The sequence below is a fragment of the Cyprinodon tularosa genome, unplaced genomic scaffold (genome assembly GCF_016077235.1).
Source record: "Cyprinodon tularosa strain WSP-4 unplaced genomic scaffold, ASM1607723v1 ctg1152, whole genome shotgun sequence".
Taxonomy (NCBI): Eukaryota; Metazoa; Chordata; class Actinopteri; order Cyprinodontiformes; family Cyprinodontidae; genus Cyprinodon; species Cyprinodon tularosa.
Window position 1 is genome coordinate 8,164 of NW_024037951.1, and position 72,089 is coordinate 80,252.

Genomic DNA, 72,089 nt, shown 5'->3' on the forward strand with positions numbered 1-72,089 from the left:
TTATTGCCACACTTTGGGCCACTTAAAACCAATTTAGCATGCTGACCTATGTCCTTATGACCACAGTGTACCAATCTTCTGATGGCTACTTCCAACAGGATAATGCGCCATGTTATAAAGTGAATCATCTCAGAATCATTTCTTGAAACTTTTCCACTTAAGTAATTGTGAATTGAGCATATTGACAGACAACATTTTATTTTTTATCTTAAATGCAAATTTAAAAAAAAATAATTACTGCTCTAAATGTATTGCTCTGTCAGCTAAAGATCTGTTTTGGTCTCTATACTTTAATTAAATAAATCAAATCAAGCTAAAATGTAAGAGGCTATACCTGATCTCTTTGTATCAGAGATTTTCTTACCCAGGGTTGCAGGGGGGGGTAAAACCCCCCCTGCAACCCTGGTTTGCATTTGTATAGCTCACAGCATGTTCATTTACATGTTAAAGCCTCCCCTAGAATTCCATGGGGGGGAGGCATGGGGGGAACACTGCCTAAGAAATTCCACGTCAATTTCTGACAATTTACGGGAGTTTTCGTCGAAGCCTGCAAATTGCCGTATACTGCCGCTAACCTGAAGTTCCACGACAATCTACAGTGCCGTATATTGACGAAAATCCCACTTTTCATGCAGTGGTAGTGCCCTGTGATTCTTGGTCCTCCCTGCACACCTGCGGCTCTTTGAATCATTATCTGGAGGAGTACTTAAGCAGTGGACTGTCACTCAACGCCAGAGTGTTTGCCAGTTTTGGGTACTATATCCCTGCTTAGATTAGCAGAGTCAAACTGAGTCTTTGTCTCTCTGAGTCTAACCTTGTTTTTTTGTCTTTGGCAGGAAGTCCTCCTGCATACTGTATGTTTGGCCTTCTTCCCCTGGAAGGATTGTTTACAGAGTTCACACTGAGCAGGGGAGAAACCTCCACATGTGCTGTTGGATTGTTTACTGAGTTCACCCTAAGCAGGGGAGAAACCTCCACATGTGCCGTTCAAGTCCCTCACAGAAATCCATGTGACAGTCCGCTCCATTGTTCCTCCGGGTCCAAAGTATGTCTACCTGTCCATTCTTCGACATGTTCCATCTTCTCTGATCAACCCACACAGACTGGATGCTAATGGGAGAAGAACCCACCCTAACGCGAGTCCCTCACTAGCATTTTCCCTACTGCATTCAAGATTCCCACGGTTCCTGAACTAACCACTGTGAACTTCCCTCCTCCCTTCCAGTTCAGGTTCACCAGCCCTCTGAGTACACTGAGTTCCAAGTCCAACCCCCTCTACCCTTACCTCAATAAACCTGTTTAACCTTTTCCCTTGCTCTCTGAGACACAGACAATCTTTCCATAAGCTTCTCAAATAGTTGTTTGGCCCAGTCCTGACAGAACTGCTAAAGCCGGGCATACACTGTAGGATTATTTTCAATAGTTGCACGAAGCTGCTGCTCATGCTTTAAGACTAAAGACGGAAGTGCCGATGCCTCCTGCTAAATATGAAGCTCACTAAAGTAAAATGCACTGCCTTGGCAATTTGTGCAATTTTGTGCGTTGAAAGCCCTAAAAAGAAAAGGCAACAACGTATTTGGACAAAGACATGGCTGAGCAAACTTGGCTACTACGGTCTGTCAATTTTACAGAAAGAACTCAATTTAACTCGCACTACCGCCATGCTTCTGTTTTTTCGTCTAAGAGGCAAACGAAGAAACCTTGCCGATTTGCCAACGACCGCCTTTCCACGACTGACTGAATTTCAAACAGGTTTGATTTTCTCCCGACATTATAATTCCTGATTAGAAGGTGGTCGTGAGAGCACTATCAGGCTGAAAGTCGGCCCGATCGAAAACTTCTCGCACGACTGGAGAGTCGGCTAGAAAAGGGCAAAAAATCTTTCAGTGTATGGGGTTACAGACCAAATTTACCAGGGGGAGTTGGGTGGGAGCACTGTTTTTTCAGGGGGGAGAGAGAACAAAGGAATCAAAACAAAAACAGAAAAAGACCCACTTGCAGCTCTGGACCTGCAAGTTGCAGACCACTGACCTACCAGATGAAAACTGTTATTGTATCTCAGTTGTGGCTGAAGCTTAAAGTGCAACACCTTCTTCATCTTCATAATTATTGTTAAAGTGAAGCTGTAAATTTAATACTAGTGAGGAGCAGGCTTATGTGTCTTTGCCCTGAGCGTCAAAGAGCAGTGTTTTATATTTTCAATCAATGTTATTGATTGAAAATATAAAGTTCCAAATTTGAAAAAAATATATATATAAAAAAAGAGAATGATAAATCAGTAAAGCAAGGCTGATTTTAATCTGTTGTAAACATTTACGCATTTAAGACCTGACCCCATGATGCTATATTTGGGAAAAAAAGTAAATTCTGATGTTCAGTCCAGTAAAAGCTGAGATTTTTCACTATTTGACTAAAAACTGAAGCACACCAATGGGACATGTTTTAACAAACACAGAATGGTGAAAAAACATATTGCATAGGATTTAATACGAGTGTAACTGCCAAATCTATAATGTGCCCTTTGTTAGGTTGTCTGTTTTGGTTAGCTGCATTTCACCAAAGGCTTTAACTGTCATTCTTCAAAAGCACAAAGCTACTAAAAGGATTATAATGTTGAAACAATGCTAATTTAAACAATTCAATGTTTACAATGGAAACGGAAGTTTGAATCGAAACAACTGCAACGTGTAATCCTCTACATCCTGCTTTCTTGTCCATACTTTCCTAATACTTTACCGGGTTTTAGTAGACCTGTTGTGCAAATGATCTTCTAGAATTCTGCTCCCAGCCCCAGTTGTTTGAGCTGCCTGTATTATCATCTCAAGCAGGAACAAAAATCACACAATTGAAGAGGGCTATGCTCCACCATCTTCATTTTGAAGGTGTTAAAAAAAAAAGAGAACTCTTTTGGATTGCACCAGCTTTGATTCCGCATCAAAGAGGATAGTTGATGTGTTTTTGTCACTGCTTACTGCACCCATCTGCTTGAGTACCCTCAGAATAAAGCAGGAATGAGAGATTTAATGAAAGAAATGGTGCAATTGATCTGTCTTATATTCTAATGGGAAAAGAGATCACACTCAATTACGAGTCCTCTCATCTTGTTGTTTAAAAAAAAAGGCAAGGGGTGAGAGGTGGAATGAAGGAGGGTTGTTGTTTGCCAGGTTTGTCGAGAGATTTGCCACCCAATCCATGTATTCTTAGCTCATATTGATTTTCACCACCTTTATAGTCAGAAGGTATACATCATTTAAAGGGTTTTGAAATACTGCCAACAACATCATTAGTGTCAAGTTAGATGTGATTAAAGCTTCTACACTGATTACCTTTAACATATAGGAGAGGCTCGAAAAAAAGAAAACTGAAATCATTACAAGGGCTCATCGTTATCCTCCCAATTCAAACTTCTAACACACAAGTGGATGTCAATTTGAATACAATCAAAAATGTATTCTATTGTTAATGTTCTACACAAAAATTCAATTGCGATTTTTTTATATTCATTGTCCCTAAAGTCTGTGACAGACAAGCGACTCGTCCCAGGTGTTCCCTGCCCATATACTGCTAGTGTTGGCACCAGCCCCACTGCGACCATAACAGAATAAGCGGGACAAAATGGATGGATGTACCTAGAGTGACTTATCCATAGCCTTAATTTCTAAAATAGTTGGTGATTCTTACCTAAAAGAAAGGAAAGCAAAGAAAGAACATCCATTCCTTATCTGACATGCTTGTCCCAATTGGGGGTGCGAGGGCTGCTGGTGCCTATCTCCAGCTGTCTATGGGCGAGAGGCAGGGTACACCCTGGACAGGTCGCCAGTACATCGCAGGGCCAAAGAAAGAACAGTTCTTCAAAAATGTTAAAATATGAAGATAACAAAAAATGTATTTAATACAGAAGTGGCCTATTGATCATGATGTTCATGTATTATATAGTAAACACTTGACATTTACATTGACAAGTACTTAAGGAAGCTGAACGCCTATGCTTGTCATTTTGTCAGTTTTTTGAATGTGTATGTTTAACCACTTTATGGAATAAATAGATTGAGCACTGCATGTGTTTGACTTGTACATTTTCACATGAAAAATATTTCATATCCAGTTCACAAAAAACATAAAGAAATAATATTCCTTCTAAAAATGTTGCATGTAATTTTGACCATAGCAAATTCTGAGTGAATTCTTTCCAGACATTTCAAACACTTATAGAGGATGAACCGGTTGTACCCAAAAAGTTATTGACAATGCCTTATATACAATGCCAGTGTGTACACTAGAGACTGACACGGGAGTGGATTTTCACTCCTGTCCTGTCCAACTCCCACAGAAAAAAATTGTGTCCGGTCCCAATCCCGGGCCAGAGTAGAAATCTAAATCCTGTCCCGTCCCACTTCTGGTGAAATTACTCCCGCTCCCATTCAGAATGACTCCTGCACCACTCCCATTCTTGTTGTCTTCAATAAGATTTCTGCCAATACACTGAATCTGAATTTCTATGAAGGGTCAGTTAAGTTCCTGAATCAAACGAAGAAATTAAAGGCTGATTCTTTCCCTTACAATTGCGCCTTTTGAGACCGCTTGTCCCGGACTCACTAGTGTACTTGATTACGGTCAAGCACGTTTTACAAGCGGCATATTGGGTGTTAACACCGTGATACTGAACTCTTGTGAAGTTCGGTAATATCTGAGACTTTCCTGTCAGCTCCGTGAGTTTTACAGATACCTCCTTACTTCTCAGCTTTGCAAATCAAACTTTTCGAAGTCGAGTTGGCCACTAACTGTTGGTCCCTCCATTGTTGTTTTTGAGCACGGGGGAAAAACTCAGAGTGGAAGCACTGTTGGTTTTTGGGTCGTGTAGTTTTTTTGACTCGCATTATAGTGTAGGCTTCAAGGAAAAAAAATTCAAAATGGCGGCACCAGTACTGGATTTTTTTTCTTTCTATTTTATTTTATTTTTTGGCATCAATCCTAGTTTTTTTTAGTTACTATTGGTTTGCTCCCGCTCCCGTCTGCTCCCGTTAAAGTTTAATCCTGTACCGTCCCAATCTGGAATCCCACTGGAATCCCGTGACCCGTGGGATTCCCGAAAAAATGTCAGTCTGTAGTGTACACGCATACATTTACCTACACTTACATGACTTTACACATACCACACACAAAGCAATGCAGCTTTTTAACCTGCGTGAATAGGGTAAGGAGGAAATAAAGCTTATTTGATCCAAAATTCAATAATTACCTTTTACAATTATCCAATTTTATTTCTATTTCTTTTTTAAGAAAAAAAAAACATCAACCATCTGTCAAAGAGCGTATCCAATGGTGTGTGGGCAGGCTACTCTTAAATGAATGTTTTTTTTCTTATTTTGAATTGAAAATATCGAAGAGAGAAAAAGATGGAAAGGTTTAAAAAAGTAAATAAAACTTTTGATAGAAAGTAGATATCAGGTTGGTGAATCAAAAGAATGTAAAACACATAGGCCGCCTTATCTATGATGACTACTTAACGTTTTATAAGGGCAATACTGAAACCACCTCCCGCACCTGATGTCCAGATCTTTAATGGTGGCAATGGAAAGATTATATGGGAAAAAAGCTGTGTTAAAAAATTCCCACTGTTTTAAAAATTGGACTTCCATTTTTTAAAGTAAATTATGGCTAAAGTGATACTGAGATTATCCTGTTTTGATTAAGATGAAACCCAAAACCCACTGCTGGTGGATCACTGGGTTTAGTTGATCTCTTACACCCGTAACATGTTTGTTGAAAATGATATTGCCCGCTACAAGCCTGTTGCCAATATCACCATTGATGAGAAGCTTTTTCTCCACCAAGGCATGGTGCCAGTTTATTGATTTGGGATCAAATTTGGGCTGGCAGCAGACAAAGAACTGGATCCATATGTGGGGAAGGAGAAGCATAGAGAAGAGGTCAGCTATTTGGAGAAACTGTGGTTCTGAAATGGACAAAGTCATTCGTTGGGAGGGGAAATATATCCACTAATCTAAAATATGCTTCCAGCTAACAGGCCAAGAAGACCAGCATTGAGGGCACTTTGAGATAAAGGGCAAACTACCTTCCACTGCCAATCAACTTGAGAAGCTGTTCTCTCTCTAAGGATGCTAAAATGTAGAAATGCAACCAAAAACAGCTTTCAGGTACTGCGCAGCACAGCTGTTAGTCCTCCTAGCAATGTACACATGTGCATTGGTATCACTGATGGGCAAAAGGCAAATTCGAAACCTGTGCAATATTACAGAGCTGCAAAAGGAGAATGAAAAGTATCATTGTAAATAGTTTCAGGAACCTTATTGTAAACCATGTAAATAGAATATAAAAATATTCCTGCTTTTATTTTTACTTATAGCATCTGGCTTGTATGTTCTCTGTTATTTTCCTTCAGACTTATTAACTATCCATACATTACCAAAATATATTTTCCTTCTCAGGTTTCTTCCCTTAAAGTAAATATTCATGTGTCACTTGATTATGAAAATCTACAAAAGTATAAGATTTAATGGCTAATTAAACTTGTTCTGATATTTGAAATAGACAATTTCACTACTAATTTGGCTTAAGAAATGTGGTTTGAATATTATAATATAATAATATAATTTGAATAAGTTGAACATTATATTTACACTGATTAAACTGGTTAAAGGGGGTTTTGTCCCATTGGTCCACATGTGCTCAGGGATTGCTTTAAGGCTAATGAATCAATACAGCCAACTTCCCACTGTCTCTGCATCCTAATCAAAGAAGAGTGATTGTTACAACTCAGTGACTCAGTAGAACTAGCTGGGTTTCCTTAAACAAAAAAAGTTTTTGTTTTTTTTAACCAATTTTATATTGTTAAAAGACTATTTATAATCTATAAATAAAAACCTAAATACATGTAAAACAAAGGGGCTTTTTATGTTTCAGTATCATTTTGTTCTCCCTTTACAAACATAATCAAATTTTGCATACTAAAAACTGCTACAGAGAGTTGTGTAAGTAGTGGGACATCAGTAAAGTAACAGGTAAAGGAGAATTGCAAATGACAATTTAAAATCCAAATTATATAAGTTTGATTTCTGTATGTTTCACTTTAAAAAGGCGTATTTACTTATTTAGTGTTCACAGGTTTTTGCTAACATGACAGTATAAAATCTCTACAAATATCATTATATGCCTAATTTGTGGTGTGGTTTGATTAACTAGTTTATATTAATTAACTAGGCAATCTAATATTATCTAATTATAGATTTATAGACTGAATTACCTAAAGCCTAAAGGCATAGGTTGAACTTGTTGCAGTTGTATTTACAGTTGTGTGCCTGTTTCAAATGTAATAACAGTCCATTGCTGTACTGTTAGGTCTTGTGTTTTTAATCTGCTTTTTGACAATAGTTCGTATAGTCTCTAAGTTAATTTAGATCAAGTGAGATTGTATGCCATGGGTTAAATGGATTAAATTTCCCTAGTCACTAACATGGCTTTATAAATTTCTATGCTATTATATCAGTCTTGTTGCAGTTGACTTGATTTCTGTGATTTACAGTTTTTTGTTCCTCCATTCGTTAGTAAACTTAAGTGCGTTTGCTATGAAAAGACCACTTGAATGGAAGTATGATATTATGCATGTGCGCATTTAGTAAAAAAGAAAAGCAATATAGCCAAGCAAGTCAGCGTTTCATCAGCAGAGGGGGGGTGCCAAGAGGAGTAAGACTTGAGTATTGTAGAATGTGAACCCTGTAAGTTTTTTTAAGAAATGGAAATCCCTCACCTTTGGTGCAATGCATTATTTTAAATCCAAAACTGGTTGCCAACGGAGATCGTGTAAATTTGATGGAGTGAAGAAAATCAGCGTGGTCCAATGGAAATTTTTATTTTTAGTATTTCTTTTGTTACACATGAGAGCGGTGTGGAGTGTGCCTCTGGCTCTGATAGTGAACTAAGAATTGGAGCGGGTGGATGTTGAAGGAACCAATGGACACAATTCAACATCACTATAGCGGCTGAAATAACTCCTAAAAGCTTATCTGACTATTGAAATTTAGAAACTTCACACTCAAGTGACATTTTTTCTGTGCCACTTAATTCTTTCTCCAGATTCAAAGAACATGGGGCTATACAGTGGTACAGTGGGTAGCACTCTTGCCTTGCAGCAATACGATTCTGGGTGTGATTTCTGCATGGAGTTCGCATTGTCTCCCCGTGCATGCCTGGGTTCTCTCTGGGGACTCCGGTTTCTTCCATTGTCCAAAAACATGACTGTTGGGTTAACTGAGTTCTCTAAAATGGTGTTTGAGTGTTTTTGTGCATGGTTGTGTGTCATTGTGTGTCTCTGTGTTGCCCTGCTACAGACTGCCGACCTGTCCTACCCTTCCTCTCGCCCGTGGACTGCCGGAGAAAGGCAGCGGTCCCACCACAACCCTGACAGAACTAAGTGGGAGGAGATGGATGGATGAAAATCAAGGACATCATTTTTAAACATTAGTAGAAAAAAATAGGATTTCGAAACCTTAAGTTGTTTACAATGTTTTCTCTGGTTAAAAAATTGGCTTAACTTTGTCATGATCTGGCCTGTTTGCTCTCCCCTAATTAGTAATTCCCCTCACCTGCCCTCTTCCTTCCCTGCCTCAATTATAATTTATTCCTCTCACCTGTTTCCTCTGGTTTATATTCAGTTTAGCCTGAGCATTCAGTGCCAGATCATTACTTGTCTTTCTGTTAGTCTGTCTGTTTAGTTTTTTGTCATGGTTCATGTCCTGCCAGTGGAAAGAGGGTTTTAGTGTTTGTCTCGTCTCCTGATCGTCCACTGTTCCTCCCCCACGGAGTCCTCTGGGTTTTTGGCTCATTATGGGGGGAGGTTCAGTTTTTATCAAAGTAAGCCTGGCTCCAGGGAGAAAACCAGTTTAAAGTCCTGCTTCAAGTTCCGGTTCCTGCGTCCTGTCTCGGCTACCCTCTTCCACTGTGCCTGCCTGTCTGCACCTGATCCTGTCTGCTCCTGTGCCTGACCACCTGGTCATGCTTCTGGTCCCAGTCAGACTCTGAACCCTCCTGGAAGCCTGTGCATGCCTGGAAGACTGGATCCTGCCACCTGTCTCTGTTCCTGTCTGATCTGGATCCTGCCTGTTCCTGTCTGTTCTGGATCCCTCACCAGGATCGGCTTCCAGCATCACCTCTGGGACTGCAACACTGGGGACACTCGTGGTCTGGACTGTTAAACCAGGTAAGTGATCAACCCAGATAATCATATATCAGTTTATCGTGGTCACTTACCTGTGTTTCCTCCCCTAGAGTGTCTGAGATTGGGCGGTGCCCCGCCCCCCCGCCTGCAGTGTCTGCGAGCCACAGCTCCACTTTAGTTTTGTTTTATTTAATAAACGTTTGAACTTTCCTACTGACTGTCTCTCCTGAATACTGGTTCCATTTGTCCTCGTTACATGACAAACTTAATTTGTGCTTTACAAAACATTACAGGCCAATAACGGCATATTTCCCACTCTAATAAGACATATAAAAAAAAAAATGAATACAGTATGTACCTAATACAGATGCTGTAATGCAAGTAATCATACTTTACTTATTTTTATTTGCTTTACTGATCTCATTTAATCTCACTGCTCCTACTTTGCTTGTGTTATATGACAGAATCGATTGTGACTCTTTAATTTGTTGTTTTGTTTACTGGTCATTTGCTCTATGCTCGATGATCATTTATAGTCATTAGTGAATACAGTAGTTAGTGATGCCTTTTTCGTTTTACTTTTCCTGAGCATCTTATGGAACAAGAGATATTAAACGTATTGTTTATTTGCACATATTCATGATAAAGTAAGTAATTAATTTCCCAAATGGTGTTTAGACAGTTTTTTTTGGTTTACACCCCAGAAAAGTAGCTGTGTACATGTCTGTCCACAAATAAACAAAACTATACAGGGAGAAACAAACAAGTTTGTTTGAAACTAACTCCAATTCCAACTCTGATGTGCTAATGCCCCTAATTTCCTGTATCAAAACACACTAATGTAGCAAATGCAGTATATATAGGATAGGCATAGGATGCACAATAGTGAATGGATCATTTGAAGGGATTCATCTTCGAATTATGTTTTTGCTTAAAAACAGGTGCTGCAATTTATTCTTGTTAGACTTTTAGAAATGCTTTTAAGGGAAAACAGGAGAAGCTCAAGAATAAGAGTCATACACACGTAAGGGAAAAAATAAGAGAGATGAGGCATGAAATAATGTGACAGAGAGAGAAGAATACTCTTGTGTTGGATTAAGAAGCTCTTTTTAAGCCACAAATACATTTATTTTCTTCATTCAGTTTCCTTTTTATTAGTGTCCCAGCAGTAGCAAATGAATAAAATCTCTAGAGCCAGACCCAGCCCTTCCTCTTTCATGCAGCTGTTTGTCATCCTACTGACTGCAGCCTGCCGCACAATGTACCAAGCCCGTAATGGTACTAAAAATAATCCAATAGTGCTTTTAATTCCAATTTCACTTGCTACAGATGGGAGCTTCACTTCAGAGAGATGAGGAGAAAATGCATTACTAATCCTGCTGCTCTGTGCAGTTTAGCATGCGTTCAAGAGCAGAAGTGGCCTCATCCCTGCTGTCTACCCTTCCTCTTTTTCAAGTTTAAATTGGGATCACTGTTAAAAAAAATAATTTCTTTCTACTCTGTGGGAGGTTGCGAGAAGCACTGCTTATTCAAAGTGCCAAGGTTGATGAGAGGGATGGTATTTTCAAAAGACATCATCTTACAACAAAAATGTGTTGCAATAAAACAGAAGTCAGAGTTAAGGTGTGTCAAGGCATTTCAGCTTAGATCCTTTGTCTTTTTATGCAATCCCTTTATGTACCTAAGTGAAATTGGACGGTGATAATAAGGGTTAATTCAAATTTAGGAATGTTGGATGGATGAAATATAATAGTTCAGTTAACCAATGTGAATAAGGAATTGTCCCAAAAATGTAATATCTGCTTGTTTTCTGTTTTGGCAGCAAGAAAGTGTTGGTTAAGGTCATGCTACATCATTTTAATCTTATTACAGAGAAAGCTTGTTTATTAACATTTATGTGGGCATGCTAGTCACATTATAGTTTCAGTGCATAACTCAAGTGTGCATTAGCTTCTTGCCAGATATAATTTGGTTCTATCTATTATAGCAAGTCATCGTGTTCTGAAGTAACCATTTTAATTTACCACCACCCTGACTAATTTTGGTTTAAATTGTCATTTCTTTTTCATAGCCGTGCTACTTTGACCTAAAATAATTATGTAATAACACAATCCAAAAAGGTCTTATTAGCCAATCGCATGTTTTCCCGAAGTCTTGAAGATCAAGAGTTTTTTTGTTGCCAAATGTGAGACAACATTTTTTATTGCTGAAAGTATGTATTTAAAAAAAAGTATCTTGCTAACAATGGCTACGATTCATTTTTACTAAATCATGGATACTGATCTTCACTGTGTGAAATGAAGGCTCCTAAAACTTCAGATGTTTTTTTTCTTTCTTTTGTTTTATAAGTTCTGGATTAGTCATTGATTCTGGTTGAGTCATTGATAAATGCTGTTAATCAAAGTTATTCGTGACTCAACAAGGAGGATAATTACATTCTCAGTCAGGGCCAACTAAGTGTGGAGAGCTTTTTTTTTCCTTTACAAAAAGTCATTTGAAAACATTTTTTATCATTTTTTGCATGAACTGTTATTTTTATCTATTATGAGATTTTTGTTTAAACCCTAAAACTTTAAAAGGCGAAGAACTGGTAAAGAGAAAAGAAAACTATAAGGGTTAGAAAAATGTCATCACATCACCCTAATATAATGTGAATTGGGAAGGGCTGAGCTACAACACCTGTATAGTAAAGACAGTCCTTAGTTTTTTCTTGTCTTTTAAGCTTTTTGTCCTTCAAGGAGGTTGATACAGGTTCTGCTATGCAAGGTTACACTTCATATCCCACACATACACTTACTTCCTCTTCCTATTTAATGATGTGGAGGAGGACAGCTTTCTTTTCAGAGGTGCAGGTATAGTCAGACATTTTTTCACACTAAGACTTTGAGGAAAGGTCAGACAGAAGAACAAGCCGTTATAATCAATGCTCTGATGGAAGTTTTGCACATGCAAGAGGTCGCAGTGAGCAGCTGATCAATTCCAGCAAATGCTTCTTCTGAAATTAGGCTAAAACTCCGTGAAACATGTGCTCCCCTTGAGCTTAGTTGCTATTTTGAAAATTAGCAATAATAATAATAATAATAAAAAACTTTAAGAGAAACAAAATGGGCAGTGGGGACCTGATGTTGCTCACATAACCTGAATGAAATTCTGGTAGAACAATCCTGACAGTGAAACAACTATATTTATGCTTCTCTTTGAGATCAGTATTAGCAAGTACATTTTAATGTTTTTATTTTTTTCATCATGGGCAATGTGTAAAAGTACACACCCTAAGCAAAACCCATCTGTTAAAATTATATAATTCAAATCAAGATTTTTTTTTTTAACACAACCTTCTTGTGACAAAACCACTAATTGATTGCTGTGGATTTGAAAAAAAAAAAAAAAAAACAACCTCAAAAGCACTTTTGGATTTAAGGCAAGACATTGGATCGAACAATTGCTCGGTTTTGAACCTTCAGCTAACACATTTCAAATGCTATGAGTCATACAGGGTTTTATACTCTTGTAACAACTAGATGGAAAAGATGCAGCAAAGCTTAGTCATGCTTTATTCATTTCTTCTCTAATATATTATACTATGTCTGCCAGAGTCATTGTTTTTTTTCAAAACTGTAACTAGCCATTTGTTTAAGTTTAGTCTTGACATTTTTCAGTGGAGGATTTTCACTTTTCTTTCTTTTTGTTGGATGAACTTCACATGGCTCAGCACAAGTAGCAATACAAGGGTTGCAACAACTGCAGTATGTTTGGACAAACAAAAACAAGTGCAGCAGCAGTAGATCTATAAAACAGCAGGGTTAATCTCAACAACCAGAAATATGCAGCCTCTCTTGCAACATCTCATAATGTCAAATGTGATCAGTTCTATCTGGGATCAATTTTCAGACCTACCTAATGAATCAAACCTACCTGTTTCATCTATTTCATCTTCACACATAACTAAAAAATAAAAAAAAACGTTTTCTGACATTTTAATATGAATAATTAAACTAATGACTTGTTATGTTCAATGCATTACCTGCTAATTACAGTAACCACTTTTACACCAAACAAACAAAAGTGCAGGACCAATCAGTTCAACCTCGTACAATTCAGTATTAGAGAGGAATTTCAAAAGTTTGAGTGACACAAAATATTTAAAGACACACTTGTGGATAAAAGCATTGACTGTGGCCATGATGCATGCATACAGCCACCAGAACTCAGACACAAGAATTAAACATGGCTCACAAGACATTTTAAAACCTATGAGTTGAAAAATAAATGGTGATGAAGATCTATGGGCTCTTTTGTCCACTGTGCATGAATGTATATATATTTTAGCAATGGATGTGGTTTTGTGGCCAACAGGAAATAATCTTAAATAGTTTTATGTTAAATATATGTATATGTACGCTTATATGTACATCTATTAATGTATTTGCTTACCTAATGAACTCTGGAGTAGTATAGATTCATAGGTAAAGTAGGAATCAGGATGACTATTGTTAATGGCTGCACTTTTAAAAGATGAAATTGTCCAGTGAGCTGTTTCCAAACCAAATTTCTATTTGTTTTACACTTGTGTAAACAAAATGACAAATAAAATCTGTCTAAGTCTAATGAATGAAGGAAGGAGAAAGGTGCTGGGATCAATTCCTTGCCAAGTTCTGCATTAAGTTTGCATATTTTCCTGATCATGCGTTACATCTCGGCCAGCTACCCCACCTCCCTCCCACAGTTTAAAAAGCACTAGGCTAATTGGTGTCTCTATATTGTCTGTGTAAGGTGTGTGGTTATATGTCTCTGTGTTGCCCTGCAAAACATAAGTGACCAGTCCAGGGTGCACCCTGTCTTTCAATTTGCCCTCGACAGCTGGAGATAGGCGCAAGCCCCACCACAAAATATGGGTAGACTAGAATATGAGAAAAATGAAAAAAAAAAATAAAAGATAGCTCAATGTACCTGTTGATTTGTACTTTTACCGGATTTCCTGAAATAATGTAAGTGATTCATTAGTGTAGACCAAATATAATACCGTCACCCATTTTCCCATACTACAAGTATATAGACAGAAAGCAGCCTTTTTTAAACTGTATATATTGGTGGAGTTCAGCAAACATGATACAACTAGATTCCACATTTATTTGTTTCGTTTACCAAAGCTAAGCTCACAACTTAAAAAACAAACTCCTTCTCCTCCAACACTTTTTATACTCCCTTTTTTCACCACTGAAAGCGTACCTTTAAAGCAAAATTATGAACTCCCAGGTTTCACATCATTTTATTTGCTCAACTGGAGCCTTTTTAACTCGCACAGATGTTAAAGAAACATCAAAAGCTGCCTCAGTGGAATATGAATTTTAGCATCTGACCAAGAATCTGTTGGCTGTGGATGATGACTAATTCATTTTTTCTCTATACACTGTTAGTAACCACATATTTAGCCGCTGTAACTTACTTGGCTTCTGTTAAATTTTCAGCATATTCTGTGTTCTAGCAAAGCTAAGACATGCTCATAACTCTGTATAATTCTTATTAATAATAATTCTTAAGTATTGCATAAATATAGTCACAAATATACACTCTGAACATCAAAGCGCATCTCTCCTACTCAGGAGACTTCTTCAATCAAAGTGGAGAAATACTTAACAGGCATGAACGGATAAATGCATGCCAACTCAGAAATGATTTCAAAGAAAAGGGAGTGACTTCAGTAAGTGCTTTATTTAGTCACTTTTAGCCATGCTTTACTGTGCCCACCCCTTTCAGACTCAACCTCAAGAGGCGGCCATTAATTCAGCAGAACACTCTCAAGGCTTCATCAATGTTAATCAGAGCTAAACATAACATTATCTTCACCCTGACTCCTTGGAAAAGACTTAAAGCTATGCATATACAAGCATGGCTTTAGGATGTTTGTCTGGGTAAAAGTGTGTGTAAATGAGGCGATAAAACTGCAAAATCAACCTTTGAAGGAATGCTTTATAATATTACATGTGGAGATTAAGTTTCCTTTGGAATCAAGGGCAATGTATTGACTATGTCTGCAAGTCGATAATATTTATCTGATTGAATGAAATTTAGAGAGCTTCAAAATTCAACATATTTAGAAGTAGGGTTTGGTGTTGGGAACTTTACATTTCAAATTCGATTTTGATTTAGTCACAGTTCAATTTAGTATTATTTTTTTTACTTTTTAGTTTTGTAAGTAGTAGAATTATGCATAATTATAGATGATATTATACATTTTAGATGTAAAATGCATTGTCTGTCAAAATGACTATGGCATACCAGTGTATATATAGCAATAATTTGGAGCAATAAAATATTGATATGGAGTACAAAAGTAAAAACATATAAGTACTGAATTTACATTGAACTAAAGCAGTTGTAAATCTAAGTTTTATTTGTTTTCCCCCAATAAATTAGGATAATTAATATTCTTGAACAATAACGCATCTGAAAACAAAGCACTAGCACAGTAATAGCTGAATAGGTGAAAATGTGCTTTGGGCTACACAGCAAAGAAAAAGTTACTTGAAGGTTCTTGACAGATTGGCCCATTTTCAATGGCTGGGTTGACATTTTAATGAAAAATATAGTCTTATATATATATATATATATATATATATATATATATATATATATATATATATATATATATATATATATATATATATATATATATATATATATATATATATATATATATTATATATATATATATATATATATATATATATATATATATATATATATATATATATATATATATATATATTCTCATGATTTCTTTTCATTGGGCAGGCTTTATGGGAAAAGTTTTTCAAATCTCTGCAGCCCACTATCTCCCTGCGGCCCTCACTAACAGGTCCACTCTGTGACTGTGCGCTAAGCACACCAGCCTGACTGGAGCAGAGGTATACTTTTTTTTTTATTAGCAAATACATTTATTTCAGTGATGTATTAAATAAAAGGTAAACATCTTTTCTTAAAGCTACAGTGTGTAATTTTCAGCGACATCTAGCGGTCAGACTACAGACCGCAGCAACATGAACATCTCCCCCCCACCGCTTCTCCCCCCCAACAGTACGGCGAGCGTTACGGGACAAAATTTCTTCTACGACGTCCACATCACCTACCCTCTCAAGTGATGAGGTTTGTTTACATAGATAATTTTACAGATAGTATTTCATTAGTCTGTGTAGGGTATAGATTTCATGTAGACTTAAGATAATAAATATACCCGTTATTTTTTCTACATCGTTGTGATGTCTTGGTGAGCTGCTTTGCATGGTGATATAAACAGACGAAGTAATTGTAGTCATTAGTTTAACAGCGAGATTGTGTTCGCTGGAAGAATATATATCCCCCGTTTACAGAGTCCAAGTCATTTTGGTGGCACGGGGGTTACAACGCGAGGGAGAGGGAGAGGACGAGGGCGAAGGCAGGGAGGCCGTGCAGCTAGGGCCAGGCGAGAGAGGGGAGCCAGCGGGGTGAGAGCAGAGGAGGAAAGGCTTGAAGATCTCCAAAGGAGACGGAGAGAAGTAACCGAGGTATATATCCAGAAAATTATTTTACAGAAAATTACTGAATCATTACCTGTGAAACGTCAGGGACGTTGCTGAATAAGTATACTGGAGAGTAACAGCATCATCACGCAGCATGTTATTGTTTTAGACAGGTCTGAGCATCCTGTACTCCAAAAACTGCAGTGATATTAGACAATTGTGTGTGCAGGATTAATTACCTGTCCAAGAGAAAACTGGCAACTTGAGCGTCACTTTGAAAACCTTTTTCCTCCATCAGTGACTTCCATCGTGTAAATGCCGTGCCAATGTTGATCCGTGTTTTTTGCCGTTTCTTGTCACGCTTGCGTTTATTCTCGTCGTGTTTCCGCTTCTTAGATGACGGGGGTTCGGTGTCCGCCGCTTTTCGTTGTGATACAGAGTAGGCATGATCCTCCATTCGTCTGATGTTTGGCCACACAGTGCCAAACAGTTTGCAAAGTCACTCACGCCTGCCGCCTTGTTCACCTTTCTTGTTACCGAGGCGCAGTATACCTGCTTCTTCTTCTTCTTTGGTTTCAGGCAGACTAAACGCTTCTCAGGCATAATACTGCCATCTACTGTTCAGTACCATCTCAGTTAATCTCTCTCAACTTGCCGTAGTTATTTTTGAGCGTCATGGGAGATCTCGCAATCGCTAGTTTGTTGCCTCTGCGCTTGCCGTAGCGCAAAGATGTCAGCCTCCATGGCTGCGAGACCCGCTCCTATGTAATTATAAATAACGAATTCTAAGGCAACGCAAATATTATGGTTAAAAGGCTGAGCTCATAGGTGATGATAAATAACATAGTTATGTATAATATATTAAATTTCTGACTTTATATGCCTGTAATTATTACACACTGTAGCTTTAAAATCCCTTAAATTGGTATTAAGAATAAAATCTTGTTCACCACATTTCTTATATTCATCTTTTATTGAAAAAAAGCATATTGAGTTCATTTTAAATTAGGTCTGGTTAAGCAGATTACTGATCTTGATTTTTTTTATTGCCAGTTTTAAAGTTCATATCTGGCCTATCTTTTATAAATCATAAAGCTGTAACCAGCTTTCCATTAAAGCTGCAGTCTGTAACATTGAGAAGAGAGCAGACTTCGACTGAAAATTTGAAGAAAAACAGGTTTCACACCACTCCCCCACCCTCTCTGCTTCACTCATGCCCCACCTCCAAGCTCCACCCCTCTCACAGCATCTGCGCGGCTACCGCATGCGACCAGAAGCGTCCAAGCAGCGTACGCGGCATGGAGTGTGAACCGGTAAGAGCGATAACACTCACCTCCAAGCAGCTAGATATAAGATGCTGGTTATACCGAAGTTTGCCGTGTAAGCAGATGTCGGTAGGGGCAGTAAGGGCAGTTTCTCTTTCGCTGGTGGCTGTCGCTCCACCATGACTTCCACGCGCGTCCTCCTGGCTGCGGCAGGTTAAGCGGTGAGGGGGGGGGGGGGGGGGGGGGGGAGCTGTGATTGACACTCCATCAGACGCTCCTCTGGCTGTGATTGGTTGTTTTGGCTCGTCCCGAATTATTCTTTCCAGATTGAAATACAGGCAGTATGCGGTACCAATTGAAGCAGTTTTTTTCACAGGTTACAAATCACATATACTGCTGTCTGGGCATAGGGACAGTTTTAGCCAATATGACAAAAAAGTGATTTTTAAAAACTTACAGACTTCAGCTTTAACTGTAAATTAAGAATTCTTTTGTTTTGTTGTTTTCACAATCTCTATCTTTACTGTCTTTGAAATTAAATGAAAATCAGCTTTTTCTCTTTCAAGTCAGAAAAAATAACAAAAAAAAACAAACAAAAAAAAAAATAAAATAAATATATATATATATATATATATATATATATATATATATATATATATATATATATATATATATATATATATATTTAGCTATTCAGCAAATAGGTATAAGCATCAAATGTTTTGCTTCCTTGTGTGACATTATGAGAAAATCGACAGAAAGTCACGAGAACAGGAAGTGAACAACAGATCTTCTAAAAGTCTGAACACACCGGCTGCGTCGACTTTTCAATCTCACATCGGATTTTTTTTCATGTCACACTGACTGCTTAACGAAGCTTCGACTATAGATAAGGTGGGAATATCTGTGCAGATTTTTTTTTCACTTCTGTCTCTGTGCTATACACAAGTTAAAACAATTCTTTTGTCTTGGACAGATTATGAAACGGTATGTAAAAAAAAAAAACATTGGTGCAGCTAGAAAAAAAGGCCCTACTTAACAAGTCTCAGCAGCGTCTCAAATCAGAACAGAGAATGTTCATATGAGTATATTAAAAACATAATAAGATCTACATCTAAAGAAAAGAAAAACACAGCAATAAATGCCGTGGGAACGGTTTATATGCTGAGTGAGGCAGTGAGAGGTGATTCTCAGTGGGAGATCTGGGAAGTTTATTGAAGTCTTTCTTTCTTTTTTTTATAGAGTTGAGAGATACGCCATGATTGCCTGCTCTGTCTCTCAACAGAGACAATTCAGACAGCTCATACAAGGAAATTGTCTTATAGCGGATCACTTAAAGAGATCACTACTTTATCTGTTTTCTTTCCTCCTGAATTCCTATCATAGGTAAATTATGTATTTAATAATGACTTTTTTCATTCATCATTTTCACACCAGTTTGTCCCGCTTACTGTATATATGCAATGAGCAACTGCTAAATTGACTATTTCCCCATGCGATTAACAGGCTTTATATTGAATTTTCTTCCAAAGCGGATGTGTTTTACATTGTAACGATGTCTTTCTTCCTGTCAGACCCAGGAAATTGCCACTAAATTGCTGCGTAGTCTGAGCAAAATGGAACTGGGGTCAACCTCAGATGGAAAAGTTGTCAGGTGTCAGGTGAGATCATATCCATTGACATTCAATGAGCGCTAAATGCCACAAACTTGTTTGATAGGATTTTCAGTCAGATCGGTGGCAAAATTGGATTCGGTGTGTTCTGGCATTAAGCCTAGTTCAACCTTTACCTTAGGTTCCAGATATCTAAGACTGCTATCTGATAAATAAATTTAAACAGTCATGGAAGTATAAACATAACTTAAATGTCCAGTAATCATACTGCTGTACATGCAATCCTTTCCAGAACCTTATATGTACCAGAGAAGACTAAGAGTAAAATGCTGACTAAATGCTGACTGAAGCTGGTGAAGAATTAAAACAAGTTCTGTAACAACATGATTTAATAGTAAGTATAGTATAGTATAGTATAGTATAGTATAGTATAGTATAGTATAGTATAGTATAGTATAGTATAGTATAGTATAGTATAGTATAGTATAGTATAGTATATTATAGTATAATATAGTATAGTATAGTATAGTATAGTATAGTATAGTATAGTATAGTATAGTATAGTATAGTATAGTATAGTATAGTATAGTATAGTATAGTATAGTATAGTAAGTGTTATGTTTGGATAAAATAAGGGAAGTCTTAAAACCTGGAATCACGATTCAACCTTTTAAGCTTTGAGGTGGAAGCATCATGTTGTGTGTTTTTATTTTTATAAGATAAAGAAAAAAAAAAGGCTCTGTTAGGTGCTGAGTTGGTTACAAAGAGGTTTAAAGGTAAAATGAAGCGTTTGGATGGGGTAATCTTCATTTTAGTCCCAACAGAAATGTGTGGGACTACATTAAAAGGTGTGCAATGCTGATACAGTCACACTATTTATGTCTTTTTTCTGTAAAATGGTTCTACTAATTATAAAAGAAATGAATATAAAAAGAATTTTCAAAAATGTCACAGTTTTAGTTTGTCTCTCTCATTATGTTAAGCTAATAAAAAAGAAAAAAAACAACTTAGGTAATCCTGTATGACCTGAAACTGGAAAACATTAGTCTGATTTAAAATAACACAGTGATGAAAAATGTTATTACTTTGCATGCACTGTAAATAAACATCAGTTGCTTCTTTTTTAAACATCTGGCAAAATGTCTGCTTACCTGAAGTGCCAGGCTTTGGTCAAAGTTGTAGGCACTGGGCCGGCCTTCCAGGGTAGAAAAAGCCACATTTCCTCCAGTGAGAGGGGAAATATCACTGAATTCATCTGTACATAACGCAGTCCTTTCATCATCTCCAGGGCGAATGTAGCCTTTGGTGAACCTTCTGTATGTCTTCTCACATGAAGCACTGTAATACTGATAAGGTAACCAAGGCCCATCCTTCTCCGTGCGTTTGTAAATGGCGAAGCTCTCTGGCCGACTGGTGTAGAACTTTAACCGGATGTATGTTATCTCAAAAGCTTTGCCTGTGGAAAAAAAAAAAATAAATAAGCAAAATAACACTAATAGAATTTTTTTTGTGTGTGTTGAAGGCATGCTCTGTTTTAAGAACTCCTCTAAAACTTGGAGATGATTTCACAAAGATGAATTCTTAACAAAGTAGAAGATAATGGACAATAGTAACCATCTTCTTCAGAAGATTTTTAAACAACAACAAAGTGTTTTCAGTCAGAGGCTTTCTTCCTGTCTACAGCTATCAACATCTACGACAACTCAATAAAAAAACAAACAAACAAACAAACAAACAAAAAAGGTATGAGTTAGCAGAGCATTTAATATCCGTTTGCTTGATAAAGTATTTCTGAATGGAATTATCTCCCTTTAATTTGGTAGATTGTGTTTATTTTGCAAGGCTGTGTTAATTATAACTATGACAGTCTAAGGCCAAATTAACAAAACAAAACAAAAAAGACATGCATTAAAACATGCTTTATTAGATATAAGTTATTGTGTGTGCATACAGGATGTTACATAATTTATGAAAGTTCAAGACTTTATACAGCAGTATAGTGTTCAGAAATATCCCAATCCATAGTCGTTATTTGAAATCAGTCTGATATCAGCAAAAAAAAAAAAGTAATAATAATAATCTGAATATATATATATATATATATATATATATATATATATATATATATATATATATATATATATATATATATATATGTATGAGGAAGCAAGGAACATTTACATTTAAAGTTTCTGTAAACTATTGACTGTAAATAAATGGATCAGTTGTTTTCATTCCTACTCCTAAGTGTTATTACTTAATCAAACCCTTGCTTCATTCCATGATACAAAATGAGTAATAAAAGCAGGTATGATGTATGCTGATGCGTCGGGTCAATATTGGTAACGGTCAATAATCAAACCTGTATTGTTGGCATATTATAAGAAGTGAAAAGGTTGTATCGATACATCCTTAATACTGTTTCAGTATAAACACCATAAATAAAGCCAGGTAATAAGAGAAAAGGAAGGAAATAAAAGTTTCTCATCAAAGCTGAGTTGATCTAATAGAGAGGACCAGTCTGAAGAACATTTGATTACCGTATTTTCACGACTATAAGGCGCACTTTGGCGGCAGACCAAACCAGCGCATTCAGCTCGGCAAAGAACTCATGCTCTTCCTCAAAACTGAAGTCCTCAGACATTTTTCTTTCGTTGTTTCTTTCTTTGCACAGGTAAACAGCACATTTCTTCTTCTACGCTTGCATTATCGGCAGAGCAGATGCTGAATGCGCACTTTCATCTGGTTTGGTCTGCCGGCTTCCGTAGCGTCCTGAACGCGCTGGCGCGCGCTTTCAGGAAATACTATACACTACTGTTTATGCTCTAAAAACATTCTAAATGACTTCGTTTCGAGTAAATTCTGGATGCTACCCACTCAGGACACTTGGAATACATTGGACGAGCAGTATGGAGGAATATTGACACGTTTTTTGTGGACTTTTATGGACCTTTCTGTCTCGGGCACCGTAGACCTCCATTATTTGAATGTCAGCAGACAGCAAGAAGCCTCCCAGATCTCCAGATGCATTTGAGATATCAAAAAAGTACTCCAGAGTGTTGTTCAGCATGGGGGTGAGTAGGAAATGAAGGCTAATCATGTTTTGGGTGTACTATTCCTTTAAGAAGTAAAACATCCAGAATATGAAAAAAACCCAACTCAGAAATAAGAGGATTAACTGGGCAGATACAAACAGAAATCATATTGAGCCCAGGCAGAGGGATAACTTGCAAAAACTCTCTTAACAGGCTCCTTTGGAGCACTCCTGGGTGTTTTCATCTACATCATTAGATACTAAGCCGCACCCGCTCAGCACACTAATGTGGGGATGCCGTCCACTGGTGCAGCCGTAATGACATCTGTTGCTTTACTCTGCCAAGTGAGAACTTGGCACACTCCTGTGTTGTCTTTCCAGAAAGCTTTAATGGTATCTTTCAACTTGAAGCCTTAAGATCATTTAGCTTTCATTTATTCCCCGCATGAGGTGAACTCATCTCTGCTGAGGCAAAAAAAAAAAAAAAAAGACACAGAAGATGAAATATGTGCTGCATCTCCTGCATGCCACAAACATACTAATTGTAAAGGATATAAGCATGTATCTGTGGTTGATGATTAATGGTTCATGCTTGTGATCATCCTATTTTAAATTTAGCCATCAGTAAGTGTACCTGTACTGTATAAAACTATGATACTTCATTGATACCAAAGGGAGATTCACTGTTTTAGTAACTTATGTTTTGGTTTTTATTTTCAATAACTTGTTGTATATGCTTATACCTGTAAGCAGGAATGATCTCCTGTAGTCTGTCTAACATTGAATCTTATGAAGCCGTTGACTGATCACACTAGAGTTGTTTCTTCTGAAGAGGATGCTCACCGTTGTCCATATGGTTCCACTTTATGAAGAATTCTTATTTGTGAATTTAAGTCTAGATTTTACATGAGTTCCCAGCACAGTGACAACCTTCTTGATCATCTTGTTGAGCTTCTTTAAGTCATTTGCTTTAATATGTTAGTCCAGCGGATGATGGCAAAAAAGATTACTCTCTTCACAACAGACTTAAGACCTTAAGCATTTTGATTGACCTCACAGTTGATTCTAAGGTCAATTATGTTGTCCAAGTGAACACTGAGGTACACTATATTGCCAAAAGTATTTGCTCACCTGCCTTGACTCACATATGAGCTTAAGTGACATCCCGTTCCTAATCCATAGGGTTCAATATGACGTCGGTCCACCCTTTGCAGCTAGAACAGCTTCAACTCTTCTGGGAAGGCTGTCCACAAGGTTTAGGAGTGTGTTTATGGGAATTTTTGACCATTCTTCCAGAAGCGCATTTGTGAGGTCGCACACTGATGTTGGACGAGAAGGCCTGGCTCTCAGTCTCCGCTCTAATTCATCCCAAAGGTGTTCTATCGGGTTGAGGTCAGGACTCTGTGCAGGCCAGTCAAGTTCATCCACACCAGACTCTGTCATCCATGTCTTTATGGACCTTGCTTTGTGCACTGGTGCACAGTCATGTTGGAAGAGGAAGGGGCCAGCTCCAAACTGTTCCCACAAAGTTGGGAGCATGGAATTGTCCAAAATGTCTTGGTATGCTGAAGCATTCAGAGTTCCTTTCACTGGAACTAAGGGGCCAAGCCCAGCTCCTGAAAAACAACCTCACACCATAATCCCCCCTCCACCAAACTTTACACTTGGCACAATGCAGTCAGACAAGTACCGTTCTCCTGGCAACCGCCAAACCCAGACCCGTCCATCAGATTGCCAGATGGAGAAGCGCGATTCGTCACTCCAGAGAACGCGTCTCCACTGCTCTAGAGTCCAGTGGCGGCGTGCTTTACACCACCGCATCCGACGCTTTGCATTGCACTTGGTGATGTATGGCTTGGATGCAGCTGCTCGACCATGGAAACCCATTCCATGAAGCTCTCTGCGCACTGTTCTTGAGCTAATCTGAAGGCCACATGAAGTTTGGAGGTCTGTAGTGATTGACTCTGCAGAAAGTTGGCGACCTCTTCGCACTATGCGCGTCAGCATCCGCTGACCCCGCTCCGTCAGTTTACGTGGCCTACCACTTCGTGGCTGAGTTGCTGTCGTTCCCAAACACTTCCATTTTCTTATAATACAGCTGACAGTTGACTGTGGAATATTTAGGAGCGAGGAAATTTCACGACTGGATTTGTTGCACAGGTGGCATCCTATCACAGTTCCACGCTGGAATTCACTGAGCTCCTGAGAGCGACCCATTCTTTCACAAATGTTTGTAAAAACAGTCTGCATGCCTAGGTGCTTGAATTTATACACCTGTGGCCATGGAAGTGATTGGAACACCTGATTCCAATAATTTGGATGGGTGAGCAAATACTTTTGGCAATATAGTGTATTTCTTTTACACCACCTTCACTTCTTCTCTTGCGATGATTGCTAATAGCATTTGATTTGTTTCTTAAATCTACAATCATCTCTCTTGTGTTGTTGACATTCAGGATCAGATGTAATCGGTTCCATACCATGCCACAAAGCGGTTCACTAGATCCCTGTACTTAGCCTTTTGTACTATATGATACATTGAAATACTGCAGAGTCATCCGAGTCATCCATTTCTGATTATGACGAGCTGTGTCTTGTAAATGAAGTCAGAGGTGTACAGTACTGTCCTCTGTGGTGCTCTTGTGCTGCTTACTAACTGCCTAGAAACTTGACAATCGGATTCCTGTAAGGTAATTTTTGATGTAGGTGATTATTGAGACCTTCACTTGAGTTTTCTGCAGTTTTTGACAGACTAAATCAGACTGAATCATGTTAGATGCACTGGAGAAATCAAAGAACATGGTCCTAACTGTGCTGTCAGCTGTAAATAATTTGGTTGAGAACACAGATACACAAAAGAAAGAGGGTCCATGGTGTAGGTGTAAGATTGAGCATTTGAGTTGGGATAGGGAAGCTTTGGGGTCCAACTCTTATTCTGGCATACCATAAATCTGACAGCCAAATATTGAGACCAAAACTACTAAAACCATTCACAATAGCATGCCTCCACTACAACAAATATAAATGTTGCCATTCCAAGACAGCTTGCTTGTGTGCTGAACAGGGTCACTTCTCTAGAAAACTTGTATCAGATAGCAGCAATAAGACGTATGTAAGTCTGTTGTGTTCTAATGATATTTCATGTAACTGCCTAGTAAAAAGAAATGTTTCAATTTACTGGAGAAGTTATGTCAGAGGGTCTTATATTTTAGAGAAGAAGTAGCAACTTAAAGTTAGATACTATTTTCATCTCTCTCAGTACATCTAAGGGGAAAAGCTTGCCAAAGAAAAGGCTGTTGTCAGACAGCATAAGGCTCGGCACGTCAGAATACATTCTTGTCCAAAAAATTAGTAATGAAAAACCTTAAATAAGTATGATGAAAATAAGAATTTGGTTCCAAAGCACCACCTGCTGAGATCTCATTTATTTTATACCTAAAAATACCAAACCATATCACATAAATTCTCCCTGATGCATGCTATTATATGGTATTTGCATAGCATGTAGATATAAATAGCATGCCTCCACTACAACAAATATAAATGTTGCCATTCCAAGACAGCTTGCTTGTGTGCTGAACAGGGTCACTTCTCTAGAAAACTTGTATCAGATAGCAGCAATAAGACGTATTCTACAGCTTCAAAAGTGCTGTGTAATGGTGCGTTCAGACCGAATACCGTGTCCTCGGTCATCTCCCCCATGGGGAGTTTACCGCTCTCTAATTCAGATGCACAGTGTTTACATCCTGGAATGCATCATCAAATTGGAGGAGCTTCAGATGCGTGAAGCTGACACCCTACTGATCTGGAAAAAAAAACCTGGGTCTGTGCTGAAGGTAAGGGAGGATGATGAACAATTATTCTACGACTATCACTCCATGCGGTTCTGCTGTTTGACAACATCATTTATATCTAGTTGCATGATGTGAGAGCAGAGTCAAATACGCCCTCACCGCGTGGGATTCACCGCTGGCTGCTTCCCTTCCTTGCATGGTTTGCATAGGAATTCTATGTGAATCCACGGCACTCTCCGCAGACACCATGTCCCATCTGAATGTACTATAAAGCCCTCTGCAATAATAATAGTAATGATAATAAGTAATATTATTGTTATACTTATGCTCTTATACTATATACTTATGGGCTTATACTCTGAGCAGAGAAAAACATAAACTCGTTTCCCTAACCAATGGACTGCAATACTATTTTACTACAAGAGAGACTGTTAGACTTTTAGTCGTATTTTATTGAGTTTACACAATGCCTGCCTTCAGTAGGAAGTCTTTAAATCATAAAACAATCAACTTTAATAAACATATTAAGTTGTCGGCTAATATACACCCCTTTTTGAGGAGAGTGGTTAGGGAATTGTGCTTGGAATTCAGAGGTTCTGAGTTCAAGCCCCACTCCCACAGACTTACTCTCTGGGTCCCTGAGCAAGACCCTTAACCCCACACTTGTACCCAGGTGCTGCACAATGGTAGCCCACTGCTCCTCAAGGGGATGGGTTAATTGCAGAGAGTTAATTTTGTTGCTCTATACTGGTGACAGTGTAACAGTATTAAAAAAAAAGTTAAAAAAAAAAGCTGAATAGAAGAGTTAATTGAATTTCATGAAAATAATACTGATAAGAGTAGCACCTCATCTGGAAAGATGCGGCTGCAATGATTTTGCTAAATAATATGATGCTAATGTTAATTTATATTTCCAACAACTCTATAACCACCACTGTTTCCAACAACCTCAATAAATCGTTACATTCATGCTGATTTTGCAGTTTCTACCTTAGTCAGTTAAATAACATGCTGCTGTCATTTTGCACATCTCTGATGTTGCTGCTATTTTCAAATATCCATTACTGTAAAAATGTCCACAGCTGTATATTGGATATTTATTCTCCAGGTGCATAGTTTTTTATATTGTTATAACACTTTACAGTACAGTATTTTATTGTTTATTTTTTAACTCTTCACTATTACGTTATTCTTATACACGTGTCCACATTTGTGTGACAATTTTTTCTACAATCATTCTAAACACTATAATTTACCCATTTTGGGACAATAAATGGGTATTCTATTCTATTCTTTTCCACTCTACAGGTTTCTTTGCTCAACTTTTCTCTTTCATCATCACTATTTCCCCAAAACTATTTGTGAGCTCTATTGTCTCAGCTACTAAGAAAATGACATCAACTTCATGGCCCTAAGGCATCAAGAGCAAACATAGCCAATCTAAAAGGTCACCATAGTACTGTAATAGCACTCAGAGTGAATGCATAATGTTTGATAAACACATTCCTACCAGGTATAAACAAACAGCCCTTTACAAATGTGATATTTTGCACATTGGTATTGTAATAAAGACTGCGGTTTGATGTACTGTGGAGGTTTAGCATTGACATAAAAAGACACGCTGGAAGAAAAACCTTGTGTGAGGTGATACTAAATCTCTCAATATGATTTCTTCAGGGATAAAAGATATGAAAAACCCCAAATACCACTGAATAGTGGGGACCTTAAAATTGCATCTGACATACTTTTCCATCAAAAGAAAAAAATGAACTTTGAACTTCCATTGTGATTAAAGGCGTCACAAAAGCCATTTGTGCCCAAATATTTTTTCTTTTAAATTTGATGGTCCAAAGTTGACCAGAAGTGACAATGAAAGGGATTATTCTTTGTACGAATATCAAAACACCAAAACAGTGCATTGCTGCTTGGTTGCAGGAATACTGCAACACCACATCAGTTTGCTCCAGGAGTAAAAATGATAAGCACTGCCTGGAAGCTGTAAAAAAAAAAGATGGACAGCTGGGTCGGTCTGATCGAGAAGTCTGTTGTGTTCTAATGATATTTCATGTAACTGCCTAGTAAAAAGAAATGTTTCAATTTACTGGAGAAGTTATGTCAGAGGGTCTTATATTTTAGAGAAGAAGTAGCAACTTAAAGGTAGATACTATTTTGATCTCTCTCAGTACATCTAAGGGGAAAAGCTTGCCAAAGAAAAGGCTGTTGTCAGACAGCATAAGGCTCGGCACGTCAGAATACATTCTTGTCCAAAAAATTAGTAATGAAAAACCTTAAATAAGTATGATGAAAATAAGAATTTGGTTCCAAAGCACCACCTGCTGAGATCTCATTTATTTTATACCTAAAAATACCAAACCATATCACATAAATTCTCCCTGATGCATGCTATTATATGGTATTAGCATAGCATGTAGATATAAATGATTTAGGATGGGGATATGCTTTAACGATAACAACTATATAAAAAAACTATGTTTTATATTTGATTAAATTGATACAAAAATAAGTCTGAAATGTACATGCATAAAGCATACTGAAGTTACAGATTCTCAGGTTGAAATAAATTGCAAATAAGGTAGTTTTTTCATCTGTGTCTGCTGCTCTTCCTGCACACTGCTCAGCTTCACCTTTGTGTATTATTTTATTTTTACTGCTGTTGTAGTGGTGGCTCTGCTACGGGCTCCAAAAATGTACTGTTCTGCTCCCTAAACTTGTGCTCTGCCATCTAAAGACAGCTGACATTTTTCTTCTGAGTTTGCTTCGTCGCTCCCTGATTGTGACTGAAATATTTCTTTGGAAACATCTGCTTCTTCACAGCTGTCTGTGTTGTCAGCCGCTGTAGAAGCACGCAGGTTGTGTGCTGATGTTCTCTTTTCATGTCATAAAAGCACAAGGAAATTGCAATATAGTAGCCGGGAAGTGCTTTGGATTTTAACCCTATTTCTCAACAGTTCCACATTTCAGAGGCGTGATATTTATATTCAACTGTATTTTATCAGTGTTAGTTTTCCATACATGTATTTGACTTTATAATAATAAAAGAATCTCACAAGTACTTTAAAGCTGAGGTAGAGTAGGAACGTTTTAATATTAAAAGAACATGTTTAATAGGTTGCTTAATTGCTCCCCTGTTTGACCTGTTATGAGTCAACAACATTAAACACAGCTGCTCTTGTCTAGCCAGACTCAGACTAAACTTGTTTTAAGTTTTGTACACTATCTGAAGTCTGTTTATCGTTTTAGCTGAGAGTTTACTTCAACCAAACAAGTGGATGGATGTATTTATCTACAGTACTCATGCCAAATTGCAAAGTTCCATAGGAATACAAAACATATAGATAAAAAAAAAAAACTTTATAGACAATTACAAATGAGAGCCCATGATCCGACTGAAAGAACCATGACCACTGTGGCAGACTTCTATCGTTGCTCTCAATCAAAGACAGGATGTTGACGCTGCAAAATAAGAACCAGCTGTAGACATTCATGTGAACTGAGAATGTGTGCTTGTGTGGGTCTCTTTTTTTCAACAAGTCTGTGTGGGAAAAAAAAAATAAAAAACTCATTCCAGGTCCTTACCAGCAAAGCTGAATTTTCCGTTTCCCCCATCCAATCCTTCTTCCTCCTTATGTTTTGTTTACTCCCCCTGAAGCTGTCCTAATCCTGCCCCCCCCTTTTCCCGCTCTCTCTGTCCCGTCACAGACCCACACTGACCTGTCTGCTGCATGTGTCCCTGCATCCTGCTGGTGTGTTTATCATCCCAACATTTGCATGTATTCCCCTCACAGAGATTTTATTTTGTTTGGATAGGCAAAAGAAAACAGTAATGTCGACGGCACCCCCCACCAGCAGCCCAGATGGACTACAAAAGGATGCCACACACTCTGAGATATGCGGTTACATTGTATGTTCTGAGAACTAAACCAGAATCAATTAAAGATGGAAACTTTAAAGCTGTGAGTTTAGTGGAACACATATTTGAAGGGAGCTAAAGGTCAATTTAGTCTATCAGAGGCAGACATGTGGGTGTTGGGATTGTTTGAAGAAAAACAAACTCTCCAGACGAGGAGGAGAAACAGCTTCACATAAGGGTTCCTTGGTGGATGGAGTGCTAACATTTTCAGATTCTATAACCCTTTTGTTTTGTTTAAAGAGCAACTGTTTGACTGAACTACAATAGATTAGAACAATGCATATCCATATGTGATAAAGGCCTAGTTAAAGTCCGGAACCCATATACAATGAAAAACAGATTTAAAGGTCTGTGTTCATACATTCTCTCTATCCAGTTGGACAAAGCTTGAGCAAATTTCCAATGAAGACAGGCTGAACATTTCTGTCTTTAGAGGCACAAGATAATGAAAACAATTTCTCAGAAGACTTGCTGGTTTAATTGCTCTACAAAGTATTAACTCTACACTTTCCATTTTCCTTCCACTTTCTGCTTTGCATTTGCAGTAAAATATAAAATATTTAAAAATTGTTTCTTATAACAATAAAATACAAACATTTATAAACATATAGATCTTTACTGTATATTTTTTTAAGTTTACTTTTTGTATTTACATAGTTAAGATTTAGTTTATTACAAGTACTGCTTTAACGATTAAAGAAATAGTATAAAAAGATCAATATATTTTGCCAATGATATCTAAAATTAAAATTTTTATATCAATAGATACACAGCATAGAGAGTTGAATATTTCCATTCTTTTTTTTCAAATTTGGATGAATATGCCCCAAAAAGAATAATAATAAAAAAAATGGTGTCACAGAAAACTCGAATATTGTGAAAATCTCACCACTGGTGGAGGGTACCAAATCCTATTCAGCTAATTAACTAAAACATCTAAAAGCTTGTGTTTCAAATCAGATACAAGCTATTAAACTGTGCTTCCTACATTGGGTGGCAGAGCACTCCCTTAGGATCAGAATAGAGCCAATGCTCCTCCACATCAATAGAAGTCAACTGAGGCGACTCATGCATCTGTTTCACATGTCCTTTAGACCACTTCCTCATTAGGTGTTCCAGGTAAGATCAAGGAGAAAGAGACCTGGTGGACCGCCTAGGACATTCTGAAAGATGTCACCTACATAAGTTGGAGGTGATCTCTAGGAAGGGAGAAATCTAGTTGTATCTGCTGAGACTACGGCCCTTGAGACCAAATCCCGAAAGATGAGAACAGAAGGAAAACAGGCAGAATAAGACTAATACTAGTATGTGCAAATAGTTCCTGTCTGGCTCTGTAGGCTATACATGAGCTAATATTGTAGCATTCCCTATGTAATGACAGTCCTGAGAACTGAGCCAAGTCTAGAAATGTCCTAATTACCATGGCTAAGGATAGAAAAATTACATTGTTGCTCAATAGTCCGAATGCCTCTACTCAGGTGAAAGTAAATATTTCAATTTACCTGAAAAATAAGGTACTGTATCAGAGCTTTGATGAAAAAAGGAGAGATTCCATGTTGCTTGAACTCCAGAAGTCACTGATAATTTTGGTTTGTATGTAATTTACTGGTGTTTTTCTAATATTTTTTTAGTGCACAGACTTCCTTGCACAGGAAAGCATTATGGTTATGCTGATATTTCCAGTAGGACTTGGCTGGTTTAGTGACAGTAGTGTTAATGTGCCTGATTGGCCAAATGATATTTAGGAAACTCATGAGATAGCTGTGAAGGCAAAAGAGCCCAGCATCCTATTGATCTCATGATGTTCAAGCCTGGATGGGCTTAAGCCTTTGGGCTCCAGTAGGTTTCCCATTCTCGTATCTCCCTTGTGCTGTCAGCCAGGTGGGATGGCACAGTGCTCTTCACCCCTGGTTCTTCTGAATCCTTCCCACTGTGGGTTGTTGAAGCATGCCTGGTTGGATAGGGGCTCCTCCACCTTTTGCCTATGCAAGTTGCAGGGTTGACCCATACCGGGGCGCTTGGTAAGGGGGCTGGGTATGGTATGAGCACCCTGTGTCCCACATATGCCCCCTCAGCCTGGAAGCTGTTGTTCCTGTGGGTCACTGCAAACTACAGTTAATTTGCCTTTCACTCAAGGTTTATATTCCTACTGTTACCAAAATTTATTAAAACTTAAATGTTATGTCTTAGAAAAAAAGCAAATTAAACCAGAAGAACAGGTCCGCCCCTTAGTAATGGAGAGTTATTGAGATCTTTGCTAGCCTGCAACACCCGATACTGGGCTATGCCTCTTAAAAGGGGAGTCCATATGGTCATTGTTGGCCTTGTTGACCAGGCAAGACGTCTTGGTCAAGTGCATGGCAATGAGGATGATTCGTATTTAAATCTTCTCCCTTAAAGATAAACTTCTAACTAGAAATGAAAATATTTTCCGAATATCTTCTGGCAATCAATTCTTATTTTAATACATTTTTTGCTACATATTAGAATCATAATGTTTCAAACTATTTAACTTAAACATAACTATACCAGTAAAATTATATGTTGTATATAAATTGTTAGATAGAGAATGTGTTCTGTACATTACAGGCTGAACAAAGTCTATTTTTTACTAAACATTCTATTTATTAAGTTATAATAATGTATTATTAAAGGAATAGTACACCCAAAACATGATTAGCCTTCATTTTCTACTCACCCCCATGCTGAACAACACTCTGGAGTACTTTTTTGATATCTCAAATGCATCTGGAGATCTGGAGATCTGGGAGGCTTCTTGCTGTCTGCTGACATTCAAATAATGGAGGTCTATGGTGACCGAGACAGAAAGGTCCATAAAAGTCCACAAAAAACGTGTCAATATTCCTCCATACTGCTCGTCCAATGTATTCCAAGTGTCCTGAGTGGGTAGCATCCAGAATTTACTCGAAACAAAGTCATTTAGAATGTTTTTAGAGCATAAACAGTAGTGTATAGGATTTCCTGAAAGCGCGCACATGCGCGCTCATGACGCTACGGAAGCCGGCAGACCAAACCAGATGAAAGTGCGCATTCAGCGTCTGCTCTGCCAATAATGCAAGCGTAGAAGAAGAAATGTGCTGTTTACCTGTGCAAAGAAAGAAACAACGAAAGAAAAATGTCTGAGGACTTCAGTGTTGAGGAAGAGCATGAGTTCTTTGCCGAGCTGAATGCGCTGGTTTGGTCTGCCGGCTTCCGTAGCGTCGTGAGCGCGCATGTGCGCGCTTTCAGGAAATCCTATACACTACTGTTTATGCTCTAAAAACATTCTAAATGACTTCGTTTCGAGTAAATTCTGGATGCTACCCACTCAGGAAAATTGGAATACATTGGACGAGCAGTATGGAGGAATATTGACACGTTTTTTGTAGACTTTTATGGACCTTTTAATGTCTCGGTCACCATAGACCTCCATTATTTGAATGTCAGCAGACAGCAAGAAGCCTCCCAGATCTCCAGATGCATTTGAGATATCAAAAAAGTACTCCAGAGTGTTGTTCAGCATGGGGGTGAGTAGAAAATGAAGGCTAATCATGTTTTGGGTGTACTATTCCTTTAAACTGCATTGAATTTTATCCCAATTCCTCCTTTGTTTTCTTTTGGTGTTCTTGAACTCATATTCATTTATTTTTCTTTGATTGATTTCCTTTGTTTGTTGACATCTAGTTTTCAGATATTGTATATATTAAACCCATATATTAAAATAAATGGGTTTAAAACTTTTAAAGATATTCCTTAAAGTGATATTAAAATTAGCATGTAGATTAATGCTAAAAGGTGAATAATTGTAAGTGTCCTTTAGCATAAATTCTGCTCATATTGTTTGCAAATGTAATAAAGGCTGGTTTGATTGGTAAAAAAAGATTGTATCAGCACAAGGTCATATCCAAATCCATACTCTCATGTTGAGTACATTAAAATAATGATAGGATCCCTAAATCATGTGTCTGCATTCATGCACTGTGGTTTAGATATGCCAGTTATGTTCATTTATATGTTAGTGTGCTGATTGAACCCTCCTTGTATGCCCAGTGCAAGAGTTCTTATTAGTGTAGCTATTATTATCTGCCTGGCCCTTCTACATTTTTGATGGAAATAACTTTTGGTTCCTCTGGGGATCCATTTAACTTGATAAAATCTGTGCTATTTGAAGTCCAAGCATGTTGTATTTTTCCTATGTTTCATTCCAATAAACATCCTGCCCTCTCATTTTTGAGTAAAGCCATCTTGTCTTCCAGTTGACAAACCTCAGTTTATCCTGATTTTTTCCTTCAGGGCAGTGAATGGCATTGCAGCCCAGAATGGTGCATTTACATTGAATAAATGTAGCTACGTTTTGATCTGTTGGTGCAGTGTCCACCTCTCTTGACTCTCCCTCCTCGAGTATAGGCAAAATGAGCTCCTAAACTTGGCTAAGATTGAAAGGAAGATTATTCTTAAGAGTGTTCTGCTCAACACGGCTAATTCTTCCAGGGAAGTCACTTGGCCTTTTTCTGAATTCTGCACTTACTTCCTAAACCAGTTTATCAATCTGCTATAATTTTATTGCTCGAAAGGTCAAGAGATGTTTTAAAATCCTAAACTCTGCTAAAGTTTCCTACTAGCCATGATCTTGTTCTGATTCTGTACACATGTTTCAGGTGATATAGCTGATGTAAATAAGTTAATACATTCTATCCCTTAGTAAGTAAGATATATACACTTGGTTTTACATGTTAAGAAAACCCACTCTTATACAGGAACTCACAGTGGATTCTATGGTAGTGAGCTGGCCAGGTTGCATTAGCTGCAGCTGCATCTCCCCGAACTATGACACTTCTAGCTTTACGCTTTGCTGCTGATATGAGTCCTTTTTTTTCTGTTGGCTTGTTCATTTTTCTTGTTTTTTCTGGGATGCTGTATTCTTTTTTTTTTTTCTTTAAACGAGTCAATAATTTTACTGAATCCTTTAAGAATAATCTTCCCTAAAGAAAAATAACTGTTTGTCCTTATGTTTGTTTACATTGTCATATTTTTCTTAGAGAGTTCAGGTTTCCTCTGTGCTGATCTCCAGTAAAATTTAAATTTTGATTGCATGGCCATACATTTTAGCATGATCAGATGTTACATGCACAGTTAAACTGCCAAGGCTGGAATGTTTTCTAATGCTTTTCCCCTGACAGGAATGTTAAAAATGTCACTTTAATCAGTTTTTGTGAGGATATGTGTATGCAGAATAATAGTTTGGAACATATATAACTACCTTAAACCAGGCTGTGTAAGACCAGAGACTTGATCCTTTAAAGCCAAATGTTCCACATTTGATACATGAGTTTTTGAGACCTCAGCAACATCAGTGTAATGTTTTTGTTCTTGAAACAAAATTGAGCCAAAGAAATGTGAACATTTTATTTAAACAAAGTTAAATTATTTTTTTATTTAGTTTCTCAGAAAGTTCAATGAAAATTCTAATTTTGAAAACGTAGAATTTTCCGTCGATTATTTCATGGTTAAGGATTTAAAGCAGTCAGGAACAAGACCTGAACAAGCAGAAACTCATCAAGGAGATCAAGGCAGCTAAGCAAACCTACAGTGAGAAGAAAAGACATTGTCAAAGCAAAAAACCCAAAAAACCACCATAGTTTCTAAGGCAGTAAAATGCATCACTGCCTGCAGGAGCTCACCCCTCCACCGTGCGAACAATCCTTGTCGATCAGATTGGGAAGTCTGTGGTAATAAAAACCTTTAAGAGACTGCCTTGCAAATTCTCAGGCATCGGGGTTATGGCAACCACAAAACATGCATAAATTGGAGGCAAGTTGACTACAGTAACACTTAGTTGCTCTGAAAACTACCTATCCAGGACTCTTTTTTAAATTTTGTCAGCTCTCAGAATTGACATGAATTCCTCATAGGTGTTGAAACGTTTCAAAATAACTGAATAGAAGTCTTGTTGCCTCCCATTTAAACCTGTTTTCTCTTTGAAAGACTGTTAATAGAGAGAGAGAAGATCATAGACCCCCTGCTGGACCCCTGCATGCTAACAGGTAGCCAAAAGATGCACCTGGGATATACTTCATCCTGCACCACCTTGACCATCCAGGATCAGTAACAGTACCTGGATCCTTAGTGTACTTCTATTTAGAGTCACAGTGCCAGCCTTGACCTGTCAGTCAATAAGCAACTTAGCAATAAAAATTTGCAATACCCATTAATTTTATGAAGCCTCTTCTTACATGCAATAACCATGAACACTGGTGTGTGTTGACCCTCCAATCCTCTTCTCTCTGAACACAAATGACTACACTTCAGTAGACCAATCAGTGAAATGTAAGTTTGAAGATAACCCCACTACCATCAGTCTAATCCATGACGGGGACGGATCTGAATACAGACAAGAGGTGGATTGCCTGGTCCACTGGTGTGTTGGAAACTATATGGAACCTCTCAGACTGCCCAGATTCCCAGAGGTGGACAATCTGGGTCCAGATAGTAAAGATCATGGCCAGTTTTGTCAGGGTTCCCATGTTGGTGTGTGTGTGACTGAGAGTAATACATTTTTTACAGTGAGGATCTTGGAGGAGAAATTGGGCTGCCTACACAGGTGGAGCTCATCAGTCTAATCGGAGTGCCTGGATTAACAGAGCGGCAGAGCCTTCACTCAGCGCTGGTTGATTAAAGTTTACCTGTTGTCTCTCTGGCCTTCTCTTGTTGTTACCTATCACTAGCTGTTGACTGAGAGAAGTCGTTTAGTCCTTCTGTTCGCTGCCTCTAGGTTTTTTATCATTGGATTTCCAAGAAGAATCATTTCCACTGTTTCTCCTCCTGTGGATTGAAAAGCAAGTTACCTGCCTGCCCCCCTCTGCCGTTCATTTCCCACCAGGCCCCATCAGACCCCTGGTTCTCTGTATGACCACCCACCTCACACTAATCTGAGGATTAACCATCAACCTTTCCCCACACATGTCCCCTGGACATCTTCACTCCTCATTCTGAATTATTCTAAAGTAAACTCTCTTTCATTTCATCCCTGATCAATTGTTTCTAGTCACCTTTAACTTCACTCTCATTCTAGACGCCACTGATCGCGGAACCCTTTCCATTCTCCTGAGGGACCAAGATATATCTATTGTTTATTTCTTTGAAAATAAAACCAATTCCTTATTTCTAACCTGTTGATTCTGCATGTGGATCAAAAGATTAAATCTGGTCATCTAAATATTTCCTTTATCCTAGTCTTTTAAAGGGGCGACTGGCCACCAGTCTGTTGTGAAGCTGGAAATGCAAATAGTCGGTACAGGGTTTTATATTCTGGACATGGATTATCCACCACTGCCACAATACTTAAAACGCTTTGTCTGATATGGATCACTTGCTTTTTCAATGACCCTCTCTTTTTAAGGAAGAAACTATTCACAAAAGAATTGTATTCAAAAAATACAACCCTCCTCAGGAACTGATGGCTATCATGTTAAATGCCATTATGCTTTCTTGTTTTTTTGCATCTCCCTCACTCTGTAGTTTGGTTTACTCGCAAAACAGGACAGGTCAATACTAAGCAATTAATCTGCAGATGTACAGAGAGAGTATCATCAGAGCTGAATTTCTCTCTATATAATATTTAATATACTGAGCAAAACTATAAACCTAAAAATCGCACTTCAGACATTACCTAGAAAAACTACCCACAGAGAATTTCTTCCCAGCTTTTTTTTTTTTTCCCCCTTGGCTGTCAGTCTGATGAACACTTAAAATTCAGCATACCTAGAACAAAATGTTGGTCGTATTTGTTCCGTTCATGCCTACCATTCAAAAAAAAAAAACATATAAAAAGACAAACAAATATACATAAAGATACTGATAGAATATCTTAAGTGAAAATTAATGTTGGGGTGTACCAATTTAACCTGACTCCGGCAGATGGATTTGCTCCGCATATTCATCTGGAAACCTTCCGCTGAAGTAATTTTGGGAAGGGGCGAAAATACTGGTTAGCTGATTGGCCTATGTTGGTGATAGATTGGGCCAAATAAACCAATCAGATCAACTAAGCATACGACGTACTAACAGAGCGACGACAAAAACACAACCACAAGCCAGGCTACTCTTGCCGAAACCAGTCGGGAGAAGAGCAAAAACATCTTTTCCTCTGAGAAAAGCCTCCAGAGCAGTGTTTTGCTCCTCTTTCAGTGAAGAAATACTCTGTAATTCCGATAAAACTTGCTTGATAGCCACGCTAACGCTAGTTTCATCGGCTGAAGCCGCCATGTTCTTTAGACTGAACTGTCACGCTTCTCGTTGCGTCACACCTCAACCCGCCTCAAAGCCAATGCTGATTGGACGTTGCAGATCACTCCAGACTGATCTGCGAGTGAAACCTTGAAAGCTTGCGAGATCAGGAGGGTCTCACGAGGCTAGTACCAATTTTTAAATAATTAAAAACTGTTTTGTTACATTTAAAAGATAAATATGTATTTTCTTTGGTCAAAGTTGATGTTGGCTATACATATGTTTGCATATATATCGAACAACAGGATGTTTTATGGTTTTCTAGTTTTTCACTGAAACAGTTTAACTATGATTATTCTTCCTGAACACCAAATCATAATAAAGAGTTTTAAATAACACTGACCCATTACGTCATAAGAATCATAATACTCTGAATAACAAGACGGGCACAGCAAGAGTCTTCTAAAGAAAGAAGCACAAAGCGTTCCTGAATGCTCTACAACCTTCCATCAATCCCAGTGACATCTCTGGTTAGTTCTGCAGGTTAATTTGACACAAGCATCTTCACCACGAAGCAGCTGCCAGTGGGCGAAATGCCAATCCTGACCTCTATTGATTACTCCGCCAACAGAAGGCCAATGTGTAGGTATGTTTACTCATATTGTTTCTCTCAGTCTGCTTATTCGCTTGACTGTCCTTCAGCAGGACCAACCCACTGCTTTCAAGCTCTGCTTCTGGAAAGGAGGCCTAGGTAAATATCAAAAGTAAAAACTTCAACCACTTTGATAAAAACTATAATATTGAGTGTCAGCCTCGTGTTTTTCATATATGTGCCGCTGGTTTGGGAACGTAGAAGTAATTAAGGGAGAAGTTCCAGGCAGGACTTTTTTTTTTTTTTTTATAAATCGCCATTCATGGTTTGAAAAGATTTCCAAAAAAGCTGTAAACAAATTTAGGGAAGTTCAACTCAGGTAAAGCCTCTAACAGTTTTTTTTGTTATGGACCTGCTTCACTCACTATGCCATTTATTCTGATTAGCTTTTCTGCTCCTACTGAGGATAATGACAATGCAGACTGAGTGCTTAGGGTTATGTTCAATAGTTTTATCCCCTTCTAAGCATTTTAAATGACTTATTTAGACTCAGCCTTTAAAATGTTCAATTGTTCTCTAACGTGACACAAGCTTCAGATTACTCTTCTTAATGCATTCCTTAAACAATTACTTTTTTTCTTGCCTTTCTTCCAAAACGTCTGATTTTCACTGGGCAGAGCAATAAACTTGTCAAAATCCACCTACCTTAGCTATGAATTTAGAGCTCTCATGGCTTTATTTCATTATTTTCCAATAAAAATTTTAATTGCTCCATCTTTCTGTTTATGTAGGTACCGTAAATAAATCTAAGGTTATCTAGAATTGTACCATTACCCTTGTTTGGACAATACACAAATTTTTGCAATGCATAGACGTTAGATTATTGTTTAAACGCGCCTCTCATCTTTTTCCCTGGTCTGTTTTTTGTTTGTTATTTATGATGCTGTTTGCTCACTCAAAACTTTGCTCTTATACAAATGTATGGATCATTTACTGAACAGCTGTGTTTTACTAAAAATAGATTACAAACAGTTGCATGCTATTTGCCAGTTAGGCGAATTTATTATTTTTATTTAGTGATGTTAGAGACTAAACAGTTTAATGCAAATGTGCATAAGACTCTTCAGATATCTGTGGCAAATTATGAAAACCATCCATATTTTTACACCCACTCCTCAATCATTTGCATTTAGTTTTAAACGATGGCTTCAAATCTACTTAAATAGGAACAAAAAATTTTTATACATATATATCTATGAAAAAGTTAAAGGGGTTTGAATCATTTTAAAAGGCACTCTAAAATTAATTAGGGGGTAGATTAGGACATATTTGACCCAGATTTGATTGCTTTTAATAAAACAGTTTTAATATAATGCAAGGAAATTCCCTAAAATGGTGTTACATTTGCATAAATTGAAATAAAAGTGACCTTACTCTGAAAAAAAAAAAGACAGGGATAAAAAAGATTTTTTTTCCCCCTCAAATTATGAACTTTTAAATTCTGAATCTCTTTTTCAAAGGGTGACTAACATTAGTTTGTCCCCTTTCAATAATGAATATATTACTTCTATTTATGCAAATACATGTCGGACAGGCTTGAGGGGGAACTCTTGTTTTTTGTTTGTGCTTTCCTTATTACATATGATTTCTACCATAAAAGTACTTGTAATTTTATAATATGTTGTAGTATTTTAGGAAAAGGCAAATAATACATGTCTTTAAGGCTCTACATTTGCTCAGCTTTCACCCAAAAGTTCTAATCTTATCCTTTAGTTTACTCTAACACCACCGCTTACTTTGACATATGGTCTGAATGAAAAGGCCAGCCTGAGGGGCATCACACTGTTCTTGTTTTATTATCTCTGTTGCAGCTGTATATCCTTATAAATCTGCATGAATTCTGCAGAATACTTCATTGTTAATGTGCATTTTAAATTTAACCCATGTCTGGACCAAATTTGGCTTTATACAGATGAGTCTAGACTTAATCAGGCAAATTGTATGTTGTTCAGAACATCTGTTTCAAATTGACAACCCCCTCTCCTTCCCCCATGGGGTTGCAGTACCCAAACTGATGCCTTATGTTAGTTGCAAAGAAAGTGAAAAGTTAATGAAATGTCAAGTATAAATTATGTTTTTTTTTTTTTTTTTTCGCTTAGATTATCTTTCATGGAAAACAAATGTAATCTGTCAAGCACTTTGTGTTGAAGCCACTCTCATTCTAAGAGTGAATTAAAAAAAATAGATGTCAAGCAGAAAGCAGATCTTGCTGTTGCTCTTACCAAGTTGGAGGGTAAGGTTGATAGAATTGGGGTACTGGATGCCATAGTACATGGACTGACTTTGCCACCAGGTGGGCTCCTCATTCCTGTTAAAGTCCGTCAGAAGGCTGGCATTGTGGTTCAGCTCAAGGTCTGATGCGTCACAGTGGTGACACAAACGGGTTGAGCCAGTTTGCATGCAGTAATCCTCAGGCGGGGAACCACATACATTTGATGCCACCACAGTGCGATTGAAGGCAATGTTCTCAAACTTGGGCATGCAACGGCTAGGGACTCCGTTCTCATCATAGCAAGTGTCCATTGCTGCCCAAACCCAGCAATGGAGGTACAGGTAATGGGAAAAGACAAAAGTCAGGATAGGAGAGCCTAAACCAAAGGATGCAGCCATGCCTACATCCAAACCCATACACTACAGTTCTGAAGTTGCAAACAAAAGAACAGAGCTTCATAGGAAAATGTAGTCCAGAATTAGAAAATAAGTCCACTCCAAAGTCCTGTTTGTCTACTTTCTCTGTTCTCCTTCTGCCGGGTTTCCAACATGTGTTCTCCTTCTGTGGAGTGGAATGAAGTTTATGTAAGGACCTCTCACTTCAGGAGCAAGCTGGAGACAGAGGATGGACAGGGGTGGGGGCTGAAAGACCCCAAAGACATTTCAAATTTCTCCACCTGCTGGGTAATTTTGAAAACTACACTGTGAATGGATTCACCTGGAACGAACTGGTTTTTATCTTGCATAATTAAAAGTTTGTCACCTTTGGAGTCTGAATAAGCATAGCAAGGAAGGAACAACTGCTTAAATACCTTCTGCAATTTGAGAATTAAAATTTGTTATTTGGGCTTGCAACAGAGTAGGTTGTTAAAAAAGATTATAAAAACTTTTCTGAATCAATAATTAGAATATATAAAAGTTCTTGATTTCAGCAAATAGTGGCTTTGCTAAGATTTTCAGGTTATCGTACTTCACAAAGGAGTATACCATAATCAACAAATCTGAAAATCTGTGTAGTGGTTAAAGGCCTGTTATGTGTGGTGTTAAATCTTGGGACCAAGATATCTAGAACATAGGAGGAGGATTAGTGCCATTGGAAAAAAAAGGAAAAAGGTAACTAATTTTTTTATTTTATTTCAGTTTAACATGGGAAAAAAGACAGATATTCTGAGATTGAAGTCAGAATTCTCACTTTTTTTTCTCAGAATTCTGACTTTAATCTCAGAATTCTGACTTTTTTCTCAGAATTCCGACTTTAATCTCAGAATGATTAAAGTCGGAATTCTAAAAAAAAAGTCAGAATTCTGACTTTTTCAACAAATCTGAAAATCTGTGTAGTGGTTAAAGGCCTGTTATGTGTGGTGTTAAATTTTGGGACCAAGATATCTAGAACATAGGAGGAGGATTAGGGCCATTGGAAAGTCAGAATTCTGACTTTTTTCCCATACTAAACTGAAATAAAATTTAAAAATCAGTTAACTTTTTCTTTTTTCATTGGCCCTAATCCTCTTCCGTAACAACGTCCTGATAAGTTATCTGGGTCTCATAAAATAGACCCCTAAATAAAACTTTAATCTATTTGTATGCATTTATTTATATTTATTGAATGCATTATTTGTCATTACTCATACTTGTATAATCTTAGATATTAAGACAAGCCTTCATTGTGTGTACATTGTTTTAATAAGTTATGGTTTGTGTCAAGTCTATGTATCATATATAATTTACTGTTATTATTTTTCTAGTTTATCAAGTATTTAAATGTATAGTTTGTTAGTCTTAAAATGGAAAACAAAACATTAAAAAAAAAGATTAATATTTTTAAAAACACAGTTATTTACTTGAACTTTGTAATTGTCTGATTTGTGTTGATCAAATAAAATCCAAAAGGATTGAAATACAGATTAAGATCCAATGTAATAATTACACTTGCAATGCACTGCATAAAGGTTTTTATTCTATGCTAAGAAAAAAGATCAAAACTGACCTGAAAGATTCATAATAATTATCAATTATAGAATATCATATTATACATTTGTCATTTTACTGTATAAAACAGGAATCTATTAAAATAAATAGAGTGGATGATATTTTACAGAAGCTGTGGAAACAGTTTACGGAATTATGAAAATGAAGCAAACTAGCTTAAAGTAATTTAATTTTAACTTGGCTTATAAGTAAGTGGTAAATGTCCTAATCTTAAATCACCAAAATCAGGTGGACAATGCAGTTTTCACTGTTCTCCACCAGAGCATGAGCTCAGACCCTATGTTACAGAATTACAGGATAGCAGTTATATGCCTTGAAAGTTACCTTTACTCACATTAGAAAGTACAGAGCTAAATCTTAGGAGTGTGGACAGCTTACTGCTATATGCATCATGCCAAATGATGAGCTGCTCTGCATGAGCCAATACTCTATGAATACCCAGTTAAAGCCATGGTGTGAACTGGATGTATTCTGGCAGGCACACGGATAATTCAAGGTGATGCTGTGGGCAGATGTTTGCAAAAATAATTAACAGAATTAATCATTGAAGCAGGACCTGGCATTGTACCTGATATTAAATTACTGCTTTGAAAGACCTTCACATTTCATAAACAGCAGCAGCGTCATGGCTAGACGTTCTTTTGTATGTTTGTTCTAAATCAAAAATAAAGCAGATCCTCAACCAAAGTTTTAATCAAAACTACTAAATACATTCACTTCGACAATAATGCAGCAAAAATAGTTAACGCATTTCAAACTTAGATAACCTGACATATTTATTTAAATGATTCTATATGGAAAAGAAAAAGGTAATCATTTACTTTTACACTGAACAGATTTTCTAACCTATAGCTGCACTCAACACTTTTAGATGAGTAACTGAGAGCATTGAAATGGTTTCTGGTACTTATTAATAAATACCAAATTAATGGATAATTTTAAGTATTTGTACTTCTTTATATCTAGAACTGTTTCACAATTTTCTACCTTTAGGATTATCATAGTGTAAATGAATATACAGTATGTCAATTAGATATCTGTGGTGGTCCGTCCAGTGAGGCACAAGGACAAAGGCAAACAGACAAAGTATTTTTTGTTATTTATTTCCAAAAAAATCTTCACAAAAAAGGACTTAAATCAAATCTAAAAAAAATATACCAAAATGTGCCCAAAGGAAATCAACTAAGGCATACCTAACCCAGGATAACAAACCAAAAAACTGACCTCATACAATGAACACACAGGGGAATTTATACATAAAAGGCTAGCCTACACAAACGAGGAGGGATGGGAGATGAGACAAAGACAAACAATGCATGAACATAAATAGCTAATTCAAACCAACACATTTTGACTACAACACAACTATCAAAGGAAGACAACATAACACCAAAAATGTTTTAATAGTTATGCCATAAGTGGAGAGAGAGAAGCAGACTCCAACATCCAGTCCCCTGCTTCCGGCAGCCTGATGGCACGTCCCACTTCCTGGTTTGCCTTTCAACCAGTCTTCTCCACTCAGAGAGTGCTTCAAACTCAGCAAAGAAAAGTAGTTATTTAAAATAAACAAAAGTTGGTTACTAAATGTGTGCACCCATAATAGTAAACAACCTAATGGCAAAAAAAACACCACAAAAGTGAAATTATAAATGTATTGTGTGAAGACCTTTAAATAAATAAATACTAACACTGATTCTTTAGATGTATCTAAATAACTCAGTGTAATCTGATTATTTTTATGAAATCTGTCACTGATTATTTATCAAATGTCTAAAGTGGTTTGATGAAATATAGATCAATCCACCTTAAATATATATTTTATTACCCAACATGTTATATTTTTCAATCAGAAGTTTTTTGTCTGCATAACCCAACCCAGACACCTTACCTCTACCTTTTCTCTTTTTCTTGACATTATTCTGACCCATGTCAAGCTACAGTTAGAGAAAAAGATGCAAGAAGACAGAAACAAACAAATAGCCATTCTACTGATGACAAATGTGGGTTAGGTTAAAGTTTTTGGTAGAGATTTTTTCCTGAATTTCAAGCTAACTAAAAACATGCTGATTATGATCAATTTAAAAATATTGTTTAGTCAATATATACTGCATATTCCACATTGAAAAAAAGAGACAGAAGATAGACTTGATTGGCACCCACTTCTTCTTCACATTTTGTAGCTGCTGTCACAATATTACCTTCCTTTCCAAGCAGACCAGGGTAATGCTTACCTGATCAACAGCATATTGTGAGATGAGGGAATATTAATTTTGTGGTCATTGTTGTAATATCTGAGAGTCATTTTTGTTTAATCTGTAGAAGTGGTGCACATATCACAGCGCTAAATTAGGACATTTGCAATTATGTGAATATATTCCCAATAACACAATAAAACCCTACAATGAGACAAAAGACCTCCTATGTGGCAAATTATTACAATTCTTGAAATAATTGTTTGTTTTTTGCACGTCTTTTATTTATACAGCATAATAAAATGATTTTCATCTTCCAAATTAAGTTTAAATGAAGGGGTCAGATGTAGAAGGCACCATCTGGGTTTATTGGAGCATGATTCCGTACTCTTTAATATTTAGGTTTTCGCTTTAAATTTGTCCCTTTGCACATGTCGCGTGTATTGACATTGCTCTGCAGCGAGATTGATTAGATGTTCCATCTGTTTGCCTTTGATTTGTCTGTTTGCATGTGTTTAAGCTGCAGTAAGTGGAGATTTCTTGAACACCGTAGGTGGCAGATAGTAGGACAGGTAGTGTGCGCACATGCATTTAGATGCCATATGATCCCTATGGGATTTACTGCAAAGTCTTTCACATATCTTCTTGTGATTGCTTTGACTTATTGCGGCTCTGTCAGTACTCAGACAGGGACATTGTAAAGAGGACGACATCAATTTGCAGTGAAATCCTCTTCTGGATTATGGTAAGAGCATGCTGGGCTTCAAATCTATTCAGCTGTAAGTAGATCAACCATCATGATAAAGAATCTAAATGATTTTCTACCTCTGTTGGAGTAGATTTGCAATTCCACCAGAGAGGACAGGAGCATTTACAATCCTTAAATGACTATTTACCTCTGAAATCAACTTTTTTTTTGCTGATAAACTGTATAGAGTACATAGATGTCATATAGTGGTGCCTATGTGTCCTAGGAGTTTATTTATACATTTCACGGCACAATTGTTAAAATCCTACTTTTATGTCTAAAACTGCCTGTTGTGCCCCCTCACCCTTAAGATGGGGTACTGTGTCTTATTTTCATATTATCCTAGCATGTGCTGTGACCTCATCAAAGGAGAATTAAGGTCAGCAGTTCTACCCTGGGTAGCTGCTCTCTCCTAATTCGCTCATCCTACACACAGTTGTTCACCTAGGGACTGACAACAAATAAAATTACTTTACCTGATAATGAAACGTATAAAAAAAATCATGATTTTCATACTTATTAAACTATTAAGTCCATCAAAATTTAACAAAAACAAAAGCTAAAAACAACCAAAAAAAAGTCTGCATCACCAACTTTGGGGTTAAAATTATCAAAAAATAAACCATGCACAAAAACACTACAAAAAGGAGTATGCCTCATTTTTCTTTTTCTTGTCACATGAAAACAAAGTGATAATTTTTTGTTAATGAAGAGTACCTCTTTTGGGTATTTAGTGCCAGCCCTCACAAGAACCCATGTGGAAGGAGTGCAGACAGATCTCTGAGGCAGCGGTTCTAATCAGAGGCTCAGGACTCCTCACCCCCACAGAACCTTCCCTTATTTACCCCATCTCTAGTGCAGAAATGGTGAAGAGATAAAGAGAAACGATTTTGTTGGGATTTCCGCCCTCCATCTGGAAATTCATGTTTTTCTGGGTTGCGCCTTCCAGGGAGCATTTTTCAAATATTATATGTGGATGGGTTAGGGTTAGAACAGTAAAGTATGGTTCTGGAGAGACATACGTTGTTCTTCAATTTTCCACCTTTTTCTCATATTACAGCCAAATTATTTTTATTTCATTGTGTAAGCAGAACTCGATAGAGCATAAGAAAAATTGACATCAAAGCCCATACTTTCCACAGACAGTAAACAAAATATAACAGACACAACTAAGCTTGCTTTGATTTAATTTTATTCAGCACCTTATGCAATCACAACAGCAGGTGAGTGAATATAAACAAAAGGGTGAAAAACTAAAGCATGCTTTTATTACAAATATCAAGCTCAGTATGAATATGTGTAGCCCATGCCAGCAAAGCACCTTGGATGAATTTTATTGTCCGACATAGGGTTAATAATCAATGGATAAATGCAAGCTTTTTCCAAGATACACATAAGCAAACAATGTAATTATGACAAAAAAAACCTTTTCTACATTATAACACTGTCATGTTCAACAGTGATGTGATGTATTAAGCTAAGACTTTGTAGCATTTGTTAAGTAATGGATGGGACATTTTTTTAAAAGAGTCTAGCAAGGCTTGCCCCATAATGTTTCTCATTGTGGATAAATTAAAGTGGAAGTCTGCAAGTTTTAGCTCACAGAGGTGCAAGATCGGTAGTGTAACGTTCAAGTTTGGTGTACCTAAAATGCAGCACTGTCGCAAAATGAAACAATCCCCCTCAATGTTTTGGAATCAGATCGTTTTGGACCAGCCTACTGAGAAGTCATGCAGTTAGTTGTTAAGACAAGGCTGTATTTACCCCTCTAGATTAAATCTTATATCAGAGACCTAATAATATGTCTAGTGAAGAAGGTGTCTTATCTGTTTTGCTCCCTAACATTTTTTATCTTAGTTAGCTCTCATAATTTAGGGGACCTCAGGCTGTCGTAAAGTGCGCTCTGTGTCACATTACTCTTTCAGTGACAGATCCAGCCCTCTCCAGGAACATATGTGATTCTTTGAGAAGTGCAGCCATTAGGGAGCATTTATACTTGTTAAGTAGTGTTTATTGACCTGAAAACCTTTAATATCTCCTAAATTAAGCTAAAGGTTTGAGTGAAAAATTGCACAATTTTGCTTTAAGCTGTTTTTGCTTTATACATATTAGAATTTACATTACACACAAACTCCTAACAGTTTTAATGTTTATAAACATTTAAAAATAGCCAGCTTGACCCATCTTTACATCTGTTAGGCTATTTTTTTTTATTAACAGCTTACCACCATAATAATTTCTGCAAGGAATGGTGTTTTACTGCTATGGTTTTTACTGGGGTCCTGATTGGACTTTCTTTCTTTTTTCAGTTGTTGCTAGTGCCTCATAAATCTATCAATACCTCAGAGCCAAAAACAAAGTTTAGTAGGGGAATGATAACTTAAAAAAGAATCTGTTATACCTTTTCCACATATCTTCATGAAATAAGTAAAAAAAAAAAGAAAAAAAAAAAGAAAGAAAAACAAAGAAAAAAAATTATTAATTGAAATTCCAGGGCCAGTTTAAATTCAGAAAACCAATGTAGGAATGATGAAGAAATGTTTCAATTTATTTGTAAGTTTGGATGTTTGTTGTGTTCTTAGGAGTTGGGGTACAATAATAAAACCTCATTCATGTTAAGAGGCTCTTAGCTGGCATGTTCAATGTCCTGTCCTGTCAAAGTAGTAAGCAAAAAAACAAAAACAAAATAAGAATTAATTGAAACCAAAAACACTCGAATAACTCTTCATTCTAGATAAAAATGAATAAAATGTTCCATTACAAAAAAAACATTGTTCAAGCTGAACAACAAAATCCAATGCCCTCTTCAAAACTCTGTCTGTCTCCTTATCGTATTTTTGCAGCGAACTTATACATACAACATATTTGAGATTATTTATCATAGTAATGTGATAGTCATTATTCAAAGAGAAGGGAATAGTAACTATTTAAGAATGATAATTTACAAAGCCTCCAAAGGGGAAGAAACATCCATGCAATCATCAGTGATCATATTGCTGACTATTTTCTTGGCAAGTCAGTGGTTTTAATGTGCAAATAAGCTCAGAGAAATGACCCCTTTAAGAAGCGATCGACCTTATAAGGCCTTTTCAAACAATCTCTATTGTTTAGCCACAAACAGGCCTGTCATTTTTTTACTCTTTTTTTTTTGTGTCTGATTTGTTTTTTTTTCCACACTGACAACATTTAGAGCGTGATAGAATTTTGTCAGCATTTTTGACAAAATTCTGAGACTTTACTAATAGTCCTGCATGATTAATCTAATCACAATCACAACATCATTCTGTGCAATTATGTTATCACATAAAGACTGTGATTTGTGATTTTGTAAACAGATATGCATGTGTCTGCCTGTGAACATGATTCTCTCTTAAAAAAAAAAAAGTCTTTATCTTAAGCCTCTGTCACACATTGATGATTTAGCCAACCTGACATCCCAGAATCTTCCAAAACGCTGGCATGACATTATGTATTTTTTCAATTTTGAGTATTCATAATGAGTCCAGAGCGTATGTCCAACGACAGTCTAACATATGCATAACGCATGGCAGCGTAATGCCCATGAAATGTCACAAGCCAGTGTTCTGAGGGGGCAGCAATGGGCTCAGAGGTGCCCGGCCTGCAAAAAAAGTTTTCTTTGATAGCGGTATTAACCTAGCTGCTGTTTACTGCCTGCCAAAAAAAAAAAAATAAAGATAAATAAATAAATAAAAGAATAAATGAAAAAAAAGAGGCAGTGACAGCAAATTCAGCGTCATGTCTGCTATAAGTTCTTGATAAGTTACGTATAAGTTATGCACAAGTTACTCATAGGTTTTGGATAAGCCGAATACCAAGACTTATGAGTAAATTACACTTAACGTATATCAACAATCAGAAAACTTACCTGTAACTTGTGCCCCGCGTATGACCATGTGCTGGCATACGTTGAGAAATTTTTAGCATGCAGCAAGATTATTCACCTTTTAAGTGTGTCATGAACAATTAAGAGCCCATCTTTAAGGGGCTTGGTCACATATGTACTATGGCCTTTTGAATTTGTATGCCAAGAGTTGGTTGGTTGGATCAAAGGGTATTTTGAAGGAATTATTACCCCTGTTGGTTTATTATGTTTTATTTCTATTTTACTCCTCTCTTTTGCACATATGCCTTTTGTGTATATGCTTAACGTACTTTTTTTTTTTTTGCTCAAAGTGGTATGTTACCAGGCTCCTCTAAATCTGATGGAGCTGTAGAGCCCAATAGCACAGGTAGAATAATATGTCAGCAGACGTTTCCCATATCATATATATGTTTTTAGGGAATAGTGAGAAACAGAAAGCCATTGCTAAGACAGAGTATAATGAGTTAAACAGTCTGAAAAAGCTTAGAGGTTTAAAATTCCTTCTGTGCCAGAACTTAGAACATCTCAAAGGTATTGTGGGGGATTTTCCGGAATGTTTGAAAAGATCAGCTCTATTTTATAAAAATGCACATGCAAAACCCTGTACCTTTTCCCCGAGAGGGAACGCTTAATAAACGCGCGTGAGAGGATGCACAAGCCCATTTCTCGTCATGCACGCTTTGTTTAAAAGTTGCTGTTCTCATAGCTCATACAAGCTTACTCTGCCCGAACGCCCGCCCTAACCCCTAAATCCCTCAATCATTATATAGAGCAGGGACTATATAGTGAACTCAGTTAACCTACCATTTGGATGGATGATCACTGATTTTTGCTCCGTTGGCCACTTAACTCCTCCTCTGCAGCGCTGTGCCGGTGCCATCTTTGTTACTAGTCGCCACTGCAGGGTGGTGTCAGCGGGCCGCTATTACAGCAAATCCCATAATTCTTTGCGTGTAGGGCTCTCCGTGCAAAGCATTCCGGGATATCTGCTTCTTTTGATGCCTATCTTTTCTTCTCATACACATCATAGACACTTTTTCTCTTATGTGGGGATGCAGCAGCGTAGTGGTTAGGGCATAGAGCTCAAAAACCTGAGGTTCTGAGTTGAAGCCCCACTCCCACAGACTGGCAGTCTGGGTCTCTGAGCATGACCCTTAACCCCCCATTGCTCCCCGGGCGTCCCACGGAGGCAGCCCTCTTTTCCCCGAGGGGATGGGTTAAATGCAGAGGTAAATTTCTCCAATGTGAGATCAATAAACTTAAACTAAAAATGAAATTAAAATGATTGGCGGCCCTGCAATGGACTGGCGACCTGTCCAGGGTGTACCCCGCCTCTCGTACATTGACTGCTGGAGATAGGCACCAGCACCCCTCGCAACACCAACTGGGACAAGCGTGTAAGATAATGGATGGATAAATGATTGTCAGCCATTTTCAAAGAACCATGGTGAGAAAGGTGAGCTTCAATGACTGGAACTGTAGCTCACCACAGATATACGCCTGAAAGTGCGCATGCACAGAAAAATATAGCTAACAGGACGAGCACATAGGACCGCCTTACATAAACATATCACCAGAATGATTGACAATTAGGAGGACCACGTATTTAAATGATCCAACTGAAAATAAAAGATCCTCCTCTATACCCTTAGCATGCTGTTTGGACAAAAAATAGACAATATTAAGCATCTCACATTGCAGAATCAGGTTAAAGGCAGAGCAATATAGAATGTTTGATGAATTTGTCCATGATATCCATTCGATACAGGGTGGCACTACAAATTTATTTGCCAAGCAAAAGGTTTTATGATTTTACCTGACCCACAATTTTCAGGAGAATTCAGAGACACAAAAAAGGAAAATCCTGTCAACTCAGAAAGCCTTATCCTCTCTTTCAGAAGCTTGGGCAGCATTTGGATTGGCTGAATGAACTCAGCATGTGGTCTGCTGGAACTTAGAGTAAAGTCTGCAAAACACTCAAGGGTGTACTACTGCAGGGACCGCCTGCTGATATATAACCATTCAGACAAGTCATTCTATGGTTTCCTGTGATACAGGAGGAGAAGGTAGACCAGAGACCTAATGCATAAAGCGTAGCTTGTCAGCTTTGTTGAAACTGACTGTTTAAGAGTTAAGTGTCAAATACAAACAGAGGGACATAAATATAAATTGTGAAGGCTTTTTACTTTTTCTAGATCAGGATGACAGTTTTCCTTTCATGGAGCCCACATGTTTTCTGATGCAAATACCCATTCTTGTCACTTTACTTTTAGTAGTAAAATGATAGACATCACAAAGTCATGATATGAAGTGATACATCTCCGTTTAGGGCATTCAACAAAACAGCTATCATTTGCAGCCATCTGGCTGTTTCTGGCAAGATTAGACCTCAGTATGCTCTATGTGTACCAGAGCACAGCCAGGTCCCTCTGAAAGCCTGCCTAAGCAGCTAATCAAACACATTTCTGACTGTCATAGCATGTTGGCCCCATTCTACTCAAAATCAAACTGTATATCATCAGCCTGTTCATTTCAACTGGAGCCTGTTGAAAATTAGATTACTATCACACTCTTCAATTAGACTTTATCTCTTCTATTTTGGTCTACTTTACTGCAAATTTCCAACTCCGCTTTGGCTTGTCACATAGTTGGGCCTTTTCCCCAGTGCCTCTCCCCTCTCCTTCTCCCCTCCCCTCCCACACTGCCACTGATCCTTTAGCCCCCACCTGCCACCTACTTCTTTTATGCCTCAGATTGGTGCAACTGGCTGTCATGATATCGGGGTTGTTGCACAGATACTAGCAGGTTCGGTCCCCTTTTTATGATGACACAGTGTCGCAGCGATAAGCTATGCTTTCAAATAGTGATTTGATGTCACAGCTGTCATCGCTTCACTTAGCAATGCAGGCGGCGGCTGCCACAGCCCTACAGGGAATGTGGTATCTTAGAAACTAATGAGCGATGCACAACCAACCTATCTCTCTCAAAAAATTCCAATGCAGGCCTTCAGGAAATTCCTCTCTAGCTTGACAATAACTATTTTACATCTATGTTAGCTTGGTTTATATAAAAATGTGTTTTGGTCACAGCAGAGGTATGCATGGAGGTGCGCAACTCTGCATGGAAATGCTTGTAACAAGTAACAATGTGTCAAATTTTAATTTTTTATTTCCTTAGTGGAAAGTAAATTAAGTAGGCCTACTTTGACATTTGAACATTATAAGCAATGCCTTGGTAGGTCAGTGGTAAATTTCGTCCATACTTTTCAAAAGAAGCATTGACTCCCATTGTGCTTATGTATTCGGTTGCATCCCTTTCTTGGATAAAGCCACTGCTTTTTAAAATTGCACGCATTTATTCGTTCTATAGAAAAAAATGGATGCAATCAACTTTGTAAACTTTTTTCCAAAGAAATTGTTGTCTAAAATGTTAGAACAAGTAGCCAAAAGAGAAATATATATTCTTCGATTATTGGATTGTTGCTGCAGAATCTGCTGCCGACCACAAAACACAAACAATAACTGTAATTTTCAGGCACTTTGCTTTATTGATTAAAACTCAAAACTGCTTCTAAAGTAAGAAAATACAATTTTATTGTACTGTTATAGTTAAGTCTGTTTTGTTTGTCTGTTATATGGTATGAATCATGTATTGATGGAATACTTTCTTACCCCACAATACCATCTGATTGGTTTATATTCAGTCATGTTTGATTAGTCCAGTAGACAGTTTCACTTGTTGTCCTTGTAGCTACCTCAATAATTTAAAGAAAGAAAAGGAAGGGCATGAAACGGCTTACAGTACTAGAAAAAGACTCCGGGTGTCATTAATGTTTTCTAACAATGACAAAAAATAGTTTTCTCTTTGGAAACACTCAAAGAGGGTCCTGAGAGGAACAGCAGAGCAAAAATTGACATTTTTTTGTGTCATCGTATTAAGCTGAAGGGAAAGGATTGGAAGGTACTGTCACAAACTATAGAGAAATGGTTCAAAATAACCACAATTAACTCTTCTTTTCTTGGTTTCTTTTATTTTTCAGCTTTTTTTTTTTTAAAAACTCTATATTTTTCACAGCAGTGTTTGTTGTTGACTGAATTTAATGAGCTCTAAACCTTTTCACCATAAATCTACTATTACAGCAGCAGGTGTATTTTACGGTGTTGATGCTGGATGTCCCTCTGTGTATTAACTTTCGTCTTCACAGAGGTTATGACTCACACCATTGTGTTGCATTCAACATGCAGTAAGAGTACACTAACAGTATGTACATAGTGAACAGATTACTTTTTAATGTACTATTACTTGGCTTTATATTTGTCACTTAGGGGTTATTCATAATTTTCACAATTTTCACAAGCATTTTAACAATTGTGAAAAAGAAAATAGTCTTTCTTCTCTGCTGTCTTTTTCAGTTTTAAATGATGCAGAGACAGACAATTTCCCTTTTTTTTTATCCCATACTTGTGCATTAGGGGAAGTTAGAATTTATACTGTTCTTTAATCCCTTAACTCACACTTTTTTACAACCTGGGAAGAAATGAACTGCAAACCCGAATACCATTGGCCAATAAAATAATGTTGTAAAACCGACATGCTTTTTTCTAATTTAAAAGCTAGGATCTTCTAGTTTCTGGAGATATGTGTACAAACTCTGTAGGTTCTATACAACTTGAGCTATGTAACTTTAATCGTGTACAAAATAAAAAAGAATTTTCCCTCACATAAAAAACATAGTAATAATTTTTTATATTCTATATTTCAGGTATGATTCCTAGTTAACATATCCAACTTATTACACTTGTTGCACAAGTTGTGGATAAAAACGGGTAGATCTTCAGATCTATTGTAATAAGTGATGTGAGACTGTGACCCTTTCTGTATGTGAAAGGTCCATTTAGTACAATTGATCAAAATTATGAGAACATTTATTTGAATTTCATGCATAATTTGACCATAAAGAGCAAATTTCTGCATGTATCTTTACATCAATTTTTGTAGAAGCTTTCTTTTATAATATCAAAGTTTAAGTTCCCTAATTTTTTCAATGCATTTTCTGTGCGTACCCAGTTATTCCTACTCTCTTCTCAACCCTTACGCACATAAATAAGCAATATCTTTTCAGCCCGACCCTACACTTCCAGTAAGTCATTGAAAAGCTTATTGGCTAACAAAATAGCCAATAAACAATCAAGGCATATGGGTACAGCGTTTATTACATATTTCAAATGTGTAATGTATACTGAGAAAGGAACTTATGCTCAATTTTGGGAGCAGACAGATTGGTGAATAAGCCCAGATAATTAGAATTCAACTTTATTGTCATTGAACAGTCACGAGTACAAAGCAATGAAATTGGGTTTGCATCTATCCAGAAGTGCTATACAGGATATAAATATTATTATAGGTGTATGCACAAGCAAAAAGTAATAGTTGTGTATAAAGTTGTGTATAAATATAAATAGAAATATGGGAGCTACATGCACAGATTATACAGAATATACAGGAATGTTAGGAAAAGGATTATATATGTATTAGCGGGTTTATAATACAAGATAAATAATGGCAGATAAGATTTACAGATTGTATACAGATTGTGTATGTGTGTGAGGGGAACAGTCCATGGTATGTGTGTGAGTGTGAGGACATTTTGCTGCCTCTTCCCAGCATTGGTGCTCTTTGCATGGGTACATCTACAAGGAAGTACTCCCAAATCTGACTGTTATCCAGTAGCAGCTCTGGATGAACCAAAATCTGTTTTTCATCCCTTCCAGGGCTTTTCAAAAAGTTTATGGTCTCCCCCAAGCAGATTTAAAAGTTGTGTATAGAGTGAAATTTAGCAGCAGCCTGAAGTTAAGTTTCACTTGTGCTTTTATTGTAAAATGCCGACATTGACAGAAAATTCTATGGGGTTGCCAAGGGTAACGGTAGGTCCAAACTTAAGGATCTGGAAAGCTCCTGAACTAATAAAAAACATGCAAAACAATAATTCCGTCCACTAAATAAGGTAAACATGCCCACTGTTATATGCAATGCCAGCAGAGGATGCCATATTATGTTCTGTATCCCCGAACGAGCACAGCACTAATGTCTGCTGGGGTGCCAAAGTCAATGGCAAAAATTAAAAATGATTCTTAAAATCTAAAGCAGCACAAATAAGTTTTACCTCTACAATCAAGTAGCACTGAAAAAGTAGGGAATTTTTATTTTATTCTGAGCTTAAAGGGGGGATATTTGAACACTCGGTAACCTAGAAAAATCTTTAATATTTCTAAAATATAGGAAGGACACATTATTTATTATTATTATTATTTTTTTTTTCTAATTATGACTTTAACTGCATTCACCTGGAATAACAAAACTCTAACCATTCAGTCTATTCACGTTTTTTCATTTCTTTTTTTTTAAGGCATGTATGCACGAGCCCAAATCGCCTTGTCAACACTCTGTTTAAAAGTTGCTGTTATCATCGTTCATACAAGCTTACTGTGCCCAAACCTCTGTCCTAACCCCTAAATCCATCAATCACTATATAAAGCAGGGACTTTATGGTGAACTCGGCCAACTTACCGTTTGGACAAATAATCACTTCCCCGCTGGTCCAGTACGCGGTGCCTGCGTCATCTTTGTTATTAGTCGCCACTGTCGGGTAGCGACAGACTATGGTGACAGAGGGTGCTGTTACAGCAAATCCCATATTGCTTTTTGAGGAGAGCTTTCCACAAAGCATTCCGGGATATAGCTGCTTCTTCTGAGGCATTTCTTTTCTACTCCTACACTTTGTAAACACTTTTTCTCTTACGACCCTCTGACATTTTCAAAGAACCGCTCTGAGAATAATGACTGGCTGAAACTGTAGCTCAACACAGATATACGCCTGAAAGTGCACATGCACAGAAAAATATAGCTAATGTGACAAGCATGCAGGACGGCCTTAGGTAAACATATCACCAGAATGATTGACAATTAGGAGGACCACTTATTTAGATGACCCACCCAGAAATAAAAGATCATCCTCTATACCTTTAAGAGGTGTACGTATTGGGTACTGTTTACGAATATGTTGCTGTTAGATGGGAAACAAAAATGATGTCAAAATGACCCAGGGTCGGATGATGGTTGCTATGGGGTTACTGAAGGAATTCCAAGAATATTATAAAATCAAAATGATATATGAGAACAGTAGAACAAAAAGATATTTAGATAAAGATAGTTTTTCATTTATTTTATTGGAATTGTTAAGCATTGTCCTATTCTGTCACTGATTCCATTCTCAAAAATAATTTTAAGGAATATTTTATTTTTATACTTAATAAACATCAATATCATAAAATAGTTAATCACTTTCAATGCTTGACAATTAAGTCCCAAGAGATGTAGAGGAAAATGCTAATCAGTTTTACTTTTATTCAGTGTCTGAGTCTATTAGTAGGACAGAATAAGGAAGATTATTCCTGCTTTCCTCATATTCTGTATATACTCCCTATCCTCCTGGTCATACTTAACCTGCTTCAACAAACCCCAAGTACAGAGCAGCCTAAATGAATTTAAACCAAAAATCTATGCCTAAATTTTCTCTCTTCACTTTGCAAAAGGTACGAGGCAATGATTTTTAATAGAAAGTCACTCTCTAAGCTTGAGTTTATTCTTCTGTGTTATAAAACTGGTTTTGCTCTGGGTTGTATTCTTTTGATACCCCCTTCTTTTCAGAGTTGCCTTGCTTGTCATTTAAGATAACCATACAACCGATTCAAAAGGGAAACAGACTCAAGGCTACAACATAGAGCGTTTGGATATTGTAATCAACTTAAAAGTAATATTGAGGTGGTGTAAAATGCAGAATTTCATCCCCCAACCAGGAGTTACCAGTTTGAATCTCTGCTCAGTCATTTAAAGCTGTTGTGTCCTTGGACAAGACATTTAGCTGCATTTCCTAGTGATGGTGGCTAAAGGGCCTGGTGGCACCTGTGTAAAACAACTCTACCTCTGCCAGTGAAAGCAGCTGAGGATGCAGTGAAGCTTTCCACTGTGAATGTGTGCGTAACTGATGGTATCTAGTGTAAAGTGTTTTGGAGTTTCCAGACATGAAAAGGTACTATTCGAGTAAAGGACACTTAACCATTGGTACATTCTGATCACACTGCTTTTCCACCCTTTTTGCCCTCATCTATCGCTGATCCTAAGTTCAGCCAGTCTACAGGCAGTACTTTCTGCTAGATTAGGTGTAATCTGTAAATTTGCAAATCTTCTGACACATTATCTTGCTTGACAGGGTTCCTAGGCACAGAAAAGAGCTGCTCCTGATGGCTCCCTCATAGCATGCACCAGGCTGGAATACAGCAAAGTACAAAAAGGCCAGGATAAGATTCAGCTCCTTTAAGTATGAGGCCATAGTTCTAGTTTTCTAGTGGGTACACATTCATTCCTATCCTAAAATCTGGATCATGACCTGCAATATTGAGATTAAATATAAAACATATCTGGTTTGGATGCCCTCCCTAGAGAGGTGTGTCCGGAACATTAGACAGTAAATTCTTTACTTCCTAGTGAAAATATTGCATTAGCTCCAGTGAAAATAAAGCCATTTCTTCATACAATAGGAATCCATCTTTGTGGTTTAATTTTGAGCTTTATAATTTAGAGCTCCATAATTTAAAGCACACTATAGAAACTGCAAAGAAAAAGAAGCACCACAAATCTAGAGGAATCCTACTTTATTCAGAAAAAATAAATAAAGTTTTATAAATTTGCCATGTCTCTGCAAATAACAGAGGAGCATTTGCAGTGCTAGCCATTCTTGTGCCTAATCGGGAAAAGGGATTGCTGCAAAGTAAACAGCACAATGCAAGGGACCGTCCACTGTCACCTTATGCTACACCAGAAGGAAGTGAATACTGCAAGGTCAATAACTTTGCAATATGCTGTGTTTTCTTACAAAAAGTGTAACCAATCTGTCTGTATAACATAATTAAACTGACTCTATAAAGTACGTCTAGATAACAGGTGTTGTGAATTAAATGTATAATGAAAGTGAATTTATTTGCTTTACCTATGACTGCTTATGCCCTGAGACAGACGCATGACCTGTGCAGGGTGTTACCTGCATCCGCCCATAGACTCCCAGAGACAGGCATCGGCCCCAACCTGCCCCTGACAAAATAAGTGGGAGAAGATGGATGAATGGATTACTGCTTATACAGTATTGATGTGAATGTTATTCATACAAATGCAGCTTATTTTTGGGGAAAAGAGTAGTTTTATTAAGGTAAAAAAGCCAACTCAGATTCTGCCGGGCAAAGAAATTGTAATAAACCAGTGATATTATTAAGATGAACAAGTTTTTGCAGCTCCTTTGTTTTTGCTTTTAAATCCATTGGGGATCAATTACATTTGTTCTGGCATAGAAGTTCCATTAAGGTTTTGTTTGCATGTTAAGGACAACCACATTTTTCAAAAATCTTTCACTCCACCCACCTTCTTCTTTCCAACAGCTTTTATTCATAACATCCCTACATTTAGTAATTAGTTGAATGTTGATTAAAAATGGCTTTAGAGAGAAAGAAGAGAGGCAGCAATTACCCAACATATTAATCCTCTTCAATAGTTTCATTGGAATGCTGCTCCATTCATGCTGCCTTCAATTTTTACATAGAAATTAGACTCTGAAATTTTACACTATATCTGCTTTCTGCCCAAATTTATTTGTAAGTGAAACCTATGCCCCCACTCCCCCACCCTATTTATAACACAAAGTACAGTGTTTGAAAAGTCTCAATTAAATAGAATAGGAATAACGGCAGGAACAAAGAAAATGCAAACAGTTCCTTTCAGTGTTGTTTTCATCAACCATGAAAGCTCTGCAAAGCTCCTGACAAAGTTTTTTTCATGATGATAACGAGTCGGTTAAAAAATAAAAATGGCCACTAGATGGCAAAAAAGCAACAAGACATGCATGACTGTTTGTAAATGTTCATCATCAGACAAACAAAACCAATAACCTTTCTGCTTATCATGCATGTAATCTGTCAAAATCTGAAGAACCCACAATGCTGCGCCCATGTCTGTGCTTATTTGGCCCTTCCCTCCACCACCTGAGCACGGGAATCTGATCAAAGACTTAAGCTAGGTAATTACACACCATGGTGGGTCCTATGGATATACTATAAAGACAATCCATTCAAAGGAATGAGACAGGCGGTGGTCATTGTTGGGATAAACTAGTAGAAAAAATACAACAACACCCTAATTCTGTCTGTGCTAATATTCCTGCAAAGGCCTGTTGACTTGAAGGTAAAGCGGAGGTGGTCACTAAAAGATTACAGTAGTTTATTAATTTTGTGTGTTACTGTAGAAAATGTAATGATTTGTGGCTGGACAGCGAGTGCAATGTTCAGCAAAGTTTTCCTCCTTGTTCATGTTCTATCTGCACGTTTTCATGTGTTTAACGGGTTGGAATGTTTCTGACCTTTACTGTAAATTTTTGCAATAATGTTTGTGAACACAAATTTGAGTTTGCCTACTAAGATTAGACATATTTGAGTTTCTCATAAAAATCAAAAATATCAGTCACAGCGAAACTGTGTAAGGCAAGAACTGTATGAATGGAGAATGATGAGGATGAAGACACGATTAAATAGACATCTCTTCTGTTGCATCAGCTTGTAAGTCCAAGTAAAAGAAGAAAACCTAAATATAGTAATTTGGGCTATTTCATTTCCTAGGAATTCAAATCGAAAACGCAATTGTTTAGTCAAAGTGATGTATTTAAACATGATGTAATTAGCCATTTCATGCACAGCTGTTCATTCTGGTAAAATAGCAACACTCTTGAGAGTTACCAAAATAAAAGCATTGGATTTGATTGGTTATATTTAATTGATCCCAAGCTCGGAAAATAAGGTGCAGCAGCAAGGTAAGGAAGACAAAAGAGGAAGACAAAAAAATAATAATTATATCAGGAAAATACTCTCATCAACAGGAAGTTTTAAAAATATAAATACAGAGCTAATTAGGACCAACATAAATAACCAGTGTTAGAAAAAAAAAATCTATGCAGTGCAGTAAGTTAAAAGTGTGCAATGAGCAAAAGGTAAGACCTCAGACAGAGGCCCATACCATTACAGTGTAATGGTATGGGGTAGGGGGGATTTTCTTTTCAATCAGTTTTACAGAGAAGGTGCTCAGTTTTCTTTCCAGAGTGTGGTCCAGACGGTGCTCCTCATTGAAGAAGATGTCCAACATATTTCTGCACACATTGAAGGATCGTTTCCACAACAAATAGCCTGCTCATCCACTTCTTGGACAGAGTACCTGAGTTTGAATCACTTTGAAGGTGCCCTCCTCTTCCTAAAGTATATCAGCATCTCTCTGCTCTTGCTGACCTTAAACCTCAGGTGGTTCAGCTCAGTCCACTCCATAAAAATGTCTACCAGTGCCTTTTATTGACCCTGCTCTCTCCCTCTTACACATAAGAGATGAATGTCCTAGTATTCCTCCCACTGTAAGCACATTAGCCAAGAAAACATCCAAGTTTTGCATTTTGTTGCTCTTTGGTATTTTTTCCCTTTGTTTAGTGTACCTATTTCATTTTGATATGATAGTTTTTGCAAATCTTTGATAATCACAGTTTCAGCATTTCGTATTTCAGTTATATTGGTGAGTATGTTTGATATGTATTTTAGTAGGTATAGTCCAAGATGTGCTACTGCACTACAGTAACTGCTTTGGACCAGTAAGGCGGTCAAGTAGGAGTTATGCTACATTCACACGGAATGTTCAGATGGCACAATTCCATTTTTTAAGGGACGGGTGGCAACCCTAGTGATGGAAGACTGAATCAACATGAGGAGGGACCCATGAGATGATGCACAGATATATTAATACAATGTTTGTAGACTTAATTTTCACCTGCTGCCAGAAGATTTCACCTAAATAGATACATTGTTCTACTACCATTCAAGAAATAATCGCATATTATCACTGTCACAACAGTCTATGGCATGCAGTTTAGATATGCACTAGTTTTAATAAATATGTATTCCTGATATCTGAAAAAAAAAATTATTTGACTAAATTACCATTCCAAACAAAATGACACTCTCCACATTTAGAATAAACATTCTGGATGTCTATAAATTAACTTCAGATCTCCATATTCCTAATATTACTGGTCAGGATTTGTATTATTTTAAATATAAAAAAAGTATTTCAGATATCATAAATACTAAGTAATAAATAAATAATCAGTCCAGTTGATGAATTTCAGAACCGCCACTTAAAATGTGTAAACATTTCTATTTAATAAAACTTTATTCTTATTAGTATAATTTTATTTTTTTTTTACTTTACAAAATTGAGTTTCTGCAACAAAAATATAATTTAGAAAATATATTATCACAGTTAGGTCTAGGAAGGTGATTATGATCAGGAAGAATCTTATTTTAGTGATCTACAAATGGAACAACAGAGGGGAGAGTGCTTTCAATAAATGTAACAATATAAAATACATAGCTCACTTCATATAAACTTGCATTAACTCGAACAGCAATTCTCTCCTTCGCGATTTTTGCGCCTTTCTGCATTAGAATATCTAGTTCCAGTGGGGTGAAATGTCTTTGTTCCCATGCATAGAGATGTCTGTCTGTGACATGCACTCACTTAACATAGACCTACGTAATCCTACAATAACATGATATTTACAGTTGACTTATTAAAAATGTTTTTTAGTAAAAGTCAACAGCAATAACTCCAATAACAAACGATAATTTCATTCAAAGTGTATTTATTAAATGTGCTTAACAATTCCTGTAATGAATGAAAAGCACAATGAAAGAAATAATGTATCATCTTAACATCCCTCACTTAACATTAGAAGCTAACTATAACTCTCTACTCCCAATAACACATGATACTCAGCAATGAAGGAAATAATGTCTGTTCTGTAGGCTATTGGAAAAAATAATTTAACAAATGAGCTAATTAACAAAAAATACCTCTTGTGTAGCAAAAATTATTCAAAATGTACCAAAAACGAACAAACATATCAATAGACTATCTTTACTTTCGGTGTCCAGGTGGCTTTTCAGATTCCTTGTACCTCCATTGGACACCGAGACATACACTATATTGCCAAAAGTATTTGCTCACCTGCCTTGACTCACATATGAGCTTAAGTGACATCCCGTTCCTAATCCATAGGGTTCAATATGACGTCGGTCCACCCTTTGCAGCTAGAACAGCTTCAACTCTTCTGGGAAGGCTGTCCACAAGGTTTAGGAGTGTGTTTATGGGAATTTTTGACCATTCTTCCAGAAGCGCATTTGTGAGGTCGCACACTGATGTTGGGCGAGAAGGCCTGGCTCTCAGTCTCCGCTCTAATTCATCCCAAAGGTGTTCTATCGGGTTGAGGTCAGGACTCTGTGCAGGCCAGTCAAGTTCATCCACACCAGACTCTGTCATCCATGTCTTTATGGACCTTGCTTTGTGCACTGGCGCACAGTCATGTTGGAAGAGGAAGGGGCCAGCTCCAAACTGTTCCCACAAAGTTGGGAGCATGGAATTGTCCAAAATGTCTTGGTATGCTGAAGCATTCAGAGTTCCTTTCACTGGAACTAAGGGGCCAAGCCCAGCTCCTGAAAAACAACCCCACACCATAATCCCCCCTCCACCAAATTTTACACTTGGCACAATGCAGTCAGACAAGTACCGTTCTCCTGGCAACCGCCAAACCCAGACCCGTCCATCAGATTGCCAGATGGAGAAGCGCGATTCGTCACTCCAGAGAACGCGTCTCCACTGCTCTAGAGTCCAGTGGCGGCGTGCTTTACACCACCGCATCCGACGCTTTGCATTGCACTTGGTGATGTATGGCTTGGATGCAGCTGCTCGACCATGGAAACCCATTCCATGAAGCTCTCTGCGCACTGTTCTTGAGCTAATCTGAAGGCCACATGAAGTTTGGAGGTCTGTAGTGATTGACTCTGCAGAAAGTTGGCGACCTCTTCGCACTATGCGCGTCAGCATCCGCTGACCCCGCTCCGTCAGTTTACGTGGCCTACCACTTCGTGGCTGAGTTGCTGTCGTTCCCAAACACTTCCATTTTCTTATAATACAGCTGACAGTTGACTGTGGAATATTTAGGAGCGAGGAAATTTCACGACTGGATTTGTTGCACAGGTGGCATCCTATCACAGTTCCACGCTGGAATTCACTGAGCTCCTGAGAGCGACCCATTCTTTCACAAATGTTTGTAAAAACGGTCTGCATGCCTAGGTGCTTGAATTTATACACCTGTGGCCATGGAAGTGATTGGAACACCTGATTCCAATAATTTGGATGGGTGAGCAAATACTTTTGGCAATATAGTGTATGTGCACAAGGCCTTCCATTTGTCTCAACCCAGTCTGAAAGCGGGGAAACTCTTTTGTAAATCATCGGTAAACATACTTTTGCATGTTGTTGGCGTACTGACAGCCACGCAATCTATATTCTGACTAAGAACAGGGCTGCACGCCTTGATGCGGCTCAGGGATTACGTCACACGCAGCGTCGTGCGCAGTGCCCTAGTGCCTGTAAATTTAATGGTCCAACTAAGGTAATTAAAAAAATCAGGACATTTCCTCACTTTCTAAAAAAAACCCGGGACGCCCGGGACAGGACGTGAAATACGGATATGTCCCGGGAAATACGGACGTTTGGTCACCCTAATTTGGAGTATTAATAGTAATGGCAGTTAGCTTAAAATTTGTCTATTATAATGTTTTGCATTTTGATTAAGTTTTAGTGTTCCCATGTCTTTTTATGTCACTAATTTTAGAATGAACATTTTTATGATACCATTTTTATACCACTTTGTGATCAAAAGCAGAAATAGCAGCAGCTTTGCACATGTGCATCTCATTTGTAATTAGGATTCAAAGAGGAAAGGTCCTCTGTCTCCCACAGATTTCTCCCTGGATGCCTCGTCTGTTGGGTTTTTTGCTGGTAGATACATAAAACTATTGATTGGTCAGGTATTGCTGCAGATATTCGGTTCTTTTCTTTTTTGCAACAAACATGTGGAAATGTCTGCATTATTATTTATGTATCCAAGAGGGACCTTAGAGTCTTTCCAACAGAACTTCTCAGAATTATTGTAAAGCAGCCCTGCTTCTAGTAACTGATACTGTAGCTGATACTGTAAGTTCCAACCTAGGGACTGACCTTTGTGGGTGAGATGCATGCTCTGTCGAAGATGAAGGAACAATTAACATTTTTTAGTTTTGTTTATGAGCCTCAGATAAGAGCCTTTTCCATACTATGAAAAAATGTATTAGCTCATAAGGATGAATCACAAATATTTAATCATAACAGGGTTTTCAAGTATTATATAAAACGCTTTAATGTACCATTGTTGAAAAAAATTGTTGAACTATGTGAACCTTTTTAGAGTGCACTATTCTTTTACCAGTTTGAGGGAAAGAATTCAGCCTAGGGCTGGGCGATATAGAAAAAAAGGTTATCGATAAAAAAAATGCATATTGATCGATATCGATAATTATTGAAAATATTTTATGTGCAGCTCTGCCTGGACATTTTATGATATTGCTAAATGATTTAATTTTAATAAAGAACACAAACACAGACTTCCAATTAAATCTTTATTTAACCAACTTTTTTAACCATAACAGAATTGTTTTAAAGAAGAAAAATAACTTAAGATACAAACGTTGATTTCTGGGTAGCTCAAGAACAATGTTTTTCTATCAAAAAAATCCAAAACAGTCCTGCTACGGCTGGATTTGAGTATGTTTCATAAATCATACCACCAAGACAGAAGATGCAGGAGGGTGGAATGATGGGAGATGTAGAATTAGCTGTTCAAGCTGCAGCTGTCTGACCAACTTCTTCTGATTTATGCTATCCTACTTCTTCTGATTTTTGCTCTGGTCCTTATCCTCCTCTTAGGCCTGGTGGCCTCTATTATGGATGTCTCTATGATGGAGGTTATCTGCAAGGAGCTGATTGGACGAAAGGGATGTAGAAGAAGAGGTGCCACTAATAGGGAACAGTCATTGAGAGCCTGCCATTGCTTTGGTCAGTATGGACTCTGGTTGTGAGCGTGCCCCAAGTTTCTTGATGCACTTGGAGGAAGCAATCACATTTACACAAGACCAAAAGCAGTGACAATAGGACAACAAGAGGACACAGCTCCTATGTTGTCATTCAAAATCAGTGATGAAACTGCCATTTCTTGTGGAAACAGGAACCACTTGCCCACAATAACTAAAAAAAACAAACAAAAAAAACTCAATAACACCATTGTGGGCTAAGGTGGGGGGAGGAATTATTAGACAGTCACCCACACTGTTCCGATCAACCTGTTAGGAAGAGACTTACTGGTCAAACTGGGAGCATCCAATTTATTTTGCAGTTTTGTTGGATTAACTGTCTCCTCACCCCGTGGAACAATTTATCATGTGGTGAATGAGGGACTCATGAACAATTTTTGGTTCAGCCAATGGGCGACCAGTATACAGACATTTATTGGACCATAATATTGCTGAAGACCATGGGGCACGCAAGTATTGTTTCTACATACCAAGGGCTATGACTGGTCTATTTCCTCTCAAAACATTTATGTTGCTCTTGAGGGCGTGGCTGCATTAGTCAATTTAACACCTAAACAGATAAATGAAATAATCCCAACAGAGGGGCAGTAACAGAAGAAGAGCAGCAGCACCTCCATCAGGGTGGTGTGTGCAGAGCAAGGTCTGTGAGCAAATGAGAAAGCAGCTGAGCGAACAAGAGCTGGGAAGATGGTGCTTTATATCTCTGTTGTCAATTCACCATCACCTGGACAGAGGAGGAGTAAACGGAATGGACACACAATCCAACTCCCCAGCTCATTAGGCCCTGGGCTGTAACAATGGTAAACACAGTAAGAAACATTACTGTTATTCATAAAACTTGACAGAATTCTGTGTGTTCTGATGCTTTAAGGCAAGTCCATGACAAATGACACTAGAATGCTTAGCAAACTTGGAGCCCTCTCCATCACGGCAACACAGCAACCTGACATGACTTTGATAGTTTTTTCTGCTTGGGACAAAACTCCTGAGTTTCCCTAAAGGTACAGTATGTACTTAAAAACACATATATAAAGTGAGTAGATTTTTTTTCCTTAAACACAGGTAGTGGTTACTTGAAATTCTTTGTTGATACTTACTGAGGTTCCAATTTTAAAATAGCATATTTAGTAGTTTTCCTTGTATAAGTTTGCCGGTTCCAAACAGCAGTTACTTTTGTATAAATCCCATAGGAAATTGATCTGATGTGTGCTAAAACAGCAACTTTACAGAGTCAGGCTTAAGGATCTTTAGGATGTTTATTGATTGAATCTTACTTCTGAATATGACACTGTGGATCAGGATAATTTGATGATTAGACTAAAGGACTCCTTTGGCTTATATATTGTTGTTTTAAAAATTGTTAAAGTCATTTATTGTTGACAGATATTTTACTAAATTTATTAACAACTTTTTTTAGACAGAGTTACTCTTTCTTGTGGCATACACGAGGATCTGTTTTTAAGGCTTAATCCTCTTTTTATGTTGCCTATAACCTTGTCATGTTTGGGTTGTGATTCTAGCCCAAATACAGAACACACTCTGAGACAGGGGAAAAAGTTCAAAAGGTTTATTAACACACACAGGTTTGAACACAGAACTGATTCTAGGGAAAAAATGGTCCAGGACTGGTCACGACTGATTTTCACTGCAGAGGGGGACAGAATGGTTAGCTGAAGTCCAGGTAATCTTGCTGGTTGAGTGAGCGCAGGTTTGTACCTGTTCAGAGGTTTGAGCAGAGCGGCAGAAGGGGAAACCAGGAGGGTCCAGAGGCTGACGGCAGGCTGAGGGCTGACAGGTTTGATTCTCCAGGGTTCTTCCGTGATCAGACAGACTGGTTTCAGACAGAGAAACTCTTCCAGAGTTTCAGATTTCAGACTGGTTCTTCCTAGAAGCAGAGAGGACAAGAACAGGTAAGGTTCAGGTAATCAGGGAGTCTAGATACAGGCAGGCAGGTTGGCGCAGGCTTGCTAACCATAACTGGCAAAACCCTCTGGCACTGGAGTGTTGTCCACAGCCCACTTAAGTACTGGTCTCCTGATGAGCAGATGAGGAGCAGCTGGTGAAGTCAGCTCCAGCTTCAGGAGATCCAATACGCCCTCTGGTGGAAGAAGGTAGACAGCACCCCAGATCCCAACAGAAGTACAAACCACCAGGAAGGGCTTCTCGGCGCCCTCTGGTGGGCAAGCCTCTGGATCACAACAAACCTTAGCTGAAATCGTTAATTTAAGAAATGTTGACTTATTTCTAGATTGTTTTTGCAGTGTTAATCTACTTGTAAGTCGATGTATAATCACACAATTACATTTTTTTTAAATATTTTATGAAGGTTAAAAAGTTACTTAGTGTTGGTTTAAATGTGGAAGAATATATATACCTTTTTTATACACATGGGATCACATAAGTGAAGGTGTCAAGATGTTAATTCATCCTGTGTCGTTTGTCACTTTCAAATCTGTTAAAATGATCAGCTTCAGAAGTTCAGCTTCAGTTTGACCCCACCCTAAGGTTACAGTAACAATCTCACATTTGAAAATAAACAAATCACCTATCAGTTGTAGGGAGCATTCTTAGCCCCACCCACAACTAAAGCATTCCATTGTGTGGGCGGTACCAAGCTTCTTTGATGACCAGTTGATGACCTCACAGGCATAAATATTCTTTTATCCTTCAGTGCTCATTTGGTCTTGTTCGAAGCATCAGTTCATTTTGTTTCCTCGTGATTCAAATACCAGATTATTCTTAAAAATGATCTTCCCTACAACAGCTATAGCCGCAAGAATGTGTCTACAAGAAGAGACCCCAGTTATTGCTGGAAAAACTAAGAACAAAGGTTTGAAGAAGAGTATGACCAAGTTTTTTACAAAACTTTGCAAGAAACATTCTGCTAAAGTTAAACCAGCAAACTATGCAGAAACTTCTTATGTTGAAGAGATACTAAACCGGGACAGCCAGGTGAAACATGAAGGGAAGTCTACGGATATCAGCTGTGGAGAACAATCTGATTTCACATATTCAAAAGTTAACTCTGAAGAAAAATCTACTCTTGTGGTCCAAAATACAAACGTTTCCACAGCTGAAGAAGACTTCATTCTTCAAGGTGATGTTTCAAAGAATATACTTTTCGAAGAATTTGTACCAGAGAAGCAGTCAATCCAAATAACTACAGTACAAAACTCTAAACGTAAAACAAACTTTGATGAAACCACCCCTGTGGTGGACTTGACTCCTGCCGACCAGGTTTCAGAGCTTGCACTTGTACGAGTATTTTTACCAGAGAATCAGTCAATTGTGCAAAACTTACAACCTGAGCCAAAGTTTGATGAAATCACCTATGTTGAGGACTTCATTCCACAAGACGAAGTTTCAGAGATCAGCTTTCTACATGAAGATCCAGTTAAGATCCAACCAGAAGAAATTGATCAGTTTTCCAGCTGCAATAAAAAGAAAAACCCAAGAGAGACTGAAAAGGTCAAAGAGAGAAACGCAGCAGTGAAAACCCTCATCCATGGCCTGATCTGGAAAATTGCTGAAAAAATTCATCAGAGCTACCCTGAACAACAAATGCATGACCTCTGTGAGCGTCTGTTCCATGATCTCTGGGCTCAAATAAAAGATGGACTCGAGGGCTTCACCCCAAAGAAGATTAAAAGTCTGGACAATATCGTTTTAAGGGACCTCTGTAAGAAATGTCATCCATGCGTTCTCCATAAATACCTGGATTTAGAGGAGCCACTAACTGAAGAGAGAATTTTGTTATCCATCAGAGAACGTCTGACATTGAAACCATCAAAGATAGTCAGATATGTTAACAATGTTGTCAATGGCTATAATGAAGCCATGAAAAACAGCGTGTCTGCGCATTACATTATGATTTAGAGGATTTACAGCCCTCAGCTGTCCTTGTTCCAGAAAAAAAAAAAATCTACTAAAGTTTTATATTTCTGAGTCTTTCACTCAGAAAAATCTTTAAAAAAAAATACAACTAAAAATATATAATCTGGATTTATTAGAAATGTTGGAAAAATGTTTAGGATTGAAGGCCAAGTTTTTATTATCAAGTTTTTTACAAAACGTTGAAAGAAACATTCTGTTAAAGTTGAACCAGCACTGCATGAAAAGTGGGATTTTCGTCAATATGCGGCACTGTAGATTGTCGTGGAACTTCAGGTAAGCGGCAGTTTACGGCAATTTGCAGGCTTCACTGAAAACTCCCATAAATTGTCAGAAATTGACGTGGAATTTCTTAGGCAGTGTTCCCCCCATGCCTCCCCCCCATGGAATTCTAGGGAAGGCTTTAACATGTAAATGAACATGCTGTGAGCTATACAAATGCAAATCAGGGTTGCAGGGGGGGTTTTACTCCAAGTGACATTTTTCTAAAAGGTAAGAAAATCTCTGATACAAAGAGATCAGGCTCAGTATAGCCTCTTACATTTTAGCTTGAATTGATTTATTTAATTAAAGTATAGAGACCAAAACAGATCTTTAGCTGACAGAGCAATACATTTAGAGCAGTAATTATATAAAAAAAAAAAATTGCATTTAAGATAAAAAATAAAATGTTGTCTGTCAATATGCTCAATTCACAATTACTTAAATGGAAAAGTTTCAAGAAATGAGTCTGAGATGATTCACTTTATAACATGGCGCATTATCCTGTTGGAAGTAGCCATCAGAAGATTGGTACACTGTGGTCATAAGGTCCGGCCAGGTCAAGATCCGCAATTGCAATCGCACCAAACAGGAAAAAGAACATCGACAAATTCCGGTTCGTCAAATTAAAATATAGCAGCAACAGATCGGTGACTAGAAATTATAGCACAATTCTTATATATATATATATATAAAAAAAAAAAATAACACCGTTTATTTAAATGATTAGATCCAAACTATTGGTTATTCACCAACGAGGCAGCAGATTTCTCATCTCCATCAAAATATTTATTTCATACCGAGGGACTTAAACTTTAATCAAATCCATTCAAAAGAAACTTCTTATTACAGGAATGAAAAGAGATGCTGAGTTTGGGAGTAGAGAACAAGTTCATTCAAAAAAAGCAGTTTTGAATTATCCTTATCCCCGTTACAAAAGTCTACAAAAATATATATATATATTTGGGCAGAAACTGAACATATGATGGATGATGGTGGGATTTTTTTAATATGTCATATTAAATTAAGCGCTCACAGGGTTCATACAGGAATGAGTGACTCTAATTTAATGCTATTTTAATGCTATTAGAAATGATTTTAATGCCATCAACAAGAACCATGTACACAAGTTATTAGTGTACATGGAATATGAAGGAGCTGTAAGCACAGTTCCATGACTCCTGTATGTATGTAAACACACACACACACACACACATATATACGTATATATATATATCCTCTAGCTTTTTCTCCGCCTGGAGCGATATAATATATCTGACGAAATTGTTTTTATAAGCATTTTTTATTAAAGAATTATAAATACTTCGATAAACATATTTAAATAATTTTAGTGCCAATTAAGGCCTTGATTTAAAAAAAAAAAATGAATGAATTTTTAATTATTTTTATTGATCCGCGGAAACCCTGGTTCATCTCACGCATGCTCTCTACAGCGGAGGATGTATGCAATATGATTTTCAAATAAAAAACAAAATCCTACTTTAAATATCAAAATGTACGGTAACCTGCTGGAACAAGTGAAAGTAGTGAGATATTTAGGTGTGTGGATGGACTATAAATTAAGTTTTGGAGTTCATATTCAGAAATTAATAGAAAAA

At 37.5% G+C, this 72,089-nt stretch overlaps 1 protein-coding gene across 1 annotated transcript; it reads right to left on the minus strand.

Moving 5' to 3' along the window:
• Positions 1 to 20,703: 20,703 nt before the first annotated feature.
• LOC119797259 (laminin subunit gamma-1-like) lies at positions 20,704 to 42,004 on the minus strand (the record flags this gene model as incomplete). Its single annotated transcript, XM_038306262.1, has 2 exons — positions 41,412 to 42,004; positions 20,704 to 21,008 (listed from the first exon to the last, which is right to left on the minus strand). Coding segments are annotated over exons 1-2 (711 nt in total), but the record flags the coding sequence as incomplete, so codon positions are not given.
• Between the last annotated feature and the right edge of the window lie 30,085 nt (positions 42,005 to 72,089).